Source organism: Pangasianodon hypophthalmus, chromosome 28 (genome assembly GCF_027358585.1).
Source record: "Pangasianodon hypophthalmus isolate fPanHyp1 chromosome 28, fPanHyp1.pri, whole genome shotgun sequence".
Taxonomy (NCBI): Eukaryota; Metazoa; Chordata; class Actinopteri; order Siluriformes; family Pangasiidae; genus Pangasianodon; species Pangasianodon hypophthalmus.
In genome coordinates this window covers 14,510,765-14,582,209 of record NC_069737.1, presented here as the reverse complement: position 1 = coordinate 14,582,209, position 71,445 = coordinate 14,510,765, and the positions used below count along the sequence as shown (strand labels likewise).

Below are 71,445 nucleotides of genomic sequence, written 5' to 3'. Positions count from 1 at the left end.
TTTTGATTCCAGTTAAATCTTCCTCGTGTGTCTGAGCATTGCGTTCAATCCTCATTGTCATCATCTGTGGATAAAGCGGTCAGCTAAAAAACAAAATGGAGTCTGGATTCCTCTCATACGAGTTTCAGGTGACTGTGAGAACTGATCCAGGATAAACAGAATACACGCAGAGAGACTCGCTATTTTTGGAGCAGTCCCCTTTCTCCGCTAACACTCGCTCACGTCTACCAGGAACGACATCCATTTTAAGAAAGTTAAGTCTAAGATTCACACCATCATGGTCATATTGTGTAGTACTGTAGCTGTAATCAGCTGTGAGTAGGTTTAAAAACGTAAAATAGTTTGAGTAACAAATAAAGTGGTGTTAGCTACATTATCTAAAAGCAAAATATTAGCTATATTTACCGTTTACCTTCCCTCTTACATTGTGTTACACTGACAACGATAACACAATGTAAAAAAAAAACAAAACCAATAGCTTTAAAGTTTTTACGAGACCTTGCGTTTTACAGCGACACGAGGGGAAGTGGGCGGAGCCAAGTGACACAAGACATTGCGCAAATCAGAAGTGAAGCAATATGGTGATGTGGGAAGGCAAACACACAATTATCTCACCGTTTAAGTGGTTAAAGTCGTTAAAATATGGAAATATGGACGCCAGGATTAAACTACGTAATGACTGACGCTAACATGTACGTAGCTGTTAAGTCCTATACGAACAATTCGAAAGTACAGTTACAGTGGAAACAAAACACGTCCGTGTCACGGATCCGCCTCGAGGCAGCTCGCCCTGAACGCTACGTCCTGCTGAATCAGCTGCAGCAGACGCTTGAATCGGCGTTTCTATAGCAACAACAGAGAACAAATGAGAGAAAAATGGTGAGGGAACGAATGTTTACAGCTGCTATAACGTAAGTGAGAACGGGAACTAACTCGTAACTCGGACGTTCCACAGCACTTAACGTAACTATAAATGGATAAAAAGTGTCATTCTTTAATAAATGACAAAATGTAGGCAAAATAATTAGCATATTGTTGTTGTATAAGAAGAATAAAGCACTTTGAGTGGTGACTGTAACTCCACTTCAGACCAGGCCGCATCACACCATCACTGTTGTTGATTATTTTCCTGTAACTGCACTACAGTGAATGTTTTCACATAAACACCAAAAAAACTGATTTGATCAAAATACATTATTTCGTCCCACGTCCAGGGATTATAAAAGACATTCCTGACCATGTGACCCTAAACATTTGGACTAAATCCTGAAGGAGCTTGATCTGATACCCTGGAGAAGGATCACTTTTTCAGAGTCTAATTTTAGGTTCAGCAGCACACACACACACACACACACACACACACATAAATCATGTCCTCTTTTAAATGATGCCCATTCTAAATATGAACAAATTTAATTGTAGTGTGTGTTAATGCCCCAGTTGGAAGACCCCCCTCTCTCTCTCTCTCTCTCTCTCTCACACACACACACACACACACACACACACACTGGTATAAATAGTAAGGAGCTGTGTTTTACAGAGTACAGAAAAAAAATGCAATAATAAAAATGTGACCACATATACTGAAAATATTTTTATTTTAAGGAACCTAACAATGCAGCCAGCATGCACATGCATGTGTGTGTGTGTGTGTGTGTGTTTAAGAGGATATGTAGTGTTTGTTATATCACAAGATGCACAAGAAATGTGCAGTGCATGAGGAAATGTACAGTAACATTAAAGATGATATGAAATAAGTGGATGATGAAACTTTAAGGTGTTTGCATGAAAAGTGAGCAAGTGGCAAGTTTGCATCAAGTTTTAGGTTTCTATAACATGAATTGTTTTTGATAACACATTTCCATGAATATAAATAAATATAAATAATAATAATAATAATAATAATAATCATACACACCTAGAAGTCTGTACCTTCACGTGCAGAGGCTCCGCCCACTTGCCCACTTCTTTAACGGATTTCTTTCAATCAAATCCCGTTATTATCCAAATAAACTCCCATCTGACTCCTTTATTTCATGAAGTCTTCTCAAAATGTGTTTCAGTATTTAATCCTGGCTCGTCAAAAGGTCCTGTGATGCCATTTTTTTATTTTTTTTTTTAAATTAAACACTGATAAGGAAGTGCTCGCGCTTCTGCTCAGTGAAACTTCACTTCTGAGTGCGCGAGCGGCGCTCAGCGCGAGCCTTTTCCCCCTTCACCCCCCCTCGCGCCCTCACGCGCGTTCGCTCTTAGCACCGCGCATGCGCGCTTAGGGGATGGAGGAGGTGGGGAGGGGGAGGGTTGTCTCGTTGCTAGGTTACTGCGTACGCTGAAAAACATGGCGGCTACGGAAGTACGAACGATATTAAATGATTAAACAAACGAACAAATAAAACAAATAAAATAAATAAATAAATTAACAAATACACACTATTACATTTATGTGAATATTATTTACAAATATATTTTGCGTTACTATTTTTTTTAATCTATATTTCACTCAAATATGAAACTTGCTCCAAAAACTTGCTGAGTTACAAAATAGATAGATAGATAGATAGATAGATTACTTTATTAATCCCAGAAACATTATGGACATAAAAGTAAACTATTACAGGGGACTTTTACTTGAAATATAGCTCTTGATTGACCCCTAAAATGGCGGACGCCCCTAGTGTCCCGGATGTAAACAAAGGGCGTGAACGCTTAGCAGTTTTTAGTATCTACATATTATATATTATTATATTATATATTATAGCACCTATATATTATTATATATTATATCTATATATTAGCATATATAATTCAAATTAATTGTTAAATATCAGTTTTAGGAAACTATAAAATATAAATGAAACCAAATATGTAAGTTTTCTAGAAATTAGAAGAGCACACCTAGTTGAAAAAAAAAAAAAACAGTAGAAACCATCACAGAAATTTTAAAGGTTTCCACTACGAATACCACTACAAACCATCAGCTAACCATTAAAACCATTAACATTACCATTACTGGTCCTAAATGGTATCCATTAGACGTAACATGAAGACAACAGGCAACAAATTACCAGTAGAGACCCACAGGGACCATTACAGCTTCCATTAAAACCATTACGACTCCCATTATAACCATTAAAACCATTACAACTCCCATTATAACCATTAAAACCAATACATCTCCCATTATAACCATTAAAACCAATATGACTCCCATTATAACCATTAAAACTATTACAAAGTTCTGTGAGGGTTTCAGCTGTTTTTTTCAGCAGGGCAGAATGTCCTTGTTTGATAAATATGAAGACAATTCTTATTGCTAGATTAAATGTTTACATGTTTATATGCTTTGTTTTGTAAGGTAAAAGGAATTCTCTGCTGTATTTCCCACATCCATAACAATTTACAGTAAAATAAAAGATTTTTAAAAATATTAATTAAAAAAAAAGAGGTCATTGACCTTGTGCAAAGCAGAATGATTTTCCTCGTATGTGGCAGAAAATGTGTCAGGATCAGATATTTCCAGGTTTCCTTCCCAGACTTGATGTTTATTACAACAACTTTTAAGTGGTTTATCGCTATAATCACCATAAAAACAGAGCTTCAATCCCAAAATGGCTTCCTGTTAGCCCACACACAGTGGTGAGGCCCTAATTTCATAGCCTATGTAGTGCGCTTGTTCATTTTGTGCATACAAAACAAATACTGTATTGCAAATGTCTCCATATTAGACATTTAGACATAAAGGACACTGTGTACAGTCTCATATCCTATAAAGCTGCTTGAAAATGTTAATGACAAAGTAAAAGACAACACAAACCAATGTGCTAGATTAGTTTTATTTTATTCTTTACTAAGAATGAAGTCCACTGAAGAAGGTTCAGCTGAAATGCGTGTGCAGAAAAGCAGCATGTGTGAGCCCACAGTGCATGATTACACAAGGTAGACAAGTACAACAAGGCAGAGGAATGTTTAAATAAAACCAGGAAGTTTCGTTATTAAATACTCGTGTACAAGAATGTTAAATGTTTAAGGCTTTAATCAGAGATCACTGCACCGACTTTCAGGAGTCCCTCAACTGGTACGATTCTGCGTGGAAGGTTGTGAGTTTAAATCCCAGGAATTTCTGCTTCAGGTGGAGTTTGCTTTCGATATAAAGTTTTGGATATAAAGTTTTGAATATAGGTGCTTTCGATATAAAGTTTTGGACATAAAGTTTTGGATATAGGTGCTTTGGATATAAAGTTTCTGGCAAAATGTAAACATGTGGACGCTTTCGCATTTATTCAGAATGCACATCGCATCATTAGACTTTAAACTCTAGACACTGATTTAAGGATTAAAGTCTAATGCTGTGATGTGCATTGATGAGTGTGGATCAGGACCACACGGGGAGTTGAGAACCACAGATCAAGGTTAATTATTATTATTTTTTATACTTAAACATTGCATTTCAGACACTGAGTCACACTGTAATGAGGAATAAATATGAAAAGATGAATTAACCTAGCACTTCTCAGACCTGCATAGAGTTGTGTTGGATTAAAGGATCAAACCATTCCTTTAAGCTCAGACTTACAATATGTTTATAATCAGTGCTTTAGAGTAAGTGAAAAACTGCACTTAATTACAGTTAATTAATCGACTTGAGTGAAACATAATCAAGTATTTAAAGTAAATATTCTATATAAAACTGATCAAAAATGAGCAATTCAGACATGAAATCTTATGCATGTATGTACGAGGGTGAGCCAAATGAAAACGTTTGCATTGTTTATTGCAAACTGGTGTCACAAAAGTGTATCATTTTTCTCCATAATCTCCGTTCTGTTCAACACAAGTGGTCCGGTGCTTAACGACTAAAAAAAAAAGGTGATCTAATTTACATTGCACTTTAAAGGTTTTCATTTGACTCGTACGTATTTTATTAAATATTTATTAAATATTATGCTAACTCTAGACAAACCTCAGATATGGCTCGCTGGTTAGCTAATGTTTAATAAATATTCAACAAGCATTCCATTTCAATACTTGAGTAAAGCAGAAATCTTCTAAAACAGCACTTAAGTACAGTAGTGAAGTATAATTACTATTTTGCAGCCCTGTTTATACTCTAGTCATTGCATATTTTTTCATTTCAAAATCAGCCAGCAGGGGGCAGCACTCATCCCAGTTCACTAAAAAAAAAAGAAAAAAGAAAAATGACACTAAAGGTCTTGTACAGTTCTGAAAGAAGACAATGATCAACCGTTCATTAAATAAAGGAATGTTCAGAGGTCTCATTAAAAATAAAAATAAAAAGTCATGTATGCAGAGTAGTGAATAAATGAGTGAGAATCAAACATCTCTGATCCAGCAGAAATAAAATGATTAAATAATTAAAGTGTAGAAAGCTGCTGTTCGGTTCATTAGGATTATAACGCAGCACCAGATTCAGATTCAAACCTTAAAAGATGTTTGAACTGGAAGTTTGATTATCCATGGATCCAAAAAAAAGACAGAAAACGGTACGCGATACACTCGGTGTTGTGCTGTTATAGGAAATGAATCAACAACGGGGTGGTGTGATGCAGGAAGCGGTGTTTCTGTCGTTTTTTTTAATATATAATGTAATTTTTATCCGTTTATAGTTAACGTTGTGGAACTTCAGTGAAAAACTAGCTCTTCCTTCAGTCATTTCTTCACCAGCCTCTCTTTTATTCAGCTTGTCATGTTACAGACAAACTTCCTGTCAAAGCGCTGACACTGGAGACTCCTTCCATAAATGTTATATAAACGTCTCCTTATAGAAAGCTTCACCAAATCAGTGATTAGAGCATTTTTGTTGTTAAATAACACATATTAAAATATGTCTATTCTTAGACTAAACTATAGAAACGAAAACAAGCGCATTAAGATCTTCTGACCAATCAGGGTTGAGAATTCAGCAGCACTGTGGTACACATTGTAATACTTTGGTTAAGGTTAAAGCAATGGTTTGATGGAAATGTTTTACTGGTCCCAGTTAAAGTGTGTTTGGTGTCTGAAGCTTTTTTTTTTTTTTTTTTTTTTTTTTAAAGTTTTGCACTGGTGCTATGATGCTAATGTTGCTAAAGAGTAATGAAAGTATTAGTCTTATAGATCAGTATTAGTTTTATAGATCCAGTGCTAAACTAAAGAAGAAAAAAAAGCTCTGATGGAAAGCATGTGTCGGGTAATAACGGGTGATCAGCGTGTGTTTTTGATAATATTCGCATGGCAGCAGCTTCTCTTCCCAAATTCACATCAGGTGGGCGTGGCTCACATGGTCAATACCGTATTTAAGACTTCTCTCCGAATAAAAGTGCAGGTCTAGGATTACTCGTACGGTTACATTCATTAGGATCATGGTTTCAGACCCTCCGGACCCAGTGATGTCATTAAAGGTGCAGTCTGTGATGTGAATATGAACAGGTTTTCATTAAAAAAGGGTTTAAACAGCTGTAGAAAATGTGTGAAGTTGATTTGTGTGTGCGAGAGTGGGGAAAACAGAAATGTGTGAAACTGGAAAGTATCGCGTCAGGATTGTTTGAGGCGTCGGCAGACCTTTCCGCTCAGTGCTTTCGCTAGCCCGGCGTTTAATCCGACTCCGGTCGGGCCGTCAGGTTGTTCTTCTTGGGCTGGAAGAAATTCTCTACGATGGCGTCCACCAGGCTGTTCAGCTCGCCCTTCAGCTGAGTCACATCACTGTGGGGAAAAGGAAAAAAAACAAAAAAAAAACCTCGTCGTACCTTTAAACTGCTAAATAACATTTAATTTTGTATATAATATGCATTTTTTTTAAACAACCGTTTAGAAGTGAAATCTGGTCTAGTATTTGATTGTCTTCAGACAAAACACATGCCTTGAATTTTACATACAAAAGTATGCTTGAGTGCTAATGATTTAAAAAAAAAAAAAAGAAAAGTTTGGAAATCTGATTTCCAGTTCGGAACACTTGGAGGTGGTGGAACAACAAATACATAAAATAATAATAATAATAACATAAAATAAAAATTCAAACGCTGAACCCGCCTATTTAACTTTTAGAGTCTTAATCTTGAAAACAATTGACTAATCTTCCCTAATGCACCTTTAAAGCTGCAATAGACAATCTTTCAAAAACCCTAGAAGATAACCATGGAAGATATGTAGAACATGATTTAAAAAAAAAAAAAGCAACGCATTAAGGCGTGGCCTTAGCAAAAGTCTATTAAGTCGGTGCGAAAACCTGTTTGGAAAACGGACATCCGGTCCGGAACGCTTGTTTGTGTTTGGATGCGCCGCCTGTCAGTCATTTTATAGACGATACACGGGCCACTGTTGATCCCGGAGGCGGAGCTTCGTGAAAATGGGCAGGAATCATTCAAATGTTGAACCCACCTAACCATTAGAGACGAATCTTGGGACAGGGGAAAAAAAAAAATAATAAAGACTAATCATACCTAATGCACCTGTAAAAGAATGGTGGGATAAATGATTTCTTCGTCTAGACCCGATAGCCACATGGACGATATTTCCTTTGTTAATCTTTCAAAGTGTTTGAATGTGTCTGAGCGCAGGAAAAAAAACACTGCATGATGTATGGAATGACTTTCTAACTATCGTCACTATTACTGACTGCACCTTTATAACATATTTTATAACAGATTTATAACATTATCTGTAAAGCGTTAGATTTGACACATTGTTCTGAGCCAATTCAAGCTTTTTTACATCAAAATTTGCGTCTCTTTTTCTTTTTTCTCGGAAAAGTATAACCAAATGATGTCAGCTGTGTACTTGTCTAATGTTGGTAAACACACTGTACCTTCACAGGTTTTATTCCACACTAATGACCTCAAAACATTTTGCTTGTCCTAATACATTATTGTTTCTATAGTAACAAAAATCTGGATTGATCTACGCAGGTGTCGGTTTATATCGGAGAATTTAAAACACATGCGCAAATCACTCTGGAGTCTCATCTCACCTTTCATTAGGGTGAAAAAGACGGCTATTTTGGTGGGTTTTTTAAAAAATTTTATTTATTTATTTATTTATTTTTAAGTTATAACCTGTACTAGCGTCCTCCGGTGCATAAAAAAAAGTTTAAAAAGACATAAAGTTTAGCATGTCTGTTAAAAATCACAGGATATCGCATTACCTTTTATTACCTTTTTTAAAGCCATGATGAATGAATCCTTTTTACTTTGCAATAAATTAAATCTTTTGCATCTTTGACTGCTCGGAGTCTCCTGTTCCTGCTTCAGATTTCTCTTAGCTGTCTGAATTCATGTCCTTCTTCAAATTAGGAAACATTTAATTCACACACAGAAGTTCAACTTGCAAAATCTGGAAACCTCTTGGATCTTATTTGGACCAGCTACCACTTTTGTCCATAGACACAATTTAATTTACTTTAATTTCATTTCATTTCATTTCATTTCATTTCATTTCATTTCATGTCATTTCATTAACCACATCTGTCTAGAGTCCTTTTATTTATTTTATTTACTTGACGCCTCTCGCATGTAACTTCATTTAACGTTATTTTTTATTCCATTCTTTTTTTTTTCTATTGTACCAATAGGATGAGGGTATTTATTTTATTTTATTTTACTTTGGGTACTATTTGGGCTTTTGTTAATGTGTTCTATATACTTTAATGCAAAAATTTCTTTCATACTTGTTTGTGTAGGTTGTAATATTGCTAACTGTCCATATAAAAACATATATTTAAAAAAAATAAATAAATTGTGTACAGACCATAATATTGTTATATAGCTTAATATACAGGCATTTTTATTTTCCAAAATAAAAGCCTGCATTGGTTTTAAAGCCTCACTTCAGAGACCCCTACTGGTGGAATTTGGATTAGTGTTTGTCCTGTTAGTGTTGCTTCACACACAAAAAAAAAACCACACACACTAAACTCACTTTAGAATTAGGACCCATGAGCACATACAGTGTGGATGAGACGCACGGACACTCACACTTACACGTCTCTCAGACACTCACCTGTTCCCTGGAGCGGCACACAGCTCGGTGTAGTACTTGATCTTGGGCTCGGTGCCGCTTGTCCGCATGGTGGCCACGCCTCCGTTAGCAAAGCTGAAGGTGATCATCTGACTGCTCTTACTGGTAGGAAGGATCTGAACGAGAAATACGGAAATAGACACAGATATATAATATGTAAAGACGTACTGCAATCCTCTTAAATCCTAGTGATGACGTCATGTTTGAGAAACCGGGCAGCGCTCACGGCTTTGAGATCGGGCTGGTTGCTGTCGTAGCCCGTAGTGAGGTCACGGACGCCGGTGACGGCGAAGCCCTGGCACTCTTTAGGGTAGGTGTTCTGGCTGTCGTAGTTCCTCAGATGCTCAAACAGCTGCTTGATGGTGTCCTGGTTGTGGCAGATGAAGTACGAGTTCTTGGTGATGTGGTAGCCGTACCTGGAGACACAAACAGAAACGTGTACACGGATATAAAGCTACGCACATTCTACTAAAGACAATTCTGAACAATCTTGAAAGATTGGGATGATTTATATAATTCACAAAGTGCACTGAGACATTAGAAGAAATACTAAAATTAGTATAATTGGTTTAAATTACTTTTTAAGCAACTTTATATATAAAGATATAGATGTGCTATAGAATAGAATGCCACTACATCCACCTTAGAGGGAATTAAAATCAATTAAGGAAGCATTAAAGAGAGATAAAACAAACTTATACAACCTGTGAATCGGCTTAAACCTGATCACTTGTGTGCGTACGTTAAAAACTCACATGTATATTTAAATCTGAATCAAGGCTAATGCAGCTAACAAGCCATGGAAGCTCATAGCTACCAGTTTAGCACAGAACTAAATAATCCTACATCGTCTCTAAACACGGTTCGTACAGACTCGTAACTCATAACTCGTGCCTGGTTGATTATATTTTAGGTAAAATATCGTGGTTTTTTTTGACTCACTCATCGTAAATGGCTTTAAGCTGCTGTGAGATGGAGGTGTTTCTGGAGGCCAGGTATGAGATCATCTCTCCGGCGATGGCTGCTGCGCTCACTCCATCCTTATCCAGCACTGCTGGGCTGCACATGTATCCTGAATAAACACACCGTGTTCACGTGTTACTGCACATTTATAAACTGAAATGTTCACAATCCCAAACTCCGGCCTATTTGAGCTGCGGCGCTTAAACTCAAACCCGAGCCAACTCCTACACTGATCACGGCGCTCATTCCACTAAAAAAAAAAAAAAAATCAATACAGAGGATCTGAGTTGCTCCACTAATTTATTTTAAAGTTCAAAATGGCGACGTTTCCAGCTTTACCTCAGAAAGGTACGTGCCTGAACCTGTGTTGTGACCTTAATGCTAGATATTTATAATGTGTATGGTAAAGGTTAAAAAAAGGCTAAAGATTAAAATGTGACAATGTTAAAATGTTGCTATGCTAACCCAGTTGGTTGCTAGGGTGTTTCTAGGTGGTTGCTATGCTAACCATTTTGGAATGTTACTTGTTAGCTGCTATGCTATCCCAGCTGGTCGCCAGGGTGTTGCTAGGTGGCTGTCACGTGGTCCCAGGTGGTTGCTATGGTCCTTATAGAAGGTTTAACTACAATCCCAGGTGGTTGCTAGGTTGTAGCTAGTCGGTTGCTAAGGAAACTCAGCTGGTTGCTAGGGTTTCAGTAGGTGGAGCAGATTTAACTTTCTTCAGTATATCTGACTGAAGAAAGAATCCACTCGTGTGAAAGTGCATTTGGACCTTACGCTAACTGGAATGTCTTTTATAAACCATCTGTTGTTGTGAAACGTTAGCTGAGAGTTTCCCTGGCGCTGTTTTTCTGGCGCCGTCGTACCGATGGCCTCCTCGAAGGCGAACAGGACGCTCTTCCCCTGATCCAGCAGCTGCTTCGCTCTGTTCCCCATCCACTTAAAGCCAGTCAGAGTCTCCTACAGACGGACAGAGAGAGAGAGAGAACAGAAAAATAGAGGAACGTGATCTTAATTCGTATCAGATGACGTAAAATCGTTACAGAGTGAAAGGTCAGGCACCTCGAAGTGAAAGCCCTCTTTAAGAGCGATGGCGCGGAGGATCTTGGAGGAGACGGTGCTGGCCAGCATGTACACGTCCTTCACCGAGGACTTGAACTTTTCCCCCTGCTTCTCCTTCCAGCACTGAAACGTCCACCAGCCGAGCAGCGCACCGAGCTCGTTCCCCGAGAACACCCTCCACTCACCACTGCACACAGACAAGAGGACTGGTGACGGGATGCGACACACGGGATACGACACACACACACACACACACACACACACACACACCTCGACTGTTTCTCAGCCATGGCCAGTCGGTCCGCGTCTGGGTCGTTGGCCAGAACCACAGTCGCTCCCTCTCGGTCCGCTAGTGCAAAAGACAGGTTCTTCACACACACACACACACACACACACACACACACACACACGCCTCTGAGTCATGTGACTAGAGCAAACATGGTTATGAAGACCTATCTCTAACTTTCTGTGTTGATTTTCAACATTAAATGTATCTATAAATGGATAGAAAGTGTGTGTGTGTGTGTGTGTGTGTGTGTGTGTGTCTACCAGCACTCCCGCTCCTTCCTCAGGGTTGGGGTACTCCACCGTCGGGAACTCCGGGTCGGGATCTTTCTGCTCCTCGACGGCATACGGAGGTGGAAGGTCGAAAGCTTTAAAAGCGGCCTGGACGAACACGTGACCCACGCCGTGCACCGAGGTGTGAACGATCTTCACCTCCGAACTCTTGTTCAGCTCTCTGTGTGAAAACAGACACAGTCACACACACACACTGCATCTGCACCTGAGCGTTTACGATCCTACGTTCTACCTTTACTCACGTTGTCCGTCTGGATAAATACGTTCTTTCACACGTTTTAATCAAAAAATTTAAAAAAACTGAAAGAATTTGACAGACCTGGGTGTGTGTACACTGTTTATATATGTGTGTGTGTGTGTGTGTGTGTACCTGTGGAAGCAGTGTTGCTGAATAGACTGCAGGTATTCTCGGTGTATATCCTGATACGGGTCTTTGAGCAGTGCACTCTGGGAGGCAGCGTCCGTGTCCCACGACTCGGCCCACGGCTCCAGATTCTCCTCTATAGCTGCGGCGATACCTTTGTCATGAGGGGAGATGATCTGAGCGCCGTTCTCCCAGTACACCTGTCACACACACACACACACACACACACACACACACACACACAATCAGTCATTCAGTGAAAAGTCTGCGAATGATTGAATCATTATCATCCCTCCAACCAACTTCGTCCAAATGAAATCCTGATAAACCAAACAAATCAGTGAAATCAGCAGGATGGTGATATTATGGGATGTACCTTGTAACCGTTGTCCTGTTTGGGGTTGTGCGAGGCCGTCACCATAACACCAGCACAGAGACCCAGGTGAGATACAGTGAACGGCTGAGAGACAAAAGAAAGAGAGAGAGAGGGGAAAAAAAAAAAAAAAAGAAATCGTTCAAACAGATGAATGAGGCAGTATAGCGCCATGTGACGCGGTGACGGATGTGACGGATTGCCGTCAATAATCGTGGAATCTTTATCTGGTAAATACGGATAATATTACGAGTAAGAATTGCAATACGCACCACGTACGGCGTAGGAGTGAAGACAGAGAAGAGGTGAACAGGAACTCCTCGGCTGATAAACACAGCCGCGGCCAGAGAGGCGAAGCGCTTGCTGCTGGCGCCGCTGGGAGTGTGCTGGCGCGCGTCAAACCCGATCACCACGCCGCGCTGCTTCAGATCCTCAAAACACTGCTCCATGTAGCGACAGAACCCCTAAAAGTGACACAGAAAGAGAGAAAACAAAGAAAATGTACATTTATTAACATAGTGAAGCTTTCTGTAAGGTTTACTTAACACTTATGGAAGGACCGCAGTGTTGTGTCCAGTCATGATTAACACCTTCGTGCTTGCTGTGTGTGACGGCGACGTCTCGACGTGTGATGACGTGTGTTTGGTCTCACCTGGGTGGTCTGTATGATGGTGAGGTCGTTCATGCGCGACACGCCGGGCCCCATGGCCGCTCTCAGCCCCGCCGTCCCGAACGTCATCCGGGAGCCAAAACATTGGCGCAGCTCTTCTAAGTTTCCCGTATTCACCATCTCTCGCACGCAAGCCGCCGTCTTGCTGTTCTGTTTCCACATAAATATCAGAGAACGTCTTCAGGGAATTCGCGAATAAAATACAGAATACGCTGAGACCTCGGGGTCTGATAAAGGTTAGACATTTTATTTAGATTTTTGTAAATTTAATGTTCAATTTTATGATTATTTGTAGGTTATATTTATTTTATCCGAGACAGTACCATCATCATGTACATCAGTAAGATCAGGAACGTGTTGTCCGTGTTTAGCCGGTTGATTTCCCTCATGTGAGGGACATGTGAGTTTCCTTTTTTCCCCTCTACATGTAGACGTATAGAACGACAAAGACTGTCTCAATCTCATAAAATCAGAGTCGGACGCTCACGTCTACATTCCAAGACTCACAAGACGGGACGACACGCATCTACACACTCACACAAACAATGTTAACTCCAATTAAGCCTTAATCACCAGATTTTCTTTGCCAATCAGTTTCCATCCGTTTTCCATTTAGCTGCTGAATGAGTTTCACGTGTCACGGCACGTCGCTCTAGTTACTACACTGAGCTGGGCTGTAGGACTCGAGTCTGATCTCGAGACCTTTTCTGTATTGACTTGGACTTTTCTCAAGGTCAAACAAGAGTTTGTAAAATAATAATAATAATAATAATAATAATAATAATAACAATAATAATAATAATAATAGTCTTTTCACAAAGTTTGACAAGTAATAATTCTTCTTCTAGGAAACAGTGTAATCACTGAAGCGATGCTCGAATGAAGTAAACGCTCGGCCTTCGATGCTTGTCTCGATCTTGACTCGGTCTTGGCTAGTCCTGGTCTTAGACTTGACAAAATGGTGGTCAAATCCTAACAGTGAATCATGTAGTGCACTATATTGTGCACAGGAGACGTTATTTTATACCCTGAACCATGTGCTTGTGTACAGAGTAGGTGGTGATTTGGGATTCAGGGTTATAGAGCGGAGAAATCTCAAACTCTGCAGCACATAAATATAAGCTGAGAGAGTTCATATCGTTTATTTTTTATTATTAGGTTTTTACAGCTAAAGTTTGCAAAAAAAAAAAAAAAAAAGGTTTGAGAACCCCTGACTTATGCAAATCATTGGCACTAATGTGCAATTTTCAGAAATACACATTTCTATAGCACAAACATTTACTTTTTGTAACAATTCTAAGGTTAAATTACTAGAGTGTTAGAATTTTACAAGAATTTTTAAACCAGTAAAACACAGTAAGTGAACAGGTTCGAATTGATTCATCAAAAGAATCGGTTCAAAAGAATCGATTCGTTCAGGAGTCGCACATCTCTTACTGGATTACACTTGAACACACTTCATTTATTTACAATTATTAAGTTATTCTCAATGTATAGACACGTTATAGACAAGTAGGAATTTGTTTCGGACAACTTTTAATCATTTGTCATTTTAAGGATGAAACTTCATGGTGCAGTTAGCCAAGTTCCTGTGTGTGTGTGTGTGTGTGTGTGTGTGTGAGCTTAGCTATAACAAACTTTTCAATTTCACTTTTAATACATGTATGAGCTTAGAAACGATCTAACATTCTTTTAAACCTTAAAAGACTAAGTTAAACACTGAAACACGACCAAATCTGTAACTGTCAGCTGCATTTAATCCGAATCCCAAATGCATCCACATTTTACACATAGTGCACTAAGTAGGGTGCAAGTGTCAATTACGTCACACCCTATATAGTACACCTAAATAGACAACACGAAGCCGTTTGAGATTGAACCTTACTTCCACCAGCTAGCAAGAGAAACTCAAACTAGCCAACATGTACGTAAATTTAATTAATATGAAATATAACTCTGCTCACCTTATCAAACTCTAACCACTGTTTAACGGCGTTGTCCAGAGTAACATCTCCGGTACTTTCGACTCCATCTTCCGCCATTTTGTTTTGTTTTGTTTCTGCTCCTGAATAACTGATTCAACACTCACACATCAGTCGCTGTGCTGCTGTGGCTTATAAACTGCTCAGTTTGCGTACACTCCGGCTCCACACCAAACACCCACAGAGTGCACTATGTAGGGTTTACAAGTTATTAGTTCAAGCCCTAAAATAGTGCACTGATATATAAACCGAAGAGCCGTTTGAAACTCAGCCTTTGTGTCGATGACGTAGTGCAGAAGGACGCTGAGGCTGCAATGTGATTGGCTCGTAAGCTCTGACGAAAGCGAACCGGTTTATAAATTGAAAAATAATATCCGTTTTTTAAAAATATCTTATTATAAAACTATGTTGTTTTTATGTTGTTTTAAAAGTAATGATAAACATGTCGTTTTGAAAAAAAAAAAAATAAATAAATAAATAAATATATATATATATATATATATATATATATATATATATATATATATATATATATATATACATATATATATATATATTACCATAATAATTATTTTAAAATAATTTAAACTACTAAAATATCATAGAAACATATACACTAATCCAAAATTGCTAACTGACTAGCAAACTCTTAGTTTAGAAACACCTCAATGTTCAAAAATATCACGGTGGTGATATGGACCTCACAGAGTTGTGTCCAAAAGATTGTTTTCCTGCTGAAAACCAGCGCATGGAAGTGTGTATACATGGAAGTGTGGAGAGCCAATCAGATTACAGCCTTCAACATTCTGAAGCTTGTGGTCAGAAAAGTGTACAAAAGATATCAGACACTCCATCTGATATCATCTGAGACTGAGACTATGACATCTCTGACCAGAGGCTCTCTGGAGCAAATTTTAAGGGTGCAGGTTTTTGTTTCTTTGAAACATTTTGAACACATTCATGTTGAGAAAGTAAAAAGAGCTCAGAAAAGGTCATGTTGGGTTTAAGGATGATTCATTAAGGGTAAGGAAGATAACATCATGTTGCAGAAACTTTTGCTCAACCTAGGAAAGGAAGCTCTTGCTTAAGAACGGTCAAAGGAAGTTAACAGTAATCAGCATTTTAAGCGCTAACTTACTGCAATGTAAACTGGAATTTCTCAACTAGACTGGACTAGGAAATGTCCAAAATTTACAAACAGCTAAAGGTGTGATGATACAAACACTTGTACCTGTAAATCTGGGCTAGTTCACACAAGTGCCAGAGTGGACAAGTCAGGAAACTAATCAAAGTTACTGCATGAACTGGGTAGTGTTTGATGAGGTAGGTCTTTGGAGCTTTGCAGAAGGAATAGAGAAACGGGCCATTCAAATTACAGCCAGTGAACTCTTACATTAGAGAACGCAAGGTAACCAGTCGCAGAACTGAGTTGGTGTGAAATTCAGAACCAAGTCATTTTCAATGAGGGTATCAGCCATAGGAAAGGTTCTTCAATTAGATCAATTGTGTTTCAGGATTAAGTTTAAAAGGTCCTCAAGTGACGCAATGGTCAAAGCATTAGGTGGCACAAAGGTCAAAGCCAAGTCTTACTACCAAGCGATTCCAAGTTTGGTGATACTATAGCCATCCGTGACGGGGAAGCAAGGAGAGCATAACTGGCTGTCTAGGGAAAGTCCAGTTAGTACTCTCCTCTAAGTATGTTCAGCTGCCCTGTAACATGGACTGAACAGCAGTTTACGTATACCAATACCTGTTGAGCGATAGAAGAAAACTAGCTAGAGCATGCGAACTGACAAAGACTAAATTGGGAAAACATGGGATACATCTAAGTAAAAAAAAAAAAAAAAAAGGCATACGACATAGATCATGTTATCTATCTATTGTACAGGCCTGTAATTGCTTGTATGAATTTCTGTAGTTATAAATAATAATTATATATATTATTTATATATGCATACTTTTGTGCATCTACTGTTCTCTTGTGTAAAAAAAAGGTATAATGTACTTACCATATGTACTGTATATTAGATCACATAATGTAACTTATGCAAGCGTGAAAAGCAGTGATGAAGCTGAACACTACTAGATGCAAGACACTTAAACACGAGTCATTTTGAGACTCTTTTTAATAGTGAATACTGCATTACAAAGCAAGAGATTGCATTTCATCATCTAGACATTCATTCATTCATTCCCTCATTTGATTGGTCAGCGACTGAGCCACTGACGCTCATCAGTCACTCGATCAGGTCATGCTTTGGTTTCTGCATGCAGTCCCCTAGTCCATGTTGTAAATGGTAAAGTACAGTATGTGTATGGTTTGAAGCATGCCTAATAAGAATAGTGCACAGCAGCTTCCAGGTTAGATCACACACCTGTATGAAAAAGTAATATTACAATCCTCGTGTGGTATGACGGTGACCATTAAAGCTAAATCGCCTGCTCCTGTTGTAAGTCGTACCAAATTGTGATTCAGGCCTTTAGAAGAAAAGAGGTCAGACAACTAAAGTTACTAAAATTAAGCACAAAGAAACAGAAACAAATTAATTACAGATGTGAGAAGCCAACCGTATAACAAGAACATATCTCTGTGGATCTGACTGGACTTTGTGAAATGATATATCCATATAAATAAAGTTTAATAAATAATGTGTCTGTAATAAAAAAAATATTAATAATGAAACGTTGTCAAAATCCATCTTGAAAAAAGCTACTCACCTGAGTCTTCATCTACAAAAAAAGCACAACCTAGTTACTCATATCTTTTGGTATGCCTGCTCAAAATATGCAAAGTATAGTTCCTGGTCACTAACAGATAACCATTAGTGTCTACTAAACATTGAGCCTTTGTTAATTCTGCTCTGGTGAGTGTGCAGCTAGGTGTGTGAAAAGTAAGTTCACACATTTTTATAAAGATTGATTTAGTGGCAATTATGCATATGCGTGAAACAGAAAGACAGAAAGATAGAGGAGGAAGAGGAATGAGGAAAAGTTCAAGGTGAGGTCCTGTTCTTGTGCTTAACTGCTACATTGTGCATACGATAAAGAAAAAAAAAAAACTTTCCTACCCGAAAATAGCCACTAATGAATTCAAGAAACCTACTAAAGTACATAGATACGGAATAAGAAAATAATTTCATACATTCAAATAAAAACGCTGATGAAGTAATAATACCACATGCCGCATTTTAATCAAGTGATTGTCAGTGTGTGTGTGAGTGAGTGCATTCATAATCAGTGTCACCCTGATTTTGTGTGTTGTGTGTGTATACTCATCAGTAAAAGGTCAGCATCTTTGGACACCATTAGTTAGGTTGCTATAGTTAGGCTTTTATATATTTATATTTTAAATGCCTTACGTAGCTCCGATTTGGCAGAATTACACTAGAGTCAGACGTCTGCAAGACGTTATTGTTCGAAGGTCAAAGGGCCGTGAGTGTACGGAATAGCTGCGTTAGGCAGAAGACTGAGGCTGTGAGTGCGGTACACTGGCGGGCCAGGAGTTTAATGCTGAGCTCATGGCATGTCCTCCTTTCTGTAGCCATGCCCAAGCGCTCTGCCGCCCGTGCAAACTCCTGATAGGTCTGCGCAACATCTGCAAGTCCCGACAAGGTTTGAGAGTGGCGCTCCTGGCACCTCTGGCAGCTAGAGAAACTTAGGCATACAGCTGTCAGGTGCACCAGTGAGTGAAAACTGTCCGCTAGGGCTTGCAGCGTCTCTGCTGGGGTCTGCCCAGCCTTCACGACCTGCTGACAGCCAGCCAGAAACCCTCGTGCCTCCACATGCAGTCTGCGCTTGTTTTCAGAAAAGTGGTCTGCACATTTGTCTCTGGGATGCTCTTGGATGCAATCTTGGTCCTTCATAGCTCCATCTAGGACAGTTAATAGTGTGTCAACATCTCTCTGCAGAGCCAGGAAGCCTGTTGGTGGTAAGGGGTAATGCTGGGCCAGTAAGGAGGTGATAGCATCTCCATGAGGGTCAGAGAGGAAGCAGTCCGGGGTGTCCAGAGGTGACAGAAGGGGGCCAAGTTCAGTGGACGAGGAAGGTGGCAGGACCACACGAGAGAAAGCTGGGAGGGGTGAGGATGGTGAAAAAGAGGAAGAGGAACCAGAAAGGGATGAAGGAGGGATAGATGTCACCAACGCTACCCGGTCACGTATGCTTTGCTGCGTCCTGCAGGAGAACTCATAGACAGTCAGCTCGTCATCAAAACTCCCATTGTCCAAGACACTGCTGAAGCAGTTGGTATATGCTGATTGGCAGCCGCAAACCTCCATAGGTGTTTCAGCACTCTCGATTACTGTCTCACACACTGAGGCAAGCATTGAGCTGCAAGTAAGGTCAGGCTTTACATGTAGATTTGGGCAAGGCAGGGCCTGCGGCTGGGTGTTGGTGGGCTTGGATTCACAATTTGTGAGAGGTTGCGAGTGTGCACCCACAAGAGGCCTGCTTCCTGCTTGTAATCTGCTGATCTCTTGTGACGTCACCACACTCCATGGTCCATTAAGGTTTTGCGTAGTAACCACAAGAGATGAAGGGCTGATTTTGACAGGGTCAACCGATTTCAGGCTTGAAGGTGACTTTGGAGGCCAAGATAGTTCTTCGGGTTCAGCTTTCTGTTCTCTTTCCACATAAGAATTATTGCAAACTACTTCCCCATACTCTTCAACCACCTCCGTGACCTCTTCAGACTTTACCTCAGTTGTGGTCATGTCTTCAGAAAATCTCCTTGCTGGTTTGGCAATATCTACAAGACTACTGTTACTAGCTAGCACTTCCTGGGAACGGGACAGGTACAGGGGCAAGTTCTGGATCTTTCCCCGCAGTGTTGAAGCAGAGAGGCGACCAAGAATACCAGAAGAACATTGCGCGAATACGTATCCCTGGGTAAGCGGCCCAGGAGATACAGTGGAGGATAGTTCTTTCGTGAATGGATAGCCAGAACTGTCTGCGTCACCAGAATGTGGTTCTTTTGTGCAGACTACAGGTTCTGTCTGAGGGAAGAGGTGCCTCGTTAAACAAAAGAGACCGCTACTGTCGGATACTGCAGACATGCTCTGACTTCTTGTTCTCTCTGTTGGCTCTATTGAACATTTTTGAATGCCCATTTCCAGACTTTCTACATCAAGCCTGTCCATGCCTGGGCTTTGGGTGAAGGATATGGTTGGGACTGTCAAACAAAGCGAGCTAGATGCAGGTATTTGATCTAATCGTGGAAGTGAGCAGCTCTTTTTCCTGTGCAAAGGTTCCTGAGGTGGACCTTCTATCAGGGATTCTTGGTCATTTATTTTCACAAGTAAAGCATCATCACCATAATCCCTGCTAGGAGTGCCAAAAAACAAGTGACCATCAAGCAACCTTTCAACAAAACCTCCTACCGCACCTTCTTCTTCAAGTCCATCAGCACTGCTTGTGACGTTGCCTTTTACTTTAGGCTCTGTAGAGGTGCGTACTGCTACAATAGCAGGCGAGGCAGTAGACATGATTTCGGTGACAGACTTAAACTCCATGGAATCTGGTTCCATCAATATAACCTGCTGTTTCCGCTGACTTGCCTTACTGATTTTGTTACCATGGAGAAGATGATAGGTTCCAGACTCACTCGGTTTGGACGGGGTGATGGGTTTTGATTCCATTTGTGCTGGCTCACCCTCAGCGTTTGTTAGAGATGAGACTGTGGGGCAGGAGCTTTGATCTGACAGCCCATCAAGGTGGCTTTCACTAAGATGCCCGGGTCCCAACCAGTGATTTGGGATTTGGTTGTAATGTTTTGTTCGGTCTTTTTCAGGAAATGATACTAAAGAGGTGTGCTCCGTTTCCAAGTAGGAACGACGCTTTCTGCTTCTCTTGCGGAACCTTGGAATTTCATTTCTCGTCTCCGTCTTTAGTTTTTCTTTATCTTTTCTCTCTCTCTTTTTACTCTCTCCTTCTCGCTTCTTTCGTTCACCAGCACTGATGCCAATATTACTTAGGCTCAGAGTACGCTTCATGACACTTGAATCTCTAGAACGTTCTGGAAGGGTGAGAGGTATAAATAAACACATATGATTTTTGCTTCTTTAAAGACATAAAGACATAAAAGAAAATGATCTAGTACAAATAATCTAAACTCCAGATTTTGTGACTCGCCACCTAAGAATCACAAATACATGTATGTGAGAGTACATAATGGGAACAAACCTTTAGGCATTGGTGCTGACAAAGGTTCCTCAGAAATGAATCTCTCCTGGGCATCAAAGAACTCATCATCTGAGCTACTGTCCCCAAAACCTGGAGGAGGCAGAAGAATGGGCACAGGCTCAGTCACCCTCTCCTCCTCTTCTTTGTTTTTTTCGTGAGTGTGGTGAGGAGAAGCTGTTCTTGCATGGACGTGACTGCTATCGGGCGTTACATTCGAACAGATGTTGTAGTACTGTTGTGCATCACCCTGGTTGAATGTAAACACACACTCTCCTTGAGGAGGCTCGATGCTTTCGAAAACGTCCTCTGGTGCCTCTTGTTCATCTTCATCAACTCCCTGTTCTGAATATTCATCCTCACTGGCCTCAGTAGGACTGGGTAGACATTCTGCGATGCTAGACAAGGCAGCGAGACATAAGAATTCGTCATCATTGGCAGGGAAATCAATGGAACACAGTTCATCATTGAAATCGCCGTCTTGGCAATCCGGTTGACTCGGACATGGTGCATGAGTATCAACATGGAGGTAATGGTCTCTCACATTCAGTTGGCTGACACAGTTAGTGGAGAAGTAGGTCAAAAAGTCATCCTCCTCTAAAGCGTCCATGGAGTCGCTGGACATGCTGGTTATGAAGCGTGAGTCTGTGTGAAATGAATCTGATGCCTCTGATGGTGGGTCCTCCACAATGATGACACATGGTGGCTCCTCCTCCTTGGGCTCTTGTTCAGTCGTCTTGGTTTCCACCGTGTCGTTTTCTGCAACAGGCTCCTGCTCCTCTAGTCTTACTTTCTTTGTTTCTCCAGCTCCATTCTCCACACTTTCTTTTTCACTCTTGTCTTCTACATCCTCCTCTCCTTCTGTGATGGCTTTTTCTTCCTCTTGTCCTACAACTTGACTATTGACCAAACTGATGGGTAAATCAGTTTGGGTAGGACTTGTAGCATGAACAAGCAGAGCATCCACTTCTGAGTCTTCGGAGTCGCTGCAGCATCTTGATACATAACCTACACAGAATACACATATCCACACCGTATTACTGTAATTCAAGTGGTACTTATCATCAGTACAGAGTATTGAAGAAGACTTCAAAGTATAATAAAGATATACAGAGTTTCCTGGTTCTATCATCATGTGCTTCTGTTCTAGTCCTGTTTCTGCCCCGTCCTGTCACTGGTGTGTTATCTGATTGTTTTCATGCGTTCTGTGTTAAGCCCTTAATTAGTTTGTCTGTGCATATCCTGCCATTTTGTGGTCTTGTTGCGAAGTCTTATCATCCATTCATGTCTTTCAGTCCACGTCTTCACCATAAGACACAATAACCAAACTGATCGAGGTGAGACACAGACAGGACGAGGAGGAGACAGAACTAGAACAGAAACTAAATGACAAACTTTTTCAGAACTAGCATAAAATAATCAAGTGTCATTTTTCTACTTTGCTTTTATTGTACGTATTATTGTACGAGTATGACTTCCTACCTTCTTCTGCAGATATACGGTGGCTCTTTGATTCGACCGTCCAGGGGAACACACAGATTTGAGGATCTATGAATACTTTGCAATAACCAGCTACCAGACATGACAAATCCTTAGCAGGCACTGACTCCAATAGCAATGTTATGGGCTGTAGGGGAGAGACAGAATGAGGAGAAGGTAGAGTATGTCCTGTTATATACCTTTGAATGCACCTACAGTATGTACCTTAATGTCCTGCATGTAGATCTTGACCAGGCTAACACTTTCCGACTCCGTTACGAGCTCCACCCTGGTGATGCTGCTGAACTCCGTCAGTGTGGTCATGATGCTCAGCTTGTGATTGATCACCTGACTCACCCCGTACTGCGCCCCCACCAACAAGCTCACCGTAGACTCCCTGTCTTGCAGCTGCAGAGATGGAGAAAGGAGTGTGTATGATACTAACCGGGGTCACCCAGAACAGGATGGGTTCCCTTTTGAGTCTGGTTCCTCTCAAGGTTTCTTCATGTCATCTCAGTTTATCCTTGCCACTGTTGCCTCTGGCTTGCTCGTTAGGGATAAATCTGGATCTATATCTATATCCATATTTCCGTAAAGCTGCATTTTGACAATATCCATTGTTAAAAGTGCTGTAGAATTAAAACTGAATTGAATTGAATTAAACATTCTGGGGGATTTGGCATGAAAATGAGCTCCAAACATTTAAAAATAGATTACAAATGGAAAAAAATCATAATGGTTGGGTTCCTGAACATGAGTTTATCATGTGAGGTGTTTAAGATACTGTGTAAATGAGATACTGTGTAAATAAGCATTTCCTCCTATTTCTTTTCCTCCATTTTTTTCTTTTCTTTTTTTATGGTTTAGAAAACCCAAATTAGAATCGAACAGATGGTTTGAATAGTCTAAATTTGAGATATTTAATTATCATCATGAGTGTCACACTCTCAGCTACTTCCTCTTTAACCTCTTTCTTCTTTTTATTATGGGCCTCTTTATACACAGTAATATTTCCATGCAGTTGGAAAAATCTAGCTAGCTTTTTACCAGCCACTACTTATTTACAGTTTTCTGTCTAATTTGTAATTTGTTAATTGGTCATATTTGTAACCTTTGTTTTGAATTTTTGACTTTGCCTTCAACAAGGAGAGGAGGCAGAAGAATTTGCTGTGTGTGTCTTGAATTCTTACCATCATGGTGGCACTAAAGGATTTTCCCCCGTAAGACTTGAGTTCAGACATCTCGCTCAGGTAGTTTATCCTGGCCTGGTTTACTGTCATCGCCTAAAAGACAGACAGACACACACACACACACACACACACAGACACACACACAGGTGTATTCTATACACTGAAGAAATAAAGATACATAAATTCTCATTAAATACATTATCACTCTAAAACACACACACACACACCTTATGCTTGTGTTCCTGTAAAAGGATCTTCTTCATGTGTAAACTGATGGCTTTTCTCAAGTCCTTCTCTCTCATGTTCTTCAGCAGGGTGCTGGAGACAAAGCTTTCAATACCCCAGTCCTTCCTGTGGACACCAGCATACACACACACACACACACACACACACACACGATAGCTTATGATTATTAATTTGCTAGATTATGGTTAGTGCTTAAAATGCATGGATAAATGTGTGCGACTGTATAAGCACCTGTAGTAATGTGTGAGACTTACATGACGGTCTTTAGCGGTGTTTTGGGTGACTGGCCGGTGCTGGCGAGTCTCTCCTGTATGTGCAGAGCTGCCAGTCTGAGCGCCGTGTTACACTTCATCTCCACGGCAAACCTCTCCTGCAGGACATCGCTCACGCACTATATACACACACATAGGGAAAGAAAGTGAATGTCAGGGCTTTTTTATTTTTTTTTAACTTCTGACACTGTCATTGTATCATTTCTATTGTCTAGTTTTTGCTAAACAGGAGGTACATCCATATTGTCCTTATTAATATGTGTGTTTGATTAATGTTATTTATTTATTTATTTATTTAGCATCCCATTACTGTGGCTAGACACTGATCAAGTCAGTGTTTTCGTTCTAAGCTGCTTGCTTACATACAAAAATATCTAGAAGGCATCAGCACTTCTACATTTCTTTTAAATCGAATTATAAAGTCGAAACAGTAAATAATGACGTTCAACCAAATATGTGCTCTGGTTAGCTTTTAGACATGGATCAGAGATCGGTTTTGTGGACCACATCCGGGTTCAAAAACAGATTTTACTCTTAACAAAATAGATCAAACTCTCATTGCTGAAAATCTCTGGTCCATAAAAAGTTAAAAAAAAAAGAAAAAAAAAGCGCTACATAACATAACAGAACATAACATTAAACAGTTCATTTTTCATTTTACAATGAAACCACACACACACACCTATTACTTATGAGGACTTAGCTTACTTCAAATGAGCTAGGATAAAATAATCCAAAATCGAACACTGATATAGTACGTTTCAAATATTGTGAAGGCCACGTGATCCAAATTCCCATAAAACACACCTGTAAGTAGAGATACTCGAAGGCTACAGGGTCCTCTTCCAGCAGCTCTTGTGGATATTTAGGCATGAAGCAGACACGAAACAGACACCGGTAGTCATGAGTCTCTCTCTTCTGGACCACCTACACACACACACACACACACACACACGTGCACACACTACATTCAGTCACCACTGTGTTCGCCATGTTTGCATGAAAAAAAATTCAAAAGGAAACCCATGGAAGTTAGCTTAATGGTTGATTGATGCTAATTTAGTGTAATTTTACTTATACTGAGTATTTTCCTAGTAATTTACCAACACATGTGAGGAATAAGTTTAAATTTCTGACAAGTTTGTGCTTTTACATAGTCCATACTGAAGACTTACCTAGCTAGATAGCTAACTACAGATATTAGCTAGCTTATACACAGCAGCCATGTTTATTAGTTGCTTAGTAGCGGCGTTTTCCTGAATTTAACCACATAAACAAGTGTGTGGTGTGTTCTCCTTCTTTTCACAAGTCTAGTTTAAATGCACAAGTTGTCTCTGTTATACTATTCTGTTTGTCCAAGTTTTATCTGAGTGCTAGTTCAGATCTGCAATGACTTCTGGGAACTGTATAAGATCTAAACCCAAAATTGGACAAACTCTATACCATCTGATTGATTCCAAACACTTGTGTATTGTGTGCAGTGTGTGTGTTTGTGCATTTTACTTCTTGAATCAGCTCCTCGTCATGCAGCAGAAAGAGTTTAGCGATGCTGTACTGCTGCTCGAGCACCAGACAGAAGTGCTCGATGCGGGATATAGACAGCTTCTCTTTCAAAGTCATCACAATGTCCTAGTGAATGAGAAACCAGCACAATACACGTTAACACACCCAACACACACACCCAACACACACACACACATGCATAGTAAAAAGACACTGAGAGGAGGCTGATGGTACTTCTCACAATTTGATTAAATTTGGCACCATTATATAATCGCTATTTCCTAATTATTTTGTTTTGATGCTGTAATTATGCTGTAGCTCAACAATGTGAAATATCAAATAACGTTAATTTGATTGCATTGTTCTGTTGATGGAATAGGAAAAGTAATGCAGTTTGAGCTTTATAGCCCTTTTAATCGACTTTTAAGTGCCGGGGGCCGAATCTCAAACCATTCTGCGCTTTTTCATCAAATAATTCAGTTCCTAGTCAGTTCAGTTCCAGCAACCAAAAACTAATTACCGCACAATCTCCGTACCTTAACAGTGGTTTTGGGCTCGAATTTGAAGGCTTTGGTCTGTCCGTTCTCTAAATAGACCTTCAGGACGTTGGGCAGGAAGAGCAGAGAGTTACCCTGGAGGCCAAAAGAAAAAAAAATCAATGCTCAGAAAAGCAAGAATCAGAAAATCCCTTTTTGGAGAGAAGAGACAAAAGCAAATATCTATCCAAAGATCTGGTTGTTTTTTTTTTTTTTTCATAACTTATAGGGGCTTCGGTAGCTCAGAAGTCAAGGCTCTGTGTTTAGTGACCTGAATGTTGTAGCCACCTTGAGCAGGAATCCTAACCATCCTCTCCTAAAATGTGTGTAGACTGGATTCTGCTTGGTAAAACCCCCAAAATGTTCATCTATGATCAGTTTTAGCATTCACATCCTAATGAAGAACCTCTGATCATCTGAGATCACCAATCTGCAGTGGTTACTCCCATGTATCCAGAATTCGTTATTAACAACCTAATACTGTCTGCCAAATAAAGTCAGCTTAAGGAACAGATCTATAAAGAGAAACAAGATCTATTCAGTTTAGTTAAGGTGCTCCATCCCAAACCGTAGACAAAACTCCACTACGTCTCGCGCGAATACATGCAGGCCTCCTTAAATAAACGATTAATTGAATAATTAATCAATTACTCGTGAATTATTGAAGAGGTCTGTCTAAAATGCTGCATGCTTTTTTTTTCTTTCCTGTACTTCTGCTTACTGACTCACTTTTACTCCTACCCTTGCGTCTCAATTTCATAGTTTCTTACAACAGACAGACATTATTATGTGCCAATATTCAAATATCTCACAACATTCAATACAGATGATTTTGTTATTAAGTATCGTCTCTCCCCATTAAGGAAAATCTGCCTAAGTAGGCGGCATAAAATCTGTCCCATTTGAAAAAGACGGTATAAGGACGTCTAAGATTTCTTAAGGTTATTTTGGACAAATATTGAGTTCTGCGACTCTCCTGTTGATAATAATGTAAATCAAAATAAAAATGTAAGCAATTATCAACGAATACAGTTCGAAATGAAAATGGAACAAGAGAAATACAAACCATAAACACTAATGCACAAAGACTACCGGAGAAGGGGATGTGGTTTTTCAAGGCTATTAGTGTAAAATGATTCATATCCAAAATGCCCTGTTTGCCGACTCTCAGATTTCAGATCACTTCACTTTATTCAACACACACACGATTAATTCAGGAGTGGAGCCCACTGTCATCTTGCACTGTTTTAGTCCATCTGCTTCAAGGTTCGACGTGATGTGCGTTCTGAGATGCTTTTCTGCTCACCACGGTTGTAAAGAGGGGTTATTTGAGTTACCGTAGACTTCCTGTCAGCTGGAACAAGTCTGACCATTCTCCTCTGTCCCTCTCTCATCAACAAGGTGTTTCTACCCACAGAGTCACCACTCACTGGATGTTTTTTGTTTTACGCACCGACATATCATCACCACTACTCCACAAAGAAGACAATGACTGGAAACTAAATATCTGTAAACAGTGCTGTTTATTTTTCTATATAAAGGATGCATTCTAAGAGCCGTACTTTTAATTATGGCTATTTAACCTGCAAAGCCAAGGATTAGGCTACGGCTGAGGAAAGTATAGTGCAATAAACTGATTTTTATTCCCTTAAATCCCTGGATATACAGTGGTCTAAGTCTAAGCTCACCACTAAGAACTATTTTTATTTCATTTTAAAATGTAACTGACACTTACTGCTGGAGTACCATGTTTTTTGGTTCTTTCTCTCAATTTCTCTCACAGAGAAATACACTTAGATAATAAACAAGAAGTTGTCTTTTAGGGAAAAGTGGCAAAAAAAAAAAAGGGTCAATCTGTTTCAAGTGCGGGCCAGAAAAAAATATACACAGTCTGAGATTTATAAACTAGCAAGATCTACTGAATGGCAGTGGCATCTTTGAAACAAAATGACTGTTACAGGTCTAAATTTACTTAAATATTGAAATGAATTTGCCACCTGTTGCTGTATTTATCTTTAAATAATAAACTAATCAGATTAATGCACTTTTAATGATAACTTTTTATTATTGAGACGTTCCACAAACACACACACGTACACAAGTTAACTCACAAACACAGACACTTACATGGGTGTGAACACACAGAGAAATGTCTGCATGATACACACAAAGACTCAGAGAGCACAGCTAAGTGAAGCGTGCACCGAACCTGCGAGTGGCCGTTAACGACCACTTCCTCGGCGAAGCGCACCTTAACCGGGTTGGATTTTAGCTTAGCCCTCTTCTCTGGGGTTATGAAGGACGACTTCGGCCCCTAACACACACAGACACAAAAAACCCCACAGTCCTTAATACTGCTAATATGGAGCTAGCTGCATTGCACAACCACTCGAACAACAGCCACTAAAATAGACAATTAGTAACATTTACTGTAAAAGAAAGGCGTGGATGAGGCTCTTCTTAAGTTACAGTGTCAGCTAAAACTTGCGGGAAATCTTTCCCTTGACGTGCTCTTAAGCTTCCTCTACTTTTATTCTACATAATATGCACTCCATCAAGTTTCCTGGAGTTTAAAAAAAGTGCACTCTCAGCAGAAAGGAGGAGAAAGTGGAAAAGAATGCTGGTGTGGATTGGACCAAAGCCCTAATTTGTCTTTGCTAAGATCTTCGTCACATTGTTTATAAGATCTAGTGTGGTCAACACTGTGTGTGTGTGTGTGTGTGTGTGTGTATACACTCACCACTGTTATTCTGAGGACTGTCATTGTTACGGTGTCCTGGCACTCTCTGTATACAAGAAAAATAAAGTGAGAAAGACAGAGAGAGAGTGAGAGAGAGAAAGAGAGAGAGAGAGAAAGAGAGAGAAAGAGAGAGAGGGAACAATCGCATATCCACTTGTACCATCTGGAACTTCGTGTGGTCTCGTAATGAATGATTATAATATACATATAAACACACGTGCACGTCCACACGTACTTGATAACGTCGGCAGCTTGCTCTGTAGACAGATCATCGACAGCGACGGTGTTGATCTTCACAAGCTGGTCACCAGGTAAAAGTTTGCCGTCTGCAGGACCCCCTACAACACACACACACACACACACGTTTGTAAGGACCTGCCACTGACATATTTATTAATGCTGACAATTAACGTTATATCTAAATCTAAACCTAACCTTAACCTCAGTAACCAAAAGGAAACTCTCTCCAAAAGGCTCGTTTAGTTGTTGTTGTTTTTTTTTTTAAATACAAGATGAAGTTTATTTTTTGTGTGGACCAGCCAAAGCTCAAAACTCTCAATCAAATCAGCTTCTAATATTCAGTTTGTTGGGTGCACTCTCTGGCACTCTGAAATGATTCAGTTATATTTATACCAAGGCAATTACATCATCATCTCTCATTGGGATGGAATAAATTCAGTAAACTCGTGATACGGTTGGGTAACAGATGGTCTCACACAAACCCGCACCATGATTTCCTGTCGCTGTTTATATTCTCCAGCCAAATAAACCACACACACACACACACACACGCACACACGCTTTTATCATTATTAATGCTAATCCAAATGACTCCTATTACTACTGAAAGAAGTAATTATTGGTGTTGTGTCTGTGCTTCCTGTTCCTCACAAACACAACACAATGATCAACTGTAGAGGAGAAGATTGTAAAGTTCATGTAGTAGAAGCAGGTACTACGTTTGATACTTTTTACCAGATCTTATGGAAGACACTAAATTGGTTTAGAGCTTTGAAAAGGAAAACAGACTAAGAGCAATATTCAGCGTGCTATGAATTAACATTCGACATTAACCTCAGGCATTATTTTTAACAAACACCCAAAATAGTGAATTTTAAAAAGCGTGATAAAAATCATTTACATCCCGCACATATGTTACGTTTTCCCATGGCTAGATTTAATGAACTGTCAACATGCAATAATAAAAAATATTAGGATGTGCTGGATCAAGTGCTATTCTATAAGCTGCCGAATAGCCACATGGATAAATTAAAATGATTTAACGTGATAATTACAATTAGGATTATTCGTGCCGTGGTATATTCATAATATACTACGCTCCTATTGCATGTTTATTTCAATGCCTGTCATCTTTTCATTTATATACTGTATAATTATATTAGTCTTTTATATTTTTCATTTTAAAATTGGTTTAATCTCTATGTTAAGACAAAGTTTCCACTTTCTAAATAGATGTTTGGCTAATACTATAAAATCATGGGATTCTTTCTGTTTTTTTCCCCCCATCAGCTCTGATCACGGTTTCCTGTGATCCCGTCCCTGCTCTGTGTTATAACCATGATGACCGATGATGACTCAATGTGCTCTATGTGTATGAAGGTGCGTACCTGCGACGACCTCCTCCACCTGTGCTGGAGTGTGTGTGGACACGGTGAAGCCGTGGGACTTGAGGTCAGGGTCCAGCGGGATCTGAACAGTCACTCTGACTGGACAGTTTCTCTGTTCCTGAGGACTGGCATCAGTGCCACGTCCATCATCGTCCAACACACGCTCTCTACGGAGACGGAGAATGAAAACTTAGGAGTTAATTACACACACACACACACACACACACAAACACATACACACGGGCACACAAACACATACACACGGGCTCACACACACACACACACCTGCTGGTGGACTCTCTGGAACGACGAAGCCAGCGTCCTACCACCTGCTCCACTTTGCTGGTCCTGCGTGACGGAGAGCGGCTGCGGTCCCGGTCCTCCATTGAGCTACACACACACACACACACACACACACACACACACACACACACACACAAGCACACATGCACTCGGGTTAAAGATGATGTCATATACAAACTGAGTATAATGGATCTTGGAAATTGTCCACGTAAGCAATTCTACTTTAACTAGATCGCATTAGTGAATTTTATTACATACGTTAGGTGCATTCCACTGGTCTTAATGAGCTTAGAGTCAAACATACCTTATAGAACTGCGTGTGTGTAGTTACATCCAAGCCTGTTTTTTTTTTTCTTTTCCATTTTTCTCATTTTTTCTATTATATCTAATTCTTATAATACCTAATACCTTTCTTATACCTATATACTAATGTATATACCTCGTTTGATGCTGCCGGCCTGTTCATTGACCTACACAACGGATACCGACGATGAATTTTGGATTTTCACCAATAAGTACCATACTTGTGTCCTTTCAGTAATCGCATGTTACACCAAAAGGATTGAATTTTCACAGAAAGAAAAAAAAGTTGCTATTTTTATGAAAAAAGTTACTTTTTTAGCCCAGTCTAGAGTCCAGTCTCGAGACGTTTTCTGTATTGACTTGGACTTGTCTCAGTCTTGGGCACTGGTCTCACTAAATATGGTCTTGGTCTGGCCTGGAGTTTGTAAAAATATATCTGTGCTGCAAACAAAAATTTTGACAAGAAGTAACAGTCTAATAATTGTCGCAATTCACAAATGAAGCCAAATAGCTGAATAGCTGGCCTTGAAAAGGATTTCATGGTTTTCAGTCTCAATCTTTACTTCGCCTCACTTTCATTTGGACTCGATCTTGACTTGGCATCGACCCCCATAAGAATATGTCTGGTTAGTCCTGGTCTTGAACTTGTCTTGGACATTACAACGGCGGTCTTGACTACAGCCAAAAATTTATATAATCACAATATAAAATGTTCCTGATATCGTCTCACCACTACACAATGATCTCAGTTTCTTGCTGTAAGTGGTATAAGTGGTCATTTAGGCCCCTAGACCACCAGGGGGCCCTTAAGACACTTTACAAGCATTTGGGAAGAAGGTTTCAGACAGTTGCTGTCTGAGAGGAATCAGACAGGAATCCCCGTGTTATGAAAAGAATAGCAACTGCAATTTATGCAACCAAATTAGGTAACTAACGTCAGAAGATCATGAAGAAGCCATGATCATGAAGCGTTCATATCTGTCTGAAGCAGGAAAAAAACACAAAAAGGAAAAAGCAGAAGAGGAGAAATGGACCCAATACACCGGCAAGAAATAAATTCATTGGATTTAGTCAAGTGTTGAGCTAACACACGTCAAGTCGCTACTGGCTATGACAACAGTAGCCTGCTGACAAGATAATAAGGTATTAATTTTGTTCATTCTTGCATATAAAATAATATGATTAGTGCTGCTTAGGGCCACATGAATATGTATGCAGTGTGGAACTGAAACATGAAACAACTGAAACAACGCTCCATACTGGACGTACTCATACTCATCCAGGGAATCAGACGAGTGGCGCTCTGTTTACCACAGCACATGTGACTTTATGTTGTGTCTGCTGTATACAATACAACTACTACGCTGTGGTACGCCAAAGTGCTTTCTGATAGTGATAAAGCACAACTGGGATCACTTTCACTCCCAAAGAGATCGCATCCCACATCCTACAGGCCCACTAAAAGCACATCATGTGTTATCACACACATCCCAGACAGCTTGGTGCCGAGAGAGAGAGAGAGGGAGAGAGAGAAGAGAGAAGTTCGCACTGGTCGTCATGGATGTTTTGTGATCTCGGGTTTCGCTATATCAGGACAGCGCCATTATCCATCTCTCTGCCAGCGATCAGCATGATTAGCGAAGTCAGCGTGGATAGCATTGATAATGATAACGAAGATGATCAAGATCATCAGCATCAATTTCAGTGTTAATAGTAGAATGAGTAGAATAAAATTATTGGCACCCTTCATGAAAATGTGCAAAAAGTCATATATTAAATAAATCGCGCACATGATAAATGATCTTTTGTGCTCAAATCTATAGGGACATTGTATGGATTTTTTAAAACATTTTTCTGAGACGTCTACAAGAGTCTCTTTTTGTAAAGTCTAACAAAGTTGGAGACACTCGTAGAGGATCTCCTCCATACAAAACATTTTAACCTCCTTTATAGTCTCAGATTTGGGCATGTGGGCTTCCTCTTTGGGTTCACGTTCCAAAGTCTAGTGGAAACCCTTCCCAGAAGAGTGCAGGTTATTATAATCGTAAAAAAGGAGGGACTAAATCTGGAATGGGATGTTCAACGGGCACATATAGGTGTGATGGTCAGGTGTCCACATTCCTTAACCCATACAGTATATCAGCAACAAAACAGCTCAGATTTTACAGTGGGGTATCAGGTGCCTTGTCACCAAACACGCTAATGGTGTTCATCACGCTTGGTGAAATTCAGGCACCGAAGGGTTTCTTTCGTGCAACACTTCTAAAGAGCTAGTGGTTGTGAAAGTGATTTTGAAACTTAAAAACAAGAGGAATCAACTAAACTGTAATCTTTGGGCTCTTTTTTTTCTTTCCCTGTGTGAGGGTTGCCATTTTTGGCAAATTTCCAACTATTTTAGACATCTGAAACTTTTTGTTATGGCCTGAATTGTGCATATCAGTATTTTTTTAACTGCTTATGTATTATTATACCCATTACCTGATTTGTGCATGTTAACAACCATCTGTATCTTTGGTCTTGAAGACAAATGAGAAATAATAACTTGTAAATTTTTCAAGAATGCCAAATTGTCTGCATTTATTTAAAATATTCCTTAGTATCATATATTTTTGAGAGAAAATAGTACCATTTATAAGAATGAGTGTTCCATCATTAATATCAGTGACAAGAGACCAGAGACAGTATTATTAATGTGTATTTTATGCAAAAGTGTGTCGGCAGTTATTCATAATATTTTACAATTACCGTAAACTTAATTCATAAGCTTTTTCTTTTTTTTTTTTTTATAAGCTATACACAAAATGAAACCAAAATGAAACCAACAAACCAAACCAGACTAAGGAGGAGATAAGAAACATCTTAGTTTAATTATTAAATAAGGTGATGATGGAGATTCTCTGAAACAAAAGAACACTACTGACCTAATTTATATCCTTGTGATAAATTATCAGTGGTGGTTCAAAACTGCAAATGAAAAAAATATTTTTCTCCAATATGTTTTGAGTTTAAAAGCAGACAGCTCAGATTTAACTTGCATTTTCATATCCCTGTTTGGGCGTGTTCAGAAGAAATCGATAGTCTTTCCCTTAACACTGTTTAGAGCTTCAGCATTGATGCAGATGAAAGTGGAAATCTGTGCATAAATTACCCCAATCATCTCCCTAAAGCATGGCTTTACACGCTTACATCTCTCTTTCTTCCCACGCCATGGCGAGAACATTACCCGGGGCATAAGCCCGACAATAAAAGCACTCGGCGTTACTTTTTTAAAACTGGAGAATCACTTTCATTTCACATCCTGCATTAGGGCCAACTTAAGGCTTTTATTGGTGCTTGTTAAAAGATGCATACATGACTGTATAACCTAACATTAAGTGCAGACTGGGATTAAATTGTCTCTCTATCTGTAAATCATCAGATCAATAAGATGGACTTTAAAAGTTTGGCTTGTGATGCAACGGCGGAGACGCAATTCAAAGTACTTCACACATAATTCATTTGCAACAGCCTTCATCTCGCTCTCTCTCCATCTCTGGCTGTCTGAATCCCCCCCCTCCATCTCTCTCTCCGTGACCGTCTAACTCTCCCTCTTTCGCTCTTTTTCCCGCCCGTTCTCTATTCGATTAGAGGGCACTGAAGTGAGGCGTAATTCCGTTTTATGCCCACCTCCTCGATTTAAAATGCTCTGAGAGATCCCGGTCTCTGAGAGAGATAATGTCTTCCCCTGTCTACGGTTAACTCTAACAGGGACTGCGAGGCGTTGATGCTAAACTGCCGAGTCCACCTTTCACTGCTAGCTTTAGTAAGCAAAAAAAAAACAACAACGTTTTGTAAACTCCACAGCACATGAATGAATGGATATGTGAAACTCTCAATGGAGTGCAATGAGAGGGGATGCACTTATATTCAGAAACGAAGGGATAAAGTGGCAGGGAGATGACCCTGGGGTTTTAGAAGGGTAATTGGAGTAACTGGATTACTCCAGGAGAGAGTAACTGCGTCATACAACCTGAGCTGATCACAGGGACACACACACACAAACACACACACAAACACACACACACACACTCCACACAAACAGTGGGGATGGAGGAAAAATAATGGAATCTCAGATGCAGTGTGATTTTCTTTGAATAATACTAAAATTGGTGCCTGATAAAAATTGTTCTTTACTCATCTGTGGCTGGGAGTCCAAGAGAGCAAAACTGGCCATGCTCTCTGGGTGGGAGGGGCTTACTCTATCCCCCCTGTCAATCACAGTGATACCAGCCAATCGTAGGCATCTGTGAGCTCATGTATGAGGAAGATGGCAGATAGCACTTTCCTCTGAGTGTTACGCTGCCCTGTGGTGCAGTACGAGCAGCAGTTTGAAAAGATGCGGTTGGCTGGCTTTACGTGTCTCAGAGGAAGCACGTGTTAGCTTTCGCCCTCACCGATTGGTAGCTGTTGTATTATAGCAGAGCGCTGGTTGGTGGGCGGGAACTGGCCAAAATCAATGATGTCAAAATAACTGAAAGATCCAATAACTCTACACTCTCTACATGCTCTCGGGTTTGGGGCTTTAATTCTCCAATCATAAGAAGTGTTTGATTGTAATGTGACATAATACATACAGTATATTCAGTGATCCATGAGAATTAATTTCTATTGATAAAATCACAAAGTACGAATTTGGCGTTTGTCGTGTTTTGGAAACAAAATATTAAAAAAATAAAGTTCATACCCTGTTTTAATTGCAGGCCTAGACAACACGATATAGCACAAATCTTATATTTTGTAGTGTTTATATAGCAGGAAACCATTCCAGTGCGGAAAATGTGTATTTGTTGTGTGTTACTTGTGAAAACCGTCCATAGTCATCGTTGACTTTCTGCACGTTTTTCTTTAACGGCTTTCAATCTCAGCATTAGCCCGATATCTGTACATTCAAAAAAATAAAAAGCATGCAGTTTTATCCAAATCTCGGCGTTTGTAACGCCACCACTGGAATATCAAAGAGGAATAGAGACAAGGAAGACAGAAAATATATTTGCTGTAAGTTCTGTAAGTCATGCCGTACCGCATACATTCAGTTCTTAAAGGTGCAATAGTCTGTACTGCTTGTACAAATAATCTGGGTGATTTGTAAAACATGATAAAATATAAAGCCTTAAGCCATGACCTTAGCACAAGTGTATTAAGGTGCTGAGAAAACCTGTTTGGAAAACTGATTTCCGGCCCGGAAGTCTTGTTTGTGATTGGCTGCGCTGTGGATTCTGAGGTGGAGCTTCGTGAACATGGGTGGGTGGGAACGGGGAGGGGAGAGGGGTGGTTTCAAGGAGATAAAATACATTCAAATGTCAAATTCAGCTACTTATCTGTTAGAGAGCTAATCTTGAAAAACACTGAATAATCGTACTTGATGCATCTTTAAAGTGAATAAGAGGAGCTGATTTGATCAGCTATCACAGTAGCATGTGTAACTAAACCTCTTAATAAAGAATCGATTTATAATTCAAAGTTGAATCATAGCGTGATAGCAAAACACACACACACACACACACACACACACACTTACCGTCTTGTGTGTTAGAGCTCCATCAAAGAGAAACTGTCGTTTACAATGCACTATGTACTTCTTTATCCATTAGTAGAGCAGTCCACTCTCATATCAGTACACCGTCAGCATTTATTTCAGTCTAATATCCATCACGCAGGTTCGATGTTGCACTGTTTGGTAGTTTATTCCCTGAAGTTCAGTAGTTTACTAGCTCTACATCACAGCTTGTCCGTCTGTTCGAGAAGCTCTCTTCTTACGTTCTGTAGACTCGCACAAATCCACATCGTTCACTTGTAGAAACACGTAAATCATTCCTCCATTTTGTGTCTGAATTGTGGATTATGCATCTGTCAAAAATAACAAAAACACTGATCATATTACGTTTCATAAGAAACAACAGCACAATATCAGACCCGTCTTCTATATTAAAACTAAGTCCATCACATTGATTAAAGGTTTAAACTCGTGAATTGAAAGCGAATTAAATAAAGTACACCGTTCCTTTAATGGGTTTGTCCACGTTTGATGCTGAAAAGATCACGGACACAATAGTGAAGTGAAAAATGGATGCTGCTCTTCATCAGCGTCAGCAGCACTGAAGCTTATTTATGTATTCAAGTGCAGGACGAAAGCATTCATTAAGAGCCGAGGATGCATAATTGGCACAGAAACTGTGTGTGTGTGCGTGTGTGTGTGTGTGTGAGAGGGAGAGATATCCACTCCTAAAAGTAAACAGAAGGGCAAATGGAAGAGATCATTTATCACAGTGACAGAAAGACAAATGAGAAGATACTCCCATCCTCACACTCAATTGTTTTAATTTTCTTCTAATCCTGAGATAATTACAAAGTAATTACTACGATATCACGCTAGTGATGCTTTGATAACTAGCCGCTGCAGTTAGGAGTTAGAAAACAAAAATTATCATTAGCATCATAATTCACTGACTCTGTGAGGAATTGTTTCAGGACACTCAGGAAGCGTCTTGTCTCTCATTCAAGTCTAGAAACTGATTTAAACACAAAAATGGGCTGAACAGAGACGACAGATGAAGGCAAGAGACACATGGTGTGAGCTGAATTGAGAGAAAGAGAGACAGGAGAAAGAAAGACAGAAAGAGTGAAAGAGTGAAAGAGAAAGCAGGCAGGCTTAGTGTAGTCCCTCCGGCCCATTTCCGTTCCTGAGTGTTGAATTATTAATGCGTCCTGGACAGAGACAGAACGAATGCGCCTCTCTCGTTCTCCTTTTTTTTTGATCCATCCTTCTGTCACACTTTTCTTTCCTGTAGCCCGGGACACCATGATCTTCTTCCCTTTCATTCATTTCTCTTGTTCTCTAAGACTCTGTAAATAACTCTGTGGATCAATTAACGGAGGTGGCTACAATCGATTTGGAGTAAAGATGATTGGAGTATTTCTTCACCTGGAGAGCTTCCTCTTAAGTACATTGTATATCACGGTGCTGCACACAGCTGGCATGTCAGCAACCTGGCCATGAGAAGCTACTTCCAGGGGTTTGCACATACTGTCCATCCTCTCGCAAAATGCAGCTGATTAGGTTTAACAGACAACCAAAATTAGCATACAGATTATCCAGTGGGTGGACAAAGGGAAACAGATGCAGGTAATTATCTAGAGGGGGAAATGATGTGCATGAGTAATGTTTATACCTGAGGTTGGTAATCTTTTTTAAAATTTCCCGTTGATACAATGTACTATTCTTACCCACTGTTGCATATTCAGGACGACATATAAAAGTGCAAACTTTGCTAATAATGAATTACAGTTGGAAAGCACCAGTGTATGTGTATTTTGTGTGTGTGTGTGCATATAGCATACTTTGTTTCTTTCTGTTTATTTACCCACAAAAGCAAGGTGAAAGAAAGTGAAAGAGAGAGAGAGAGAGAGAGAGAGAGTTTGACCTCTAGAGTGCAAGGCATCAATAATTTATCCAGAAAATGCTGCTGGTAGACCTCTCTCTCTCGCACTCTCTCTCACTCTCTCTCTCTCTCGCACTCTCTCTCTCTCTCTCTCTCGCACTCTCTCTCTCTCTCACACACACACAGTAATGTACAAAACTGTGCAAACAGTATAGTAGAGAAAAACTCTCTCTCTCTGTCTCTCTCTCTCTCTCTTTCTCTCTCTCTCTGTCTCTCTCTCTGTTTGTGTGAGTAAAGTAAAGAAAGTGCACAGCAATAAAGAAAGGCCTTAACAGAGTAATGTATACTGACAGAACACCGATAAAATTCTCTTTCTCTCTCACACACACACACACACACACACACACACACATACACACACACACACATACACACACACACACACACACTAGTGGTGGATCTTCTATAGGGGCAGTTCCACCATATAGCATATATCAGCTGTTCAACAAATGTTAATCTTCATAAAGTCCATATATTTTAAATTCCACTGAAATACTAATGAACTTTTCTGAGTGACCAAAGTTTAAAACTTTTAGACCGAGTGTGTTCATTTATGTCAGATCGCTATTAATCGAAAAGGTGAGAGTTCAAATCCTGGCACTGCTGACACACCTGAACTCCTGAGCACGGCTTTTAACCCTCACTTCCTCCGTGATCGATCGTAAGCTCCGCCCCCAACATTCGTTCAAGCTGTAATGTGTGGAGAAAGCATTGTCTTTTACTATACAAGTGTGTTTAGTTTGAATGAATAAGAACTAAATCATTTGGGGGTATGCTGTTATAGGAAAATAATCAATGATGGAGTGGAGGTAGTCAAGATACTGGAGATACTGTACCCACCCTGTAGCTGATTATTTTCCAATAACAGCATGTACTGAAGTGTTTTTTTCCATGAAAGAATGACATGTATATTTATCCTTTCACAGTTACATTTAATGTTGTGGAATGTCCATGAAACAAGTTCTTGTTATCACTTATGTTATAGCAGCTACAAACTGTCATTTCCTCATTTTCTCTTATTAGAGAGTAAGACAAAAAAAAAAAGCTTGTTACCAAGAAAACACAAACTCCTCTGTCCTGAAGACTTTCCTGTGGTGGAAAACATGCCCTGACACTGGAAACTCCTTCCGTAAATGTTAAATAATTTTAAGTAAACATCATCTGCCATACTGCCACAAGTCCCTGTGAATGAGGTGAAACCATAACACATGCACTATTGTCAGAGCTGCTGTTATAGAAAATTAATCAATGCCTTCTGACCAATCAGAAGCTATAATATAAAACACAGAACGACAAATGTTTGCTAAGGTGGATAACAGCCACAGGCTTTGGTACATGTTTAGCTAAAATGTTGAATGTCAGGTTGAGAATGTTTGAACAGAATGTCCGAAAAAAAAAAATCAATTGATCAAATTAGCCGGATTGTGCATTAAGACAAGCGAGCGTGTGTGAGTGTGTGTGTGTGTGAGCATCCACAAGTCCCTAAGCAACATCAGCACATTCCCATTAGGAGTCTGGTATGTTCTATGGATAAACAGATCTACCACCAGGCCATATAGTCAGTATTCTTTAAAGCCTTAAAACAGGATAAATGGCTGCTTTTATTCATGAGCTGCCTGGAAAACTGGTGTAATGGGGTTTAGTGTGTGTGTTTGTGTGCGTATGAGGTATAATAAATGGTAATAATAAAGAATTATGTGCAGGAGTTCCTGCTAAAAATAATCGCATAAATGAATTATAGTCACAGACTTAAAACGCTGACTCATTCGTTCTTTCGTGTAGATGGATTAGATTCAGTCAGTCTGTACCAAAATAGCACTCCCGCTCCTGAAAGGCTCTCCTCTTCCAGCCACGCCCCTTTTTAAAAAAAATTATCACCTGCACCAGTGTCGTCATTACCGAAACCACTTTTCATATTTGGCACTTTCGATAAAAATTATGAAAAAAATTATAAAAATTATTCATCCAATTACGCTGCGTGTCCACCATAGAAGAAACAATACAATAATATATTAGAATGAGCGCATTAATATAAACCTTGTAGCTGGAAATATTGTCAGAGCTGCTGTTATAGAAAATTAGTCGACACCTTCTGACCAATCAGAATCGAGCATGGTCTTACATTACATAACTAGCTAATAGCCATAATAGCAGAAACCAAGCCACTTTGAAAGAATCACCAAATGTAGTTACACGATACAAATTGTTATTAGCTCACTGAATAGTTTGAATTTACTAAATGCTAATATGATTCAAATTTAAATTTATGTTAAATTGTTAAATTCATATTAAATTGTTAAATCTACGTTAAATTGTTAAATTTACATTATATTGCAAAATTACATTTAAATCGTAATTTAAAAAACTATTACCTTTAATATTCCATGTGAACACTTATTTTTTTATTCATAATGATAACACCACAAATTGTTCATTAGTCACCACTGTCATTAATGACCATTTAAGACGGCCCGTTAAGGCAATCATTTTTCAGGACATCATTTAAGAGCGATGCTGCTAATTGCTGTCGTGAACATTGTTGAACATCTTGACAGGTCTATTTTCGTGATTTGTGGGAGTTTGCAGTTTGCAGTTTGCCTAGACTGAACAGTGTGTCGTTTTACTCCTCTGCCTGTTTATTCTGTTGGGGCATTCGGGAGGAAAAAAAGTACAAATCAAGCTATTCCTCAAAAGGTACGCCAATAGTTCCACTCAAAAAGTATGTGTATTCATCGAGACGGGTTACGTAGGATGAGAAGAGGGTAACCACTGAAATAATCATCTAATAGGAATCCGATATATTGGCAATACATTGCTGTATGAGTTGCAATTATCACAAGCTTATAAAATAGCACTTGATCCAGTGCATCTTGTTAGTTTGTCCAGCTACTTGTACAACTTAATGAACCTATGAAATACTAAATCGAGGTCATGAAATTGTAACGTGTGCATGAGATGTAGGCTATTTTATCACATTGTGAGTTGCTGAAGAATGTTTTTGTTAATCCGGTGTGCTCCAACATCAGCATTTATCTGATCTCAAAGCAAAAAAGATTTCCAAAAAATACTTTATGTTCTTTTGAAAGTTAAGAAATATTGAAATTAGTTTTTCTTGCAGTGTTTTAGTTCCAAAGTGCTTCCAAAATATATTAGCACTTCTAAAGTCTACTGTAGAAACTGTATTGTATAACTACATGTTTGTGTCTATATGACAGTAACATACAGTACACTAGCTAAGCTAATACCCTTTTTATTTTCTTTTGCATAAGACGTAGCTTACACTATGTCTCAGTGTCATGTCTTTACCAAGTCCATGCTGGATATACATTTTTACGACCAAATGAAATTCCTTAAAAATGTTTTTCTTTGCTTCTGACAGACGAACTAATTCGACCAAGGATCTGGATTTGCGCAGCTTAAAGATGTCACCCAGGTCTTTGTCTCCTTCTCAAGGCCAATCCTTACACACTCATCCTTCTGCATTATGAGACAACAATGTGTGTGAGTGAGAGTGTGTTGTTTATTACAGCCTGCTTTAACCCACTTTCACTGAACTGATTTATTTATAAAGCCTTGATTTTGGGTTATGTATGCAATTTTTTTTTTTGGTTAACCATTCAACTCCATCATGTCAACACACAGAACAAACATAATGTCGAATTAACTCTTACCAGGTTAAATTAACACCTATAATGGTGAACTAGTGCATATACAAGGCTAAATTAACACTGTTGAACTAGCACATCCACTGTATAGAATAACATTACTGAATTAATGAATGAACATTAGTGAGTTAACATCCATAATATTGATTAACACATTGTGTTGGATAAGCAAACACACTGTACTGTGTACAATTAAAAGGTATGGTGTTAAAATGGCACAGATACAGTGTTGAATGTGTTAAATTTACACTTACAGGATTTTATAATCTTGAAGTCTTGAATTTACACCTGTAACAATGAATTAGCCCTGATAGTGTTGAATTAACATCACAAATTTCAATCTACACAGATGTAATGCATAATTTACACATACAATAATGACTTAGCATACATACACTCTTGAATTAACACCTCCATTTACTCCTAGAATTAATGACTGTATTAATGCCTATTCTCAGCTACACTTCTATAAAGTATTAACATCACACTTTAGGCCATAGTGTAGGTGTTAATTCAACAAATGTCTCTCTTTTACATCTTCATACTTACAATGGTGTAAAGAAATATTAAATATTTTTGAAATACTCACCTCTAACGTATATATTTGACACCTCAGGTCACAAAATTATCCATATACATATAGTTTTATAGGGACTGTAAATGAAAAATCCGTTAAAAACCGTTGAAAAGACGTTAAAAATTTTAAATTTGAAATTCTGTACACGGCGCGTGGTATTCGAGAGAGCCGCGCGCACGGCGCACGAGAGTGAAGATGCACTTGAACCGTTCAATCTGCTGTGGGCGCGCGCTCCATTCTCTCTTTCTCTCTCTCTCTCTCTCTGTGTGTGTGTGTGTGTGTGTGTGTGTGTGTGTGTGTGGACTCCTAATCGCCTAATCTCTGCCTGACTCTATAAACAGTGCTAGGCTAGCAGGCTAGTCTGTAGTCTCAGGCTATAGTCTACATTTTCTAGCTTTTCTATAATTTTCATTATTTTTTATTTATTACAGTCCAAACACCAAATGACCACCAGGTGGCAGTAGATACATAAGTTTTAAAGATATATTACCTCCTTTATGTCCATTAATTAAACACCCTTTAAGTGAGTGATTCAAATCCCGGCTCTTTTTAAGTGAGTCAAATTATTTGACTCAGTTCATCAAAAAAGAGTCGACTCTTGCGGTTCCCAAACTTGTCATTGACATCTTTTTATTTCCAAAAAGATGTCAATGTAAATTTCTGCGATGTATATACATTTTTAACCTGTGATTGTTTACAAAACAGTTTTATTTGCAAAATCTCGATCTACCCTTTAATAAACAAAACAGCAGCTCATATTTTGCGCCTCATAAATGCGAGTCGACTCTTAAAGTTCACCTAAAAGAGCCGTATCAAAGAGCCGACTCACAGATATGAGCTGCAATTTTTTTAAATGTTATTATGACCTATGAGTGTTCTTCTTATGGCGGAAATGTTTCATGTAATCTTACTCTACTTTGTAATAAAAAATAATAATAATAATAATAATTTGCAGCTCATATATGCGAGTCGACTCTTAAGGTTCACCTAAAAGAGCCGGATCAAAGAGTCGACTCGTTTGTGAACGACGCATCACTGCATCACAGTGACAGTACCCTGAGTGTAAAGGCTTTTTTTTCTGTATTTATGAGCAATTCGTGACAGATTGGTGACTTGAAAGGCTGTGTTTCAAATCACCACATTGTTTTAGTGTTAATTTATTAAAAAAAAAAAAAAAGAAAGAAAGAAAAGTGATGACTAATTACAGAGCACGAAGCAGAGAGACAAACTTCTCATTCAGTATTAGATAAAATTTTGTTCTTACACTGTATAAGCATGAAAATTTACTCTAAAGATTCAACCGTGGTCCAAATATCTACCTTAAGTGAGTTTTATATGCATGCTACAATATTTTGGTCCTCTAAGAAAACCATTTCAGGCAGAACACAGTAGTGACTCGAATTTTGGCTCTTTTCAGTGAATCGGCTCTTACTGAACCGACTCGACTCCCAAACGGCTCATTTCCATTTCTTTATTTCTGAACCGGACAGTTTGCGATATTTCCACCTCTGAGTGCTCTCCTTACATCAGAAATCGTTTCATGAAATCTTACTCAACCTTTTAATAAGCAAAATAACATTACATTGTGGCTCATATATGCGAGTTGGCTCCTAAGGTTCAGCTAAAAGAGCCGATTCAAAGAACCGACACATTAGCGAACGACACATTATGACACCCCAGTGAATGTGTAATTTTGTTTTGTCTCTCTATAACAATCTTTAAACGTGTTCGTGTCTTGAAAAGTCTTGGTCTCAAACCATATTTATTTACTGGTCCTTTATAACAATAGTGATGCCTAAGATATGACTCATGACTCACGACTCGTGACTCATTAGGCACCGTGACACACCCTTTTTCCAGCTAAAATTGTGTTTTTTCCCCACATATTATAGTCAAAGCTCTATGAAAACTGGTTATGGTGACATTTTAGAATTATGATATGAATAAAAAAGATATAAAAATGCTAATATGAAGGGTGTTTAGCTTGTTTTTGTCCGTTTAGAAAACATTAAACCATTCAAGTGTGCAAAAAAAGGAAGTGAATCAGTTTAGCAAGCAAGTATATAAAAGAAAAAAAAAACAGTAATGTTTATTTTATTCAAATAATACGATTTAATACAACAGGCGGCAATGTATTTTAAGAGCTCGCTGTAACAAACAAACACAGAAGAAGAAATGAAATCGCGCGATATTAGGTGGGCCGTATCCCAAACATCACCTGATTTTATACAGAGTGCACTACTCTGAGTGTTGGACGCCATCTTTACTTCCATAAACGTAGTGCTCAGATGTAGGGAGCAAGGCTGGATTTGTAGTGCGGCTCCTGAACCAGACGCACAGCTGAGGCTATTTAAAGGGCTTTCACTGTCAACAACGCGTGCTATTTCCTCAAACACTGAGGTAAATTTTTACGCAAAAGTCACCGTAACTTTAATAAATACTTCGGGAAATGCATGTTGAAGTTGTGCTTGCGTGTCAGGGTGTTTGTTTAGTGGATAAATCCTAGCTACAATGTCAGCTAACTGGCTAACGCTAGCTAGCCTTGGCTATCCACCTGTACATCAACAAGGCAGCTGAGTTATTGCACTAGCACACCTCGAGATTAAGTTTTTAAACGTTATATTTTCATAAATAAGGCAGTTATGGTTAAATTGCGTGTTTTTTGTGATGCATGTTGGTGTTTGTTTGGTGGTTTAGCACCTGCTGGCTAACTGTCAAAAACGGGCCTGGGTTTTAAAAAAAGAAAAAACAATAATAAACAAGTAAATAAATAAAATGCATATGTGAAGTCATTCGCATGGATCATGAACTGAGAAAAGTTTTATTTTTGCTTTCTAGACTTTTAAATTAGAGATGATTTAGTCTAAAAAAATCATCCTTAACTTAAAAAAAAAAAACTTGCATGATGACAAGCTGATATTATAATTTTATTTACATCATAATATCTCTATTATTTATTATTATTATTAATTATTATTATTATCATCTAATATGCATCAGAAGGTTCAGCAGTAGCATTATTTTAACCCAGTGGGTCACGTGATCACTTTGTGGCTGCGTTCATTCACTGAAACGTCACTCCCAGTTTTCAAGTCGTCCTCTATTCTCTGTTTAATGTGTGTCCTCTTTATTGTGTGTTTTTATGTTGTTATTATTGTTGTTGTTGTTGTTTCCCCACACAGGAAGGAAAGGCAGGCCGTCATGGCGGGTGTCGGGGCGAACGCCTCTGCAAACCCCACCTGTAAGATTATGACCTTTCGTCCCACCATGGAGGAATTTCGGGATTTTAATAAGTATCTGGTGTACATGGAGTCTCAGGGAGCGCACCGGGCCGGTCTGGCTAAGGTCCGTCACGCAACACTGGATATAATCACACTTTATAAACTTACTTTTGATTAGAGAGTGATTGATAACTGTGCTACCTTGTACATCACAGGTTCCTGTGTAAAATAATACGTTGTGCTGGATCAAGTGCTATTCTATTCCCTAAACTGCCGGATACTGAAGGCGGAAGCCGTTTTGTTGAAATTCGCAGTGATTAATGTGAACTTAGCACTAGTTGTGCAGCAATAGACCAAACTTATTCTCCTTAATATATCATCTTTTTTAAAATTGTGTTTCTTTTTTCTTGCTTTTACGTTCCATCATATTACTTTGGACAGGAAATTCATTATTTATTCGTATTTCCTTCTTTAAGTGCAGAACCAAAACATTGAAATGTGCTATAAATAAATAGAAATATAATATTAAATATAAATATTTCCTGATATAGAATAATGTTAAAGGGATAATTATTTCTTATAAAGCAGAATTGTATCATTGGTCTGTCTCCTCACAGGTGATACCACCGAAGGGCTGGAAGCCGAGACGCACCTACGATGACATCGATGACCTCGTCATCCTGGCGCCCATTCAGCAGATGGTGGCCGGCCAATCAGGGCTCTTCACTCAGTACAACATCCAGAAGAAGCCGCTCAGCGTGCAGGAGTTCCGCAGGCTGGCGAATAGCGACAAGTGAGACACACACACACAAACGCACACACACATCAATTGTAAGCTCTTTACACGCAACTTAAACTCATAAATAATGCCACCAAATCATCTAGTATTTCCCTCAGGCTGTTTTTTTTTTTAAACATACGTTTTGCTTAGAAAAAAAGCGTCTCTTGGCATACTTTTCAGAAGCAGAGTTTCACAAGAAGGTTGCAAGTTAGGGGACAAGACAGAAAAACAAGCATGAAAGACAGAGCGACAGAGTCTTGATAGTGAGCGAATACGAGGATTTTCACGACATGTTGGATAGAAAATGTTTCGTTGCTCATATTCCAATGTTGTAATGTAACTAAAACTAACAACGTGATGTGACTTGGCACTTTAAACCAATCTTAATAATCAACAATCTTGTAATACTGATTTTAATAATAAATCAAATCTAGAGAGCAAGCTAGGCTAGATAGTTAGTCGATATTAGCTAGGACTGGGACGGTCATGTGACCTGTGTTAGCACTGTGATCTATAAACAAGTCGTAGCTCCGAATTAAAGCCGAATCACTTTGGCTCAGGCTCAGGTAGGAGGCGTGGCCTAAAGTTTGAAGGCGGAGTTATATGTTAGAAGTGATTCGGATTCTTACAGCATTTACACTGAATTTTTATATATACAATTTTTTCTAATATACATTTTGATACAAGTGTGTGATGATGCTAAACTGGAAGCTATAAGCTTCACATACTCTTAGCTACATTTCACCTGGACTTTAATTTCAGCCTTATTAACTTGTCTTATTATAAATATCTTTTTTGCGACTTTTATAATTCATTTTTGGAATCTTTTTGCGCATAATTCCTTGCTAACCATTAAGTCAGGTCACTTATTGTAATCACAGCACGTGATTTTTGGATTTTTGGATTGCTTTGCGCAGGTACTGCACCCCTCGGTACCTGAACTACGAGGACCTCGAGAGAAAGTACTGGAAGAACCTGACCTTTGTGCCACCCATATACGGCGCGGACGTGAGCGGGACGCTGTATGACGAGGTCAGACTGTAAACAGCGGCGTTAAAAAATTTCAGATGTTTCCAGACGTTTAGCGTGATAATATATTACACGTGAGTTATTTAGCATTAGTGTCGGGATCTGAAAAAAAAAAAATTCTATTCATATCCTGAAATACTTCGCTGTCTACATTTGTATAATTTTTTTTTTTTAAACTTTAGGGCTTGTTCAGGGAAAACGTCCTCTAATAGCGAAAATGATTGACTTTACAGACAGAGTGAGCTCATTTGAGTCACATTTTATAAAGTTTGTGTGTGTGTATGATGTCAGGACGTGGAGGAGTGGAACATCGGACACCTGAACTCCATCCTGGACGTGATCGAGGAGGACTGCGGCGTCTCCATCCAAGGCGTGAACACCCCGTACCTGTACTTCGGCATGTGGAAGACGAGCTTCTCCTGGCACACGGAGGACATGGACCTCTACAGCATCAACTACCTGCACTTCGGAGAGCCCAAGTCCTGGTTAGAGATGCCTGCTCTCGTGTTGTGTGTTAACTGATTCAACAGATCACATTTAAATCCCGGATCAGGGCAAAGTCACTGATCCAGGGTCTACACAGAACAGCTCATATACGAATGTAGCTAATTAGCTGAGACAAAATAGGAAGGTGTATAGCTACGAGTTTAGCGTCTAGTCTCTGTATGTTGGCGTGTCTTTATCTTTTGTGTGATCGGATTTTAATCAGATAAACTGTTTGTTTAAACCTTTCAGGTACGCCATTCCTCCAGAACACGGGAAGCGACTGGAGCGATTAGCCACAGGTACACACCCTCTCTTTTGTCCTGATATGGGGAAAAAAAAACAAAAACAAAATGCATTGTTATTGTAACCATAACAACGCTCTTAAGGCTAATAACTAGAATTGGTTAACTAATTACAATCCCATCTTTCTGTCTAGATTAGATTTATTATTCTCAGTAATGCACGTGACTTGTCTGTTAAAGCGTGACGTCACATCACATAACGATCGAAGTCCGAAAAATAGACATTCATTTTTCGTTACGTTGCAGCTTTGGGATTTCGGAAGTGTAATATTTTCGATATGTAGGTATGATGTGTAGTATCATATCCAGATGTAGATAATAAGGTAGTAAAAAAGGCGCTTGATGTCACGCTGCGATTTTCTGAGAAGAAGGAACGTTTAGATAGCACCGCTATGAACAAATAAATCTGTAGCGCTTCATGATAAAGACGTGCGATGGCGGTTTTCATAAAAAAAAAAAAATGTGAAAGCACTTTTTTAGGAAGCCATATGCTGCTGTTAGCTACATTTTCTAAAGTTTCGAAACCTTTTTTTGAGGAACTTTAGAGGAACATTCTGCTTTGCCAGATGTGCTTCATCTCCTCTGATACAAAACAAACGTAATTAATCTCTTTTTGGATAAATACACGTGGTCAAGCTTGCATTAGACCAGTCAGTGAAGATCAGTACTGCAGTTTCAACCTACTTTTGGAGAATACACTTAAAAAGCTTCCAGGAACCACGAGCCAGGAAATAAAATTGGTAACGTGGATGGGAACGTTTCGGTATTGTTAGGATGGTGACCTCTGGTGGAGAAATCGGGGATTATCTCCGGATGCAAACGTCGCCCAGGTAGCCTCTTCGTGAAGGGAGCTCAGCTGAGCTGCACGATGTTGAAGAAAAATGTGATATGTCATAACTTGTTAAATAATGTGATACACGATATGATAATGCTATAAGTGTGTAATTATATTTCTATATATATTTATATGTTTAAAAAGTGAAAATGACATAATCAATACACATGTTTCATGAGGAAAACAAAGCATTCTCTGCTATCTGCTTGGCCCTAAAACTTTTTTCGTAACTTTTTGAAGTATTAAAATCATTCCGTTATCACAAACCCCTGCGATATGCGTATCACGATATTTACATTTGCGATATTTCAATAATTTCGATATATTGTGCAGCCCTAGGACTCAGGATAGTAGTGATGGTTTTAATGTTAAAAACAGTGTTCTGTATATGGAGGTGACGGTTGTGTGTCTTTTCCCCTTTTCTTTTTTTTTTTTTTTGCAGGTTTTTTCCCTAACAGCTTTAAGAGTTGTGAAGCATTTCTCAGACACAAGATGACCCTCATATCACCTTCTGTGCTGAAGAAATACAGCATCCCGTTTGATAAGGTACAAACTGATGTTTTAAAGGAATGCTTCTGCACAAAACAATGCAGTCAATCAGACAAGACGTGATTTATAGTAGTAGAGCTGATGATTTCTCCACATACTTTATTCCTTATAGTGTAGATATCAAGTAATAGAAGTCTATCTGTATTTCCTGAAACTGTTACGCAACGTTGGTTTGTATATACGTACACGGTCAGATAACACAAGAAGCCGGAGAGTTCATGATCACGTTTCCCTACGGCTACCACGCTGGCTTCAACCACGGCTTCAACTGCGCCGAGTCCACCAACTTCGCCAGCCTGCGCTGGATCGACTACGGCAAAATCGCCACTCAGGTACGTTCATCGTACGCTACACTTCAGTTATTATCACTTAGAAATGTTTTAGTACATATTCTTATATTACACAGTTCAACTAATACAAGTTCTGAATCTGTATATATTGCATTATATGGGGTCATCATTAAAGTAGCTAAAATAGCTAGGGTAGTTAGCTACAGTCATTCTATCACTCTGAGTAAGGAATTAAAAATAATGTGGCATGCTGCTATAAGAAAATAATCAATGATGCAGTGGTGTGATGAAGCAGAGTTACTGTTATCACCCCGAAGTTGATTATTTTTCAATAACGTCATGTCCAGAAGTGGAAATTTTATTCCTCTTATACTACAACAGATTTGCCAGTTTGGTCATTTTATATAAAACGAACAACACATCATACTTTTTATCCATTTATAGTTACATTTAATGTTCGACAACGTCCATGAAACAAATTATTCCTCTTATCACTTATGTTATAGCAGCTGTAAACAGTCATTCCCTCACCAGCCGCTCTTCTTTCCCCATTTGAAGTTAATCAGACAATAAAAACCCCACAGAAAACACAAAGCGCAAGTCCTCGGTCCTGAAGACTTTCCTGTGGTGGAAAACATACTGGCTGTTACAAAGCGCTGCTGACGCTGGAGACTCCTTCCATAATTGTTACATTTTTCTTTGTTAAATAACAAGACATCTTTTTAATCCGTTTATATCATGGAGCATCTCCTATACAAGTCCCTGTGAATGAGCTGTTACTATAGAAACGATAACGCATCAGAACGAGCTCATCAATATAAACCTGTGATTTGCCTTGCAGCAGTTTAACTCCACTCGTGAATTAATTTAGATTCTTCTGCTTTTCTTTTCCACAGTGCACATGCAGTAAGGACATGGTGAAGATCTCCATGGACCCATTCGTGAGACGTTTCCAACCAGATCGATATCAGGTGTGGACGCAAGGCAAAGACACGTGCTCGATAGACCACACCTTGGCCACGCCCAGCACTACACCTGAGCTCCAAACGTGGCTCCAGAGACGCCGCAGGGCCAGAGCCAACAAAAAGTATGAATGACAGTTTGCTTTTAACCTGCTGTAGCTATTAATGAGCTAATTCTCGAAACATTTTATAAATAAAAGTTAGCATCTGTACGGTCGTGTTTTTATATTTCGTCCGTCCCTTGGTAGAGCGAGCTACCCTTGCACACGCTCCAAACGACTGAAAACCGTGCAGCAGCCGGTCGTCGTGGAAACCACAACTACACGGATAAGTGACCAGGAAAAGGAAGCGAAAGAGGAGGAAGATCATAAAACCCACAATGCATCGCGCCTCTCAGGTTATACACGTGATGCTGTCCCATAATTTATTTCGTGCTATAGTGCTTTGCTCATTCTTTTTTTTTTCTTGTTATTTCAGGAAAGTGTGTCTTATTTATAAATAAACCCCTCACTTTGTGTTGGTCTTGCAGGGCCTGCTAGTCTGTGTCAACAGATTTGTTTCGTCAAGGTCACTCGAGTTGAGAGCAATTTATTGGTCCAGTCGTCTAAAAGAGCATCAACCCAAGCCCCGCCCCCTGATCCACAAGACACGCCAAGAGAAGCCTTAGGAACCGAGGAGTCTCTAACCTCAGCTGATAAAGCTCCTGGTTCTGGTATGGGTGACACGCTGGACTCAGAAGAACCTTCTGAACGTTCGTGTATTGCCAAATCCTCGAGCAGCAAATCCCCATCTGAAAATCAATCCCCTTGTCAAGGTGCGGTTCATGAAGAAAACCCTTCTGCTGTAAATCCCTCCACTACAACAGTCACTACTGAAACCTGTGAACTCGCAGAACATTCAGGAGCTCCTTCGTCCGACATGCCTTTCCTTACTCCAGAAATCACGGAGGATCCCGAGGGAAGAAAATCTCCAAATCTGTCATCTGAAATGCCCTTCCTGACCCTCGCGGTCCAGTCCACTGATAATAACACACTTCTGAATCCTTCTAAATCCACCTCACCTCAGAATGCGATGGGTGAAACCAGCGTTTGCTCTAAAGCACTGTATCCTGATTGGTGCTCAAATGCATTCCAAGAAGACATCAGCCAATCCCTCGGCTCTGATCCAGACACTACCAAGGAACTCCTCAAAAAGAAAGCTGGAGATGGATCTACATCAATGGGTCAAGCTGCGAACCCAGTCGCTGATATCTCACATCACCTCAAAGCCAGTACTGAACTTTTCGGATGTAGCTCTGTGCAGGATTCTCCATTATCAGCTAACACTAACACACTTTCCAGTGAGTCTCCTTCCACCTCTTACGATCAGAACCTTCCCAACAAGCCCTCGTTTCCTCTCAATGAAGCCGACTTCACGTCTTCTACATTACCAAACCTCTTTGAGGAATCTTCTACCATCTGGAAGAACTTAAGCTACCAAAATCCTGAAGTTTCCGAGCTAGCGGTGCCTTACGCCATGTGGGCGGAGCCTCGGTGCCAGGAGGTGAAGTGCCCAGATCCTTCAGACTTTCCAGAGAAGAGCCTGACATTTACTGATCTGGAACCCAGTGTGGTTCATCATTCTGGTGCGGAGCTTCTTGATTCCCCGGGCAGGCCTCAGAGGTCAGACAGTAGCAGCGAGTCTGGTGAGGAGAACTCCATGAGTGAGGCGGAGTATGGAGATTCAGGCATTGAGCCGGGAGAAGTCCGCATCGTGAGTACCCTGACTTTAACGTCAACCCAAACTGACCATGTTTTAATCGCGTGAATAATTCTCTGTCTTCTCTTACTATCTCTCAGTACACAATGCCCGCGGTGAAGAGAAAGACGGGCAAAAGTTGGCGCCACCCTCTGAGGAAACCGACAGCCAGGGCGGTTCCAAGCGCCGTGAAGCAGCAAGCCAACAGCGATGATGGTACGTTTATAAATTACAACACAGAAGACGAGTATAATATATACGTATATATCAGTAACGCACACTTTGGTCACTACCCTTTTAGCCACGTGTCCCATTCTTACTGGTAACGTAAGGAATAAAACACTTACGAGGAGGTGCTGTTGTAGAAAATTAATCAAAGATGAGGTCGTGATGTGGCCCGATACAACATGGCGTTGTTTAGTAACAATTTTTTTTATTTATTACAGAACATGTCATGCTTTTTATCTGTTTATAGTTACCTTTAATTTGGTTGAACTTACATTATCACTTATGTTATAGCAGCTATAAACAGTCGCTTCTTCTCCAGCCTCTATTTTTCTTTTCTGCTGACTTTAATAACAATAATAATAAAAATAAAAAAAATAAACCACTGTTTTGAAGACTTGTTACAAAGTACTTACACTGGAGACTCCTTCCGTAAAAGCTAAATAAATGTGTCCTTACAGAAATGTTCACCCTATCAACAATTACCCACATTTTATAATCTGTTTACGTGGCACGTAAATTATAGAAAACCATGTGTGTATGTTGTTGCTATGGAAACGATTACAGGTTAGGACAAGGGGATGAATATATGAAGTTAAGCAACACCTTCTGACCAATCAGAATCGAGAATTAAATGGCGCCGTGGTGTAAAGTAACAAATACGCCATCGTGTCAGTTAGCTAGTCAGTCTAGCTTGCTAGCTAACACATAGAAAGATTGAAATTTAAATCGTCGTTTAACGGAATAGGTAAAAGACTCACCTCTGTAATATGTGTATGTCTTTTTAACACTTAATTGTTTATACCGTCTCATGTTTGTGGATCAGAACCCATAGAGGAGAGTACCGCGGAGGAAGAACTGCAGGAGGCTGACGTCTGGGCGAGACCCCTGGTTCATCTCTGGCACAGCAGGAAGTCTCACTTCCCCTCTGAGAGAGAGTACAACAGCACGGCGGCTAAAGCGCCGCCGCACTGCGCCGTATGCACACTATTCATGCCTTACTATCAGGTAACCCGCATCCCGAGGTGTTCTATTCCTCTTGTATTACAGCGATTTGTGCTAGATGCTAGAAACAGGGAAACAGGGGCAGAGCAAAAACGAAACTGAAATCAGCCAATCGGAAGCGAGAGACGGGGTCCAAGCACGCCGGTGAACAGAAATGTGGTCATAGCAACACCGCTATCTATTACAGTGCATAAAGATGAATTAACAGCTGCTGCACATCTGTTACACAAGGCTACGTTTTACTGTTACACCGTTTACTGCCGCTTTATGATATTATGAACGTTTCTCACCAGCCTGAAGAGACGAAAGACGAAAGCAGACCCGAGATCACGATGGCGGTCGGAGAGGCGACAGCCAGGTCGCGACCTCTGATTCCTGAAATATGCTTCGCGTACCGTGAGGGGTCGTGTCCCCCCAACACACTCCTGGAGGAAGATGGATCCAGTCCTCTCGTAGCCTGTAAACGCTGCTGCGTACAAGTTCACGCCAGTACGTAACCACCTAACCACCCCTCCCTAACAAACACGCTGTACATTCAGATCAAGTTCATTGTTTTTATTATTTTTTCCCCATTGTCCAGGTTGCTATGGCGTCGCTGCTCATGATGTCACCCCGGAGTGGACGTGTGACCGCTGTTCGAGTGGAGATCTAACCGCCGTATGTGATCACTCAAACAGATATTCGAGATTGGATTATTAAAATCCTTTTTAATAATATAGTGTTTGTGTGTAACAGGACTGCTGCTTGTGTAACTTGAGAGGCGGTGCGTTGAAAAGAACGACAGACAACAGGTGAGAGCTGTCTTGTTCTGATCCACTATTTTTCTTATATATATATATATATATATATATATATATATATATATATATATATATATATATATATATATATATAATTTGCATTTTAAGTTGTGAAGCTATATCCTGTCATCCATATTACTGTTTTAATATGAGTATGTTATAAATATATAAATAGTCTCACAATAATCCTAAGCCCCCTTTCTGCACTCATGCAATGAACACTCATTATGCTGTAAAGTGACAGAAAATATGAAAGTGGCCAAGAGTTTTTTTTTTGTTTTTTTTAGGATTAAACCCTGTCGCAATAAATTCACAGCTGTTAGGCAGTTCTAGCAGAAATTGTGCTCTGGATGTTGACACAAGTTTAGATGTGTAGTCACACCAGTAACCACACGCTGTCCCAGAACCCTCAGACGTATGTTGTAGACATTTAAACACGGCTCTTAGCGGCTTTACTAATCTGGAATTTTCTGCACATACGCTGGTCAGGTGTAAATGATGGCGTGTAATGTAGGTGTTGATGTACGATGTGTTCCAGATGGGCTCATGTGATGTGTGCTGTGGGTCTTCCTGAGGTCAAATTCATTGACGTAGTGAAGAGGAGTCCCATCGATATCAGCGCTGTCCCTGCACAGAGATACAAACTGGTACACACACACACACACACACACACACACACAGAGAGATACTAAAACCTGTGACACACATAAAGTAGTTTTTATTTCACTAGGTATTAAATTCAAGAAACACTTTGCACAGCTGATGTTTATTATTCCAGGATTCAGTTGAGTGCAAAAGTTTGCAAGACGTTTAAAAAAATGAGCTAGTGTATTCTACAATAAGAAAACTGTTTAAGATATGAAACAAAAAATCAGCGAAAGAATATTGAAAAGAACCTCTCGGTCTCCAGACCTGATTCAGAGGCAGATATTTAAAAAAAAATATATCAGAACCAGAGATAAAAATTCTTTCAAAAGTTTTAAAACTGACACCACTTTTTGGCAACGTTTGCTATTTGTGATAACGAAGGAACATTTGTGACACGTTATCTACTACTAAATTTAACAACTTATAAATTACAAATTATTGTATGAATTTGTATAAATTACAAATGGTATAAATTACATTTTATTGGGCCTCGTTTATCACTGTTTTAGTAAACTTCTGTGTAAATATTTGCATAAGCAAAATGGACTAAAAGTTTCTGCTGGATTTTCAAAAGTTTAGGAAATACTGTTTTTTTTTTCTTCCCAATCTCACGTGTGTACGTTGATTACCTGTAAAGTGCAAAGTGAGTCCCTGACACAGCTCATTTGCATATAGCGACGCCCACAAAACTCCATAAAAGGGGAAGTGCACAGACAGCTGGGAGCAGGAAATGAGCAATTAGTGTAAAGGCTGAAAGACAGAAGTGGACGTTATTGTGACTCATTTATATGGCAATAAAATATTTAATAATATATAATATTAATAGTAGTAATAAATGAGTGCTAAATCTTCCAGCAGATGAGGCGTTTGTTTATGGCTTAAGGCTATACGCAGAATTATTTCAGTTTTATTTGTTTTACTTTATGGGTTTGTGTTGGCTCGCTTTCTTTATTTTTCATGTTCTTTAATTAATGCCAATAAAATAAAACGACTGGTTTTCACTAAATGTTCTCGATGCTGTCTTAAGTCCCGGACCTAGTGAACCAGCATGAGGATGTGTTTCTGATCGAGACTCTAAAGCTCTTCTGTAAGTCGCTCTGGATAACGGCGTCTGCTAAACGCTGTAAATATTATATATTTACAGTCAGTATATTCCATATATAAAAAATCCATACAGATTATATGATCTGAAGTTGATCAAGTCGAGGTTTACATTAGTTAGTCTTCTTCGAGTTAGATACGAAAGTTCTTCTGAATGTACAGGATTTTCAGGAATACCAAATTGCTTACGTAAACGCTCGGACGAATGATTTACGAATAAAATATTGATAAATGACTCCCAATGTCTTCATTTTATATGAAAACACACAAACATCTGCATATAATACTACTACTACTAATAATAATAATGATAATAATGGAATCATAATTGAATTTTTTTGACAAATTCTTTGACAAATCAGTATCACCTTTTTTCATAATTGATTAGTTTTGTTATTGTATGATATTAATGTTATAATTGTGAATGAACCATCTCTCATGTCCTTCTCTGTCTGCAGAAGTGTATATATTGTCATAAACGGATGAAGAAGTTAGCGGGTGCGTGTATCCAGTGCTCCTGTGGCCGCTGTCCCACCTCCTTCCACGTCACGTGCGCTCACGCCGCCGGCATCACCATGGAGCCTGACGACTGGCCGTACGTGGTGTTCATCATCTGCCACAGGCACCAATCACGGAGCTCCAGCACTGTGAGTACTTCGGTCCCGCCCCCCTGTAGTTTAAGCCCCGCCCACACCACCACTCCACGATGAGCGATCTCTCCATGGCGCATTGTCAACACTGATGCATGAAAAACATATTTGTAATTTTTTTTTCTTACAGAAATCGAAGGTGAGCCGAACAGAGCTGGCTCTGGGCCAAACTGTAATCGCCAAGCACAAGAACCTGCGCTACTACAGCTGCCGCATCGCCAGCGTCACGGCACAGATGTTCTACGAGGTCATGTTCGATGATGGATCCTTCAGCAATGACACTTTCCCTGAAGATATCGTGGTGAGTGTGTGTGTGTGTGTGTGTGTGTGTGGATAAGACGCAGCGTTAGTGTGTCTAATACTCTAACACTTCTCCATAATCACACAGAGCAGAGACTGTGTTCAGCTCGGGCCTCCGGAGGTCGGCGAGGTCGTGCAGGTCAAGTGGCCCGATGGGCTTTTTTATGGGGCTAAATACCTGGGCTCTAACACTACATACATGTATCAGGTACAGACACACACACACACACACTATCCCTATCAGTATATATATATATTTTTTTTTTACCTCTAACATGATTTTTCTTATTATTTATCCAGTTGAAATATTTCTAATTTCCTTCTCTGTTGAAGCTTTTAAGCCTTGTAACATGCCATTTTAGAAAAACGAGCAAACCTGAGCAGCTGTCAGAACCACGGCGATCAGAAATCTAAATGCGGTGTCCGAAAATAAAAAAAGAGACCACACGTGGTCTCATAAGCTAAAACTGTATGTTATAAAAAAGCTACAAGGCTCACTTTAAGCTCACGTGTGTGAAAATATGACAGTATCACCAGGTTTAGTGTGTATTAATCATCCAGCGGTGTGCTGTTCTAGGAAATTAATCAACGACGACGAGGTGTGATGCAGCTGTTACCACACAGACGTTGATTATTTTCTTATAATTGCCAACAGTTACATTTTTTTGTAACAACACATCATAGATACTGTTACAGAAAATGAATCGACACCTTCTGACCAATCAGAATCCAGAAATCAGCAGCATCGTGGTATAAATAATAATAATAAATAATAATAAATAATATTGTATTATCGTAAAAGGCAGCCATGTTGTCTTTATCTGGGGTTTGTTTATGTGTTGTGGAAACTGTATGTGTTTTTGTGTGTGTGTGTGTGTGTGTGTGTGTGTGTAAGGTGGAGTTTGAGGACGGTTCTCAGGTGCTGGCTAAGAGAGAGGACATTTACACCCTGGACGAGGACCTGCCCAAAAAGGTCAAAGGTCGTCTCGTAAGTCATGAACACGACTTCACCATGTACACGGACACTATAGGGTTATGGGAGGCGGCCATCTTGGACAACCAGAATTATTTTTTCAGTACAGTTTTGTATTATTCCATCACCTAGGCTCCGCCTCCTGATGATTAAAGGTGGAACTGTAGCAGAAGCTGGACGTGATCTAGATGGAAACATGGTCCGGGTTTAACCTGAGTGAATACAGACTTCACAAAAATAATAGCAGCTAAACTAAACGCGCGTCAACAAATCCGGATTCCGTAGGCAATTTGCGTGTGCTGCATGGAGTGCATTTGCATACTGGAATCTGATTGGCTCTTATGTTTTATGACATCATAACCCTCCAGTTTAAGATGGTCAGCTGCCTGTTTCTTAAAAGCAGGCGGCAAAACGACACGTGACAATTTTCACCTACTCAATTATTTAATGAATTCATTCCACTGATAGGATTAAACAAAAAATAAAAAATAAAAAATCCAAGATTAGCTTTGTAGTTCTAGCATAAAGAAGCAAACGTAAGACACCAAACATTACCTTATCAGTTACTTCTGTGGTACATGAGGAGGAAATGCTGTGTATTTGACTTGAACCTGAACCGTTTCTTTAATTTATGTGCAGCATCCTGTGAAAAAAAAACCCTGCAAAATATAAATGTTATATTTTAACATTTAATTTTTTTTTCCTTTCCTCTTTTGTGTGTGTATCTCAGCCAGAATTAAAGTGGTGGTTGAATCGAAAAGGGAGAAAACTGCATGTAAAGATTCGGACATTGTGACTCTCGGTATCTGTTTACAGACTGAACTGATTTGTTTGTGTCTCTATTTCATATCCAACAACTTGATCAAATCGTGACGTGAGGAGATCGCACTCAGCTAGCAAGGTTTTAGTCGTCTTTAGGAAACCGGTCGTGTTGTTTTGGTGAAATATATTTATTGTTTCTTTAAAGCTGAGGTGGAGAAGTACGCTACAGAAAGAATAACAAGAATTTTAAGCTAGTTTGGGTTTTCCCAGACCGCCACACAAATCGTAAGCGTTCTCTATCTATCTATCTATCTATCTGAAAGTGTTTTTGCAATTGATAGTCGATTTTGTTCTTTTTTTTTAAAAAATAATGTTAAATGCTCCTGTGTGTGTGTGTGTGTGTGTGTGTGTGTGTGTGTTGCAGTCCACAGCCTCCAGCATGCGTTTCGAGGACGCTTTCTTCACCACGCAGGGTGAGCGTAAGAGGCAGCGCACACCAAACTCTCGCTTCCAGAACGACTACGTGGCCGACCCGAGCCCTCGGACCTCAAACTGCAGCAAAAGCAACTGAGAAACGGGAAAAAAAAAAAAAGAAAGAAAGAAAGAAAGAGAGACAGCGGCGGACAGGAAAAGGTGACAAGGTAGCTGACAAACTGTGATGAGGTTTTTTCATTGTATAGACGAGACACTTTTAGTCAGTTTGTTGAAGTTTGAGAAGTCCGAGACAGAAGAAAGACTTTTTTTTTTTTTTCATTCCTCGAATAATGGTGAAGCATCAAAATATCAAAATAATGCTGTTTTCTCCTGTTTATGATATCTCTTCTCCTTGCTGTTCCAGTCCATTTTTTTGCACCTTAGAGGCTATTATTTTCATCATTTGCTTGGCTTTGCATGCCACTTTTGTAAATCGCCTTTGCGCTCCTCTCCTTACTAACACTACTCCTGATATATCGAGCTTCAGAACGTGCTGATTATGTTCTTTTCAACCAAACGCTGCTACTGATCACCTCTAAAGCACATTTAGCCCACTTTTAACTTCTGAGTTTTTATCTTATTTATTTGGAATTTCATCTTATTTTTAGTGGTGCTCAAATCTGTAAAGAAAATTAAAGATATCTGTATGGAAGTCTGAAGGCTGAATTATTAATATTTGAATAAACATAAATGTGAATATCCATCATGGTTATTTTATTTACTGGGAAAGGAATTGATTAGAATTTTTAAAGGTATTTTCACCAAAATTTAGCGTAGACATCATAAAAAGGTTAAAAGACTTAAATAAACACGCAACACGTGTATGGAATTTGTAACTAGCATTAGCATAAAGTCTCTGCTTATATTCTTTCAGCAGAAAATTAAACTAGCTGATTTCTTTCTTTATTTTATTTACATTAAAGAAAAAAATATATATAGATTTTTTTTTTCCCCCCCCTTTTTTTGCTCTTTTTCATGAGGGGTGCCAATAATTATGGAATTGACTGTGGGTAGATAACAAAATGCTAACTAATGCAAGCTGGGCTATACCATAATGCATTAGTAATATTACAGACAGATACCCTCGTGGTTTCAACATACACTCAGCTTCAGAAGTATTGGCACCCCCTCACGAGCCAAAACAACTGAATATGATGAAATGAGTGACGGTTTTTATCTAAACACGTGAGGACGCTGTATAATTTTATTTCAATGCTACCTTATTTCAAACATTACATTTTCTTTCTAAATTAGTGCAGTATTTTTATTAACTATTGGCACCCTTACAATCAGCTGTAGTCCAACAGAGCTTTAAAGCGAAGCAGGTTGAAGTGAGCAGCGGAGGCGATGATGATTTTTTTATGTTATTGTTCAGACAGTTGGTTCTACGTTCTCCTCTTCTTTCCCAACACTGTGGGAGAAACAAACAGAGCAATTTCACTCGTTTATCTGTGAGTCATTCTCTGCTTTTTTCCCCTCCATCAGGCACTTTTGTTTGATGTTTTGCTGATGGCTCATGCGATTAGCATTTTGGGGGAAAAAATCAACACTGGCTGTCTTATCAGCAGAGCGCTAATCAAAAATAAACAAAGAAACAATCTCAGTAATGAAGATAACATCGTAGCACGAGCCTGCGAAGAACTGCACTGTCATTTTTCTAAGAATTCACAAATGTAGCTGTGTGTGTGTGTGTGTGTGTGTGTGAGAGAGAGAGAGAGATTATTTAAGAAGAATATTTCCCACATCTCGACTGTACACTTTCTTGGCTCGTTGCTCTTCTTTCTTTATCATTTGGTCTGCTGTAAATCCTCTATAAAAATAGCTCAGGCACATAACTAAATTAAAACTAATAAAAAAAAAGGATAAAACTGTCAGTTTTCATGTGACATCTGTAAACATCTGCATGAAAACATGTCATCCTCCCCTCCCTAGTTTAGACTAACACAGTCTCAGCCTCAGACGCTCATGTATGCTTTGTACACTTTTCTGGCCACGAGCTTCAGGATCTTAAATGTTGGAATCTGATTGGCTTTCAAAACTTCCATGCACCGACAAACTTTTGGAGCTTTTTGGAACAAGATATTCTCTGGATTGAAAAAGTTGACAGAATCCTGTCTTTAAACATTATTAAAGAAAAATTGTTTGTGAAGCAATTAGAGGAAACGATAAACTGATAATCTGTGAAATTAGGTTGTTCTTGACTCTAGGCAAGCTAGAAGCTCACAGTACCTTTCAAAACATCGTTTTCTTTCTTTTCTTATTAATCTCTCTTTGCACAAAATGTGTTCAGATGCTAAAAAGCTACAATCTTTAATTATCTAATAATAATAATAATAATAATAATAATAATAATACCTACCTTCAAAATTAGCCTTGTAGCTTCAGTGCAAAACTACTGAATCTATCGGAATCCTTCTGCTAGTCAACTGAAATGAGGAATTTTCTTTTTTCCTTCCATCAGCCAGCTCTCCCATAAAACGTGCTTCCTCTGAGACACGTGAAGCCACTTAAGTGCATCTTTTTCAAACTGCTGCTCGTGCTGCATCACAAGGCGGTGGAACATACTCAGAGGAAAGCGCTATCTGCCCTCTTCCGCATACATGAGCTCACAGCGTGCGATTGGCGATTGACAGGGGGAAAAAAAAGAGCGTATGATGCCCTTTGCTCCCTGGACTCCTCTCTAAGGATGGCTGTGGCATTGTCTGGATTTGAAAATCGTTTGATAGTTTTAAAAAAAAAAAAAAAAAAAAAAGAGAGAGAGAGAGAGAGAGAGAGAGAAGATTTGCAACCCAAAAAAGAAACCGAATACCAACACTCCTGCTTTTATTTACTGCTGCAGCAGAGCCACAGCCGTGTACACAATTTAAATAGAAAAATTCTACAAACTTATGTACAAGCAGAGTTTTCGTCTGGTTTTCTGAAAGATCCTTCGAAGGTGAACGTTAAAATGGCCGGTGTGTTTGGCAGCAGCGTTCACAGCAGCAGGAACTTCAGATCGGATCATTGATGAGAGCAGCACAAACAGAGGAACAGTGACAAACCAGAAGTTTCAAAAATCCTTTTCGTAGCTGTTGAGATGTAAAAGGGAATGTAGAAGGTTTTACAGATTTGCGACATCAGTGTGTTTACTGTAGTGTGTACTTTTGAACAGGTTTTCGTGTTACTCTGGATTCTACTACATCTAAAGAAACAAACATCGGACACCATCTATGTTAGGGTACGGAGAAAACTGTGTGAGACTGATGTGTGTGTGTGTGTGTGTGTGTGTGTGTGTGTGTGTGTGTGTGTGTGTGTGTGTGTGTTACTAGTGCCGAAATTAAATCACCTGCTAGTTATATGAGAGTGTGTATGTAATACTCAGTGTGTAATACTGATGATGGACACTAGAGGGAGACAAAGAAAAGCCAGAGCTTTACTCGTTACTAGTCGTTCACTGTTTCTTCTCTCACACACAGACTTTCCTTTCATTCCCTCATTCCTCACACACACACTATCTACTACGCTTCCTTTGTTTGATCAGAAACAGGTTCTCGGGGTCCCTGGCCGCTTTCCTCGCCCTTTTTTCCTCCTTGTGTTTCTTCTTCTTGCTCTTTTCCGAGCCGAACAGCACTCCCGGGCTTTTCCTCCCTCTATACGGCGGAGTGTGAATGAGCGCTCCTTTGTTACAGGGACTTTTCTGGAAGCTTCGGGGAAAGTCCTGTTCCTCGTTCATCGCATTTTGTTTCTGTTTCTTGTTCTTCTTCTTCTTCTTGCCCTCGAACTGGGGCGTGGCCGCGCTGTAAGGACCAGGTGTGCTTGCCGTCATGTTCTTCTTATTCTTCTTCTTGGGGACGGGTGTGTCGTCCTGCCAGTGCAGGTGTGTGTTGGGTTTGGGCGTGGTCTGAGCAGGGTGTTTAGGTGTGTGGGCGATGCGTCTCTTCGGGGTGTGTGTGTTGGGTGTGTGAGGGACTGGTGCAGACCGGAAATGTGTGTTTTTCGCTTTCTTTCGGGGAGGCTGGGGAGTGGGAGCGTCTTCGGCCTGCTCTAGAAGGCCGGCCTCTTGGAGCTCTGCAACACACACACACACACAATGATGCACTTGACTCTATATGAGTATCACTGTATTGTATCTTGTGTCATGTGACCTCCAGCTGTCAATCACATGGAGCTTTACTTTACTGACCTTTGGCTCGGAGGTGAGCTCGATGCTCTCTCCGTTTGATGTCGTGCTGGGTGTCGTACGAGGAGGCGAAAGGCAGCGTGGGATACGTTCCGTTAAACATCCTCCTGTCTGTGCACTCCTACACACACACACACACACACACACACACACACACACACACACACACACACACACAGACACACAGACACAAAACCTTAATCCTAAATGTAAAGTAAGGACTGTTGTGTTTTTAATACACTGTACTTGCATTATGTAATTTATGGGGATCTGGAAAATACGTGTGTGTGTGTGTGTGTGTGTGTGTGTGTGTGCACGGTAGTGAAGAATGACTCACATGGCCAAAGTGTCCCTTTCCAGAGCAGTTGTAGCAGTACGCAGGAGATCTGTGAGCGTCGGGATCAGGGGATTTGACCGGGGGTCCCGGCGTCGTCTGGAGGAAGAAAAAAACAGTATGATGTAAGAGAGATGCACAAATATTAAAATACACATTCGCACACAAGTCCATATATGGATATAGGAAGTAGGGCGTCGCTGCAAATCGTACGCGTGAATGCTCATGTTATTTATGATTTATTTCGTCAGCTGGGAACGGGAACCTCAAGTGTAACGGACTTGTTCATCTTATGTGATCCTCTTTGTGTGTGTTTAGTTGCACCTTCATCCTGCCCTCATTCTATTACCCAAACACACACGCCTCCGTTTATTCACTTCCCCGACGCGCGCTGTGAATAAGAGAGATTGCTTATAACCTCACTCTCTCTCTCTCTCTCTCTCTCTCTTTCATACACATTCCCATTTCTTCTTTTCCATTAAGCAGATTGGAGCGAGTGATTACTGAGCCTATCAATGAAGCTCGGTAATACGCTCCTGATAACGCCGCCTTCCTTCAGAGAAAGTTGCTCTCTGTGTGTGTGTGTGTGTGTGTGTGTGTGTGTGTGTGTGTGTGTGTGTGTGTGTCCCATCTGGGCCCAGGAAGCCCAAAGGCGTTTCACGCTCCATCGCCCTCCGTAAATACGCTCCGATAAAGAGAGTAAGCCGACTGCCGTGTGTGTGCGTGTGTGTGTGCGTGTGTGTGTGACAGTAAAAGCGACTGCACATGTGATTCCATCATATTTTAAATGTTCTCTGTCTCATCCCCACATTCTCTCGCTCTCTTTCTTTTTACAAGAGAGTGAAGAGATGGAGGGATGAATTGTGATGCTGGTCATTATCGGCTCGGCCCTGCGCCTCCATCAGCATCACAAAGGCCAGACAGATCAGAGACCTGCTCTAACCCCCAGCGTCTCCCCACAGCCCCTTCCACACCCTGTCTGCAGAGAGTCGGGCGAGTGACATCGAGAGTGTTATGGGTTTAGAGAGAGAGAGAGAGAGAGAGAGAGAGAGAGAGAGAAGGGAACACTGATGTACCATATCCCTTTTCATGTCAGTGTAATTGTAAATGTAATATGCCTGCTTATTAGGGTATTTACGGTAGCCCTGCTATTCTAGCAGTTACGGTAATTTTCATTCGTTAGCCATCCGTTATCGACTCGATTCCTGTTCTTTCTGCTGTTTTCTGCGTTTCGCTCACACTCACGGATGAGTGACCATTAAAGGTGCAGTCTATAACTTTTCAAACCCTCTGCTGTCGAATAAAGACATTACATTTGTGATGAAAACATTGACAAACCTTCACCACCCTCTTTCACACAATCAGTTTTTCCTAAATTATCTCTGAAATCAGATGATTATTAAATCACTTTTAAACATTACAAACAGCACCTTTACATAAAAAAACAACAACATTTAAATCGGGGTTAAAGCTTTACTTTAATATTGCTTTACTTATGAGTCAGAGCTAGTTTTTATATAGACTGCCACTTTAAATTGTTTTCATCTTTCAGAATCTGACATCACTAGCGATAACTAAACTAATACGTGCACCTTTAATGACCGTTAAGTATTTGTTCGCTGAAATGTCCGTGGACGTTTCTCATTTCTTTGGGGGCAGAAAAACTACTAAAGAAACGATTTCTGTCACATACTCGAGCTACGCCTCTTTTTTCCTAATTAAGGGAAGGTAACAAACCCACATGCTACTGTAGAGCGCCCCCTGGCTGTGTGTGTGAGAACATCTGATTAGACGAGTCTAGAATCTAATCTCTCTATTTTACGTAGAATATTTACTAAACACGTACTTGGGTATATTTTTAAAACTCGCATATTTATATCCATGAGGCTAAGAGACGTGTGAAGAAAGCTCTGAAAGGTATTTTTTTTATTTCGTGGACACATTAATGTACAATTTCCTTCCTCATTCTTGCTATACGTCCATCTCCTGCTCCGTTTCTAACACACATCTCCATTTTGTCGCTCATCTCTCATGCAAATTGGCCTGTGAGACACACACACACGCACACACACACACACACTCCTCCCCCTTCCCTTGACCTTGAGCTCCCGTTACTGCGCTTGGCCTCAAAGGTGGAAGAAGAGAGCGAGGGAACAAAAAGCCCCCTCCGCTCGTCACCCACCCGCCCTCACACACACCGTCCGGTGCTCCATGCATAAAGCTCTGTAGCCCTATTAATTACCTCGCTTTTGTGTGCCTCTATCAGTCCGATCTAAACGGATTAGCAGGCCAGAGGGTGGTCTCTGATACGCTTGTGCTCGGCGGCCGAGAGTCAGTGGGTCACAGGACACACACACACACACACACACACACACACACACACACACACACACACACAAAGCCCATTTGTATGCAGTGATGAGACTCATAAATGCACGTAACTGTGTGTGATATGGTGAAATTAATACACTGTGACACTTGAAGGAATGAAGAGCAGCGAATCTTTTAACATCCTTTTATCACAGATACCTGCTGTAACAAGCGGTCAGGGAGAAGTGTCATTTTGGTCGTACCGAGCCTTTTTTCTCAGTAATTCACACACACACACACACACACACACACACACACACACACATCTGAGAGAAATGATTCCATTTTGTCTCACTTCTACAATCTCTTAGCTAGCTGAGTTCTCTATTACTTGCTAGCTTATGCTGTATGTGTCAATGTTTCCCTGTTGCATAGCAACCGTGTTCGCACTACGTTAACAACGGGAAATGGGAGTGTATCGTACGTTCCTCTTCCCAAGTCACAAAACTTATGATGAATTTTTTTTGCCCAAAATACATACAGTATGTAACCACACACAAGCACACACACACAGTTCTTGGCTGTATTTTTAATCCATTAGACACATGAAAATTTGTACTGTTACCAGTATGAATTTGGAGCGAACACACACACACACACACACACACACACACACTTGGAGAGAGACATGTACTGCGCGCACGCTCAAAATAAACAGTCTTTGTGTGCTTGGTGGATTAGAGGTAGGTCACAGGGACAATTTTGCATACGTTACTGAAAGGTGCTCTGTGTGTGTGTGTGTGTGTGTGTGTGTGTGTGTGTGTGTGTGTGTGTGTGTGTGTTTAGAAAGTTGCCAGGTTGAGAAATTCCACCCAACCGGATAACTGAGACAGAGTGAGAGGGTAAAAATGAGAGCGAGGGATTTAGGAGAAGAGGGAAGAGGAAGAGACAGACAGTGAAAGGGAGGAAGAAGGAAGAGAGGAAGGGAAAAAGGATGAGAAACAGAGAGAGAAGAGGGAGAAGAGAGAGACGGAATAGGGAGGATAGAGACAGAAAAACGATGGAGTGAGAGAGGAAAGAGGGAGGAAAGAGATGAACGTGTATGTACTTGATACAGAGTCGATCTGCAGGTATTAACCACAACGGCGTCAGAGGAGGAAATGTTCAGAATTCCAGTCTGCTACAATTAGTGAGGTACACTTAATTACAAACATCATTTGCATGTAAACACACTGAGTGCCACGTGCCACACAATGCTACACACACACACACACACACACACACACACACACACACACACACACACACACACACTCTTAATGGTGGCCACGCATGGGTGAATGTCAAAGGATTAATTCGGCACTGATGTGGAATCTGAAATGGCCGTTTAGAGGAATGTTGACGTCACTACCTCCAGGAGGCGCTCTAAAGCTGCAGCAGAGTCAGCGGCGTTTTACCTTTCTGCTCTCTTCAGGAAAAAAATAAAGCTGCTACAGCGTGGAACGTGATTGTATATGATACGCGTCTGGCTCAATACCTCTAATGAACACCGAACATGAAGTCGGGGTGAGCTGTTACTATAGAAACGATAACGTACCAGAACGAGCGCATCGAAATAAACCTGTGACTTGCTGCTGCACTACTGTCAGAGCTGCTGTTATAGAAAACTAATCAACCAATCAGACTGGACGAGAGACTTTAACAATGAAGATAAAGTCTGAGAGAGAGAGAGAGAGCGAGAGAGAGAGAGAGAAAATGGACTGAACAGCTTTATCTTCGAGTGGTCCTCAGCGCTCTGACAAGACATCCTGCTGAGATGCTCGCCCTGGGCCAACAATCAATACACACACACACACACACACACACACACACACTCTGGCAAATCAGAATACAGCCTTATATGTTAGTGATAAAGTAACATCCAATCCAATACTTTGTACATCAATACGGTGTGTTTTCTGTATCTATATTTAATTTGAGAGAGAATTCTTTATTTAATTAATTTAGATAATTATTTTTTTTTTTAAATCTTTGCTGTCTTAAATGGCTTTCAAACTACATTACATACAAAAACAACAGAAGTATAGACTCTGAGGCATATTTTATATATAATGTTCCCCCTTGTTTTTTAATACCCATTTTGTTGTTGATGCACACACACAAATATATATATATATACACACATACATACACACAAGTTGCTGAACATGTGGTGGTTTAATCTTCGTATTTAAGGACATGTTCATTGTTTTTTTTTTTTTCAATAAAATAAGTCACAAATTGTCTCAGTTCACTCACAGGGGGTTCAAAAACTTTTGAGTGGCAGTGTACATCGAAATTAGAACCTTCAGTAATACGATCTTTAGTCTTGTGCCTATTGAATAGTTTAGGATCTCAAATTAGACGCTTAATTCTCCAGTAATGTTTAAAAAAAAAAAAAAAACACTTAAAGTTCTAGTGTCACCTAACTATATTGTTATTAAAGCAAATTTGGTTCTTTTTAAAAATACAGACTAAAATCTGACATTTTGTAGCTTGGCTTCTGCAAATATTTAAAGGCACTACATCTTATTTGAAATCTTACTTGTTAAATTTCCCACTAAGAGTTAGAGATATGAAAAAAAAAATATCATATCACAATACAGGAATATCATTTCCATGATATACAGTATACAAACTGCCAGCAAATATTATTATTTAATATTATTTAATGTCTACAAAAAATTGTTTATCACTGAAGAAAAAAAAGTGTACAAAAATTTTACAATGATAAAGATTCAACACAAAATTTGAACATCTAATCAGCTGCTATATGAATAACGGGTGTAAACATCAGACTTCCCCAGGATACAATACGATTTCAACTGATATTTCACAACAACACACGGAATGTGAAGCTACGCTATGGTACGATACGATTTCGATTTATCGTCCGATCCTTATGTGACTGTGTTCAGAGTCTGGGGTTGGCCTAATGTTAAATTCACAAAGAAGGAAATCTCAGCTTACTCGCCTATTAAATAAACAGTAATAATTTATCAGGTTAAAAAATATGAATTATTTTTTACAAACCAGTTTTCGATAATAATCGGTTTACGACCTTTGCTTCAGTTCCTTATATCTCAGGAAGTTGTATTATCATTAATTAATCATAAATAAATCATAATCCCTTTATATATTGCCACTCTTGTTGTGTGAATTGTTAAGTTTCAACATCAGGTGACAAATCTCTTTCTTAAATATATAAAACACTCACTCACGCCACCAAATCAAACACACACACACACACACACACACACACACACACACAAACATTAAAACATGAAGCCAATATGATCAGTGAGTTTTGCTCCAATAATGCAATAATGCTGTAATTTTTCGTCTCAGGCAACAGATGGCGCTGTGAGTTTAGCGCTTCTCTGTTCCTACAAGCGGGACGATCTCACTCTCTCACTGTGTCTCTCACGAAACTGTCCTTTCTGTCCTCGCCGTCTCCTCGTCCTGTCCTCACTGTCCTTTACCAAGAAAACTGCCGTCTGTCCCCGTCTTTTTTAAAGCTTTGAACACAAACGTTTCATTTAAATACCATTAACAATATTAGACACAATTTTAGAAAAGCTAGTTTAAATGCTAATTATGTTTTTTTAGCTAATTTCATGCAGAATGTCCACAAAAACTGCGCACATTTTGTACGTCAACAATATTGCTATATTTTGTATATATCGGTCATTAAACATTTTAGACCTTAATGTTAATGTTGTTTTTGTTTAGAAACACATTGGAAGATTTTTTTCCCCCAGGTTTAAAGTTTTATCCTTTTTTATTCGTACACATGGACAATCTATTTTACTGTTTTAAATCTTTAGAAAAAGTTAAAACCTATATGATGTGGAATTGATTTTAAGTAATAACCAAAAAAAAAACATCAATTTATGCATGAAAGGGTTCAAGCAAAACATTCTGTTGACGCGAGTAGAAAATTTTCAGAGCGGCTGAAAGACAGACACGTGTACAGAAATCCAGACTTTGTAGTTTATGTTTTTTCTCCAAGCTCCTTTTCATAGGATGCGTTTAAAATTTTTAAACTTACGATAATGAAGCTACTGTAATGTCCAAACTGGATGATTTTTACTTGTGAAATTTGTTGTTGGTTGAAGCCACAGGGTTAATGATAAATCATACGTTTTATCATGTGACAATTTATTTAATAATATTTCTATAATAACATACTACTAATAACATACAGTGAATTTTTAGTCTCAATAAAAACAGTCTTAACATTTTTTTTTAATTCACTTTGTATAGTGATTGTTCAACAGTGAAATTTTGAATTTATTTCCCTTATTTATTTCTTTAAAATAATTTCTGGAAATTCTAGTATGTTCAGGTGAAACAGGCTCCATCAACAGTAAT

At 39.6% G+C, this 71,445-nt stretch overlaps 5 protein-coding genes across 11 annotated transcripts in view; 1 reads left to right on the top strand and 4 right to left on the bottom strand.

Annotated features, from left to right (window-relative positions):
- tbc1d1 (TBC1 (tre-2/USP6, BUB2, cdc16) domain family, member 1) overlaps nt 1-2,179 on the bottom strand; it is a 54,992-nt gene extending 52,813 nt beyond the window's left edge. For 2 of the 3 annotated variants that reach the window (XM_034301170.2, XM_034301171.2), the window contains exon 1: nt 1,919-2,179. The gene's annotated coding sequence lies outside the window, so the exon portion shown is untranslated. The remainder of the gene's footprint in view (nt 1-1,918) is intronic. The other variant, XM_053230919.1, reaches the window with a different exon arrangement.
- A 1,640-nt stretch (nt 2,180-3,819) lies between these two features.
- pgm2 (phosphoglucomutase 2) lies at nt 3,820-15,304 on the bottom strand. 2 transcript variants are annotated; one of them, XM_026947694.3, is made up of 14 exons: nt 14,985-15,304; nt 13,003-13,170; nt 12,623-12,814; nt 12,354-12,437; nt 11,984-12,177; nt 11,584-11,773; nt 11,305-11,402; nt 11,035-11,221; nt 10,839-10,932; nt 9,952-10,081; nt 9,236-9,425; nt 8,992-9,125; nt 6,559-6,699; nt 3,820-5,171 (listed from the first exon to the last, which is right to left on the bottom strand). In XM_026947694.3, the coding sequence occupies exons 1-13, from the start codon at nt 15,060-15,062 to the stop codon at nt 6,591-6,593; spliced, it is 1,848 nt and encodes a 615-aa protein (XP_026803495.3). In that variant the 5' UTR covers nt 15,063-15,304; the 3' UTR covers nt 3,820-5,171; nt 6,559-6,590. The 2 variants fall into 2 exon arrangements, with proteins under 2 accessions (XP_026803495.3, XP_026803494.3); XM_026947693.3 differs by having other exon boundaries at nt 3,820-6,699.
- A 1,806-nt stretch (nt 15,305-17,110) lies between these two features.
- Nucleotides 17,111-43,369, bottom strand: LOC113547356 (FERM and PDZ domain-containing protein 1). Of its 2 annotated transcripts, none has more exons than XM_053230975.1 (17): nt 43,112-43,369; nt 36,937-37,265; nt 31,059-31,163; nt 30,774-30,940; nt 29,381-29,483; nt 29,146-29,191; nt 28,615-28,719; nt 26,406-26,501; nt 25,870-25,995; nt 25,174-25,293; nt 24,349-24,485; nt 24,076-24,199; nt 23,849-23,941; nt 22,884-23,066; nt 22,662-22,806; nt 21,183-22,187; nt 17,111-21,015 (listed from the first exon to the last, which is right to left on the bottom strand). In XM_053230975.1, the coding sequence occupies exons 3-17, from the start codon at nt 31,157-31,159 to the stop codon at nt 18,425-18,427; spliced, it is 5,142 nt and encodes a 1,713-aa protein (XP_053086950.1). In that variant the 5' UTR covers nt 31,160-31,163; nt 36,937-37,265; nt 43,112-43,369; the 3' UTR covers nt 17,111-18,424. The 2 variants fall into 2 exon arrangements, with proteins under 2 accessions (XP_053086950.1, XP_053086951.1); XM_053230976.1 differs by having other exon boundaries at nt 28,657-28,719.
- Nucleotides 43,370-45,364: 1,995 nt separating this feature from the next.
- On the top strand, nt 45,365-60,932 carry kdm4c (lysine (K)-specific demethylase 4C). 3 transcript variants are annotated; one of them, XM_034301105.2, is made up of 23 exons: nt 45,365-45,499; nt 46,282-46,444; nt 46,938-47,113; nt 48,019-48,133; nt 48,422-48,615; nt 48,866-48,915; nt 50,196-50,299; nt 50,497-50,634; nt 51,489-51,679; nt 51,803-51,951; nt 52,084-53,306; nt 53,393-53,507; nt 54,343-54,524; nt 54,815-55,010; nt 55,102-55,178; nt 55,257-55,312; nt 55,860-55,968; nt 57,529-57,717; nt 57,851-58,021; nt 58,109-58,228; nt 58,916-59,008; nt 59,961-60,040; nt 60,180-60,363. In XM_034301105.2, exons 2-22 carry the CDS (start codon nt 46,301-46,303, stop codon nt 59,991-59,993), a joined length of 3,825 nt encoding a protein of 1,274 aa, XP_034156996.2. In that variant the 5' UTR covers nt 45,365-45,499; nt 46,282-46,300; the 3' UTR covers nt 59,994-60,040; nt 60,180-60,363. The 3 variants fall into 3 exon arrangements, 2 of the variants coding, with proteins under 2 accessions (XP_034156996.2, XP_026803462.2); XR_008301185.1 differs by having other exon boundaries at nt 58,916-60,040; nt 60,180-60,244; XM_026947661.3 differs by lacking the exon at nt 59,961-60,040 and having other exon boundaries at nt 60,180-60,932.
- A 2,103-nt stretch (nt 60,933-63,035) lies between these two features.
- zcchc7 (zinc finger, CCHC domain containing 7) overlaps nt 63,036-71,445 on the bottom strand; it is a 43,787-nt gene continuing 35,377 nt past the window's right edge. The window contains exons 7-9 of the mRNA XM_034301106.2: nt 64,726-64,821; nt 64,392-64,509; nt 63,036-64,276 (exon numbers count right to left, since the gene is read on the bottom strand). Of these exons, the coding sequence (XP_034156997.2) occupies nt 63,720-64,276; nt 64,392-64,509; nt 64,726-64,821 (771 nt within the window). The 3' untranslated portion in view covers nt 63,036-63,719. The remainder of the gene's footprint in view (nt 64,277-64,391; nt 64,510-64,725; nt 64,822-71,445) is intronic.

Excerpts from the sequence above, each read along its gene's own strand:
- pgm2 (XM_026947693.3), bottom strand. The coding sequence starts at position 15,062 with ATGGCGGAAGATGGAGTCGAAAGTACCGGAGATGTTACTCTGGACAAC. Across the intron at positions 11,222-11,304 it reads ATGGCTGAGAAACAGTCGAG|TGGTGAGTGGAGGGTGTTCT; the intron begins GTGTGTGTGTGT and ends GTCTGTGTGCAG. Across the intron at positions 6,700-8,991 it reads TGTGCCGCTCCAGGGAACAG|TGATGTGACTCAGCTGAAGG; the intron begins GTGAGTGTCTGA and ends TTTTCCCCACAG.
- LOC113547356 (XM_053230975.1), bottom strand. The coding sequence starts at position 31,159 with ATGGAGGACCGGGACCGCAGCCGCTCTCCGTCACGCAGGACCAGCAAA. Across the intron at positions 25,996-26,405 it reads AGCCCAAAACCACTGTTAAG|GACATTGTGATGACTTTGAA; the intron begins GTACGGAGATTG and ends CTCATTCACTAG. Across the intron at positions 24,200-24,348 it reads ACACCGCTAAAGACCGTCAT|GAAGGACTGGGGTATTGAAA; the intron begins GTAAGTCTCACA and ends TGGTGTCCACAG.
- kdm4c (XM_026947661.3), top strand. The coding sequence starts at position 46,301 with ATGGCGGGTGTCGGGGCGAACGCCTCTGCAAACCCCACCTGTAAGATT. Across the intron at positions 55,011-55,101 it reads CTGCGTACAAGTTCACGCCA|GTTGCTATGGCGTCGCTGCT; the intron begins GTACGTAACCAC and ends CCCATTGTCCAG. Across the intron at positions 57,718-57,850 it reads AATCACGGAGCTCCAGCACT|AAATCGAAGGTGAGCCGAAC; the intron begins GTGAGTACTTCG and ends TTTTTCTTACAG.